This window comes from Aulonocara stuartgranti (assembly GCF_965226115.1).
Source record: "Aulonocara stuartgranti genome assembly, chromosome: 4".
NCBI classification, from domain to species: Eukaryota; Metazoa; Chordata; class Actinopteri; order Cichliformes; family Cichlidae; genus Aulonocara; species Aulonocara stuartgranti.
This window is the reverse complement of record NC_138942.1, coordinates 17,454,476-17,514,890: the sequence shown is the minus strand read 5'-3', so window position 1 is coordinate 17,514,890 and position 60,415 is coordinate 17,454,476. Positions and strand designations below refer to the sequence as shown.

Sequence of the window (60,415 nt, the reverse complement as noted above, 5' to 3'; positions counted from 1 at the left end):
TTTTATGTACAGCTTTAAAATCTCTTATTTGAAACTGTAGGGTATACAGTTAAGGCTTTCCTTTCCTTTCCTTGAATATTTTGTCGCTGATGATGAGATGAGAAGCTGTACTTCACCCGTAATAGCTACATGTCCGTCTCACCTGCCCCATACAGACGACACTGTATCCCAGACAATGTTATCCTCTGTTTAAAAACCAGCAGCCTGTGCTTCAGTTAAACTTGAACATCTATTTAAGGAAATCTTCTTTTATTTCACTACAGTATACATTTGCTTAATCTTGCACATTTGAGAAATGTAACTTAATGTTGAACTGTACTGATGTGTATATAAATGTTAATTTTTCTTTTTGTCTGTAAATGATGGGAAATTATGTAATTGAGTTCTAGGTATGAGGTTTCATTTTGTAACTTAAACTGAGTTGAATCAGAGGAACATATCACAGTCATCAGCTACAAGCAGTTAAATTAAGACAAACAAGCAGACGTGAAGTCATTCTGTCCTTTAAACTTGTAGAATTAAAAAAAAATATTTTTACTTCATATTGATCATGCTTAGTGTGATTAAAATGTTTATAATTACACTGTTTAATATGAAAATAAATGCAAATGACTTCTAATAAAGGTTTGTGGCTCGTTCTGTTTTCAGTTGATAATCATGCAGGAGATTAACACGTTTAATTGGACTGAACGCGAGTTGGTGTATGAGGCTCAGGGCAGGCTGCACGGGTAATCTTAAGGCCTCGAGTAGGTTAAGATGTCAAAATGCACAGTGCCACATTTGGCAAAAACTAAACGAAGCAAATCAGCAAAAATACCTCATCCCTGCTGTTGGTGTACAGGACCTGTCACCAACTCCACCATGAACTCCCCTGTATGCCAAAGTGCTCTAGAGACGAATGCAAGCAGTCTGTTGGCTAAAGCTCGGTCCATGTAACAGATCAATGATCTCAGGGGTGGCAGAATGACCTAGTCAGCTTTTCAACATGAGCAACGAATGATCGCAAACATCACTTAAACTGAAGCAACGCTGTAAAGAAGAGTGGGGTGAAAATTCCTCCACAGCAATGTGAGAGAGACTGATAGTCACTTATTGTTGCTAAAGCTGGTTCTAGAAGCTACTAAATCCTTCAGTGTACTTAAAGGTTTTTTTTTTTTACAGGACTGAATACAGAACTGTGAAACAAGTTTCAGGGAACTTAGAAATGTGTTGTGAGAGTGGCTGTGTAGTATAATATAATGTTAATGTTAATGTTCATTGTGTAAGCACAGGTGTAAACTGTAAAGCTGAAAATATCAACTATCCGATTGTAGTGGCGAATTTCTGTCCCAAGCTTCGAAAAAATAATTCTTCCACTTCTTAATGTGAGCTGTTCAGATTTATTTCTGACTCGTACATACAAACAAAAGATGTCACGGTCAAAAAACTATTTGCTGCTACAGCGCACACTTCCATTGCCGTCCTGGCTCAATCTAACCTGCTACAACACATGCGCTGTAATGTTTTCTTACCCGACACAAATTAAACACGCAGCATTTATTCTCTAACAACATATCATACAAAATTAAACATGTAACAATAACTGAAACAGTATCAAAAATATTTCTCTATAGATTGGCTCTAACATTTCCAGCCCCCTAATTGGAGGGCGTGAAGACTGACAATTAGCGAACACTTACAAAAGAGCCAAAAACATTAACACTTCCTGTATCACACATGGTCATTCAAATTATCTTTCACAAAACCTGTAACCGATCAGAACATATACTGTATTTTCTCATTCCAAGTTACATGACATTCTCACAGATCAAGCATAGCTTGTCAATGGGTCTTTCTAAGGTGTTAGTCTTTGTCTTGATGATCACACGCCGCACCAGACCCTTAGCATCTGGAATGACACGAAGAACTCTCCCCAACATCCACGAGCTTCTTGGCGCTGACTCGTCGACCACCATTACAATGTCCCCCACAGTTACATTTCTTCTGACCTGAGTCCACTTTTGACGCTCTTGAAGCATAGGCAAATACTCGCGCACCCACCTCTTCCAAAACAAGTCAGCAAGATATTGCACTTGCTTCCAACGGCGGCGGGAGTATGAGTCTTCCTTTCTGAAAAGTCCAGGAGGCAAACCCGGCTTTTTCTTCATCAGTAACAAGTGGTTAGGCGTCAGTGGTTCCAGGTCTGTTGGATCATCTGTTACTGTAGTCAGCGGTCTGTCATTTAGTACTGACTCCACTTCACACATTAGTGTCAGTAAACCTTCATCATTGACCAACTGTTCCTTCAGTATAGACCTCAGGACCTTCCTCACGGTTCTGATCTGCCTTTCCCATATCCCTCCAAAGTGAGAACCAGCGGGTGGGTTAAATACCCACTGGATTCCCTTTTGCATGAGACAATCTAGAATCTTTGACTGATTCCACTCTTGAATGGCTTCGCGTAACTCCCGTTCAGCAGCAACTAGGTTGGTGCCATTATCTGAACGCATGACAGATACCTGACCTCTTCTACACACAAAGCGTCTGATGGCGTTCAGACATGAATCAGTGTCCAAAGTGTGCGCGATTTCAATGTGCACTGCTCTTGTTGTAAGGCAGGTAAACACCACACCATACCTTTTTACTGTGCTGCGGCCATGCTTCACATTAAACGGTCCAAAGTAATCCACCCCAACATTAGAAAAGGGGGGTTCATCAGGTAGAAGCCTATCCTCTGGCAAATCTGCCATCTTCTGTTCCAGTGGTTTGCCTCTAGTTTTCCTGCAGATTACACACCTTGACAGAAACTTCCTCACTTCTGAGTTAGCGGATGGACTCCAATACTTCTGTCGCAGCCGTGAAAGCATATACAGTCTTCCACAGTGCCCAATCTTCTCATGTATATCCTGCAAGATCAGTGTGGTGATATGTGAGCCCTTTGGGATAATGACTGGGTGCTTCACATGTTCTGGCATCCCAGCAGCTGCGAGGCGACCACCAACTCTCAAAACTCCGTCCTGCATCACGGGATCAAGTTTCCTCAAGTGACTAGTCTTTGTCACACACTTGCCGTTCTTTAACATGGTGATCTCTTCTTGGAATTGTTGACTTTGACAGAACTTGATGATCTCTGTCTCAGCTTGCACCAGATCTTTCAGGGTAAGTGTTGTCTGCATTGATTCGTTGTCTTGTTCTTTCTGTCTCTCTCATGCTCAGGGATGAATGAGAGCAAGGCACGACTGTTGCTTGTCCATTTCGTTAGGTGAAATCCTCCACCAGAACACAATTCAGTGAGGTCTGTGTATAACTCCATACCTTGAGTTTCCGTGGCAACAGACTTCAAGCAGTCGTCAACATAAAAATTTTCCAGAACTGTGCTTACAGCTTCAGGTGATGATTTGCTGCGGTTCTCCTCTGCTGTTCTTTGCAGTGCATAGTTGGCACAACTGGGAGAAGAAGTCGCACCGAAGATATGCACCATCATCCTGTACTCAGCAATGTCTCGATTGAGGTCCCCTGCTGGCCACCACAGAAAGCGCTGCAGGTCAGCATCGTCATCCGGGACACACACCTGATGGTACATTGCTTCAATATCTGCTGTAAAGGCTATAGACTCTTGTCTGAACCGTGTCAGCACTCCGATCAATGAGTTTGTTAAATCTGGCCCTTGTAGAAGTTCACTATTCAGTGAAACTCCTTGGTAGCTGGCAGCGCAGTCAAAGACCACCCTCAGCTTCTTTTTTTGTGGATGGTATACCCCATGGTGGGGAATATACCACTGTTTTCCATCCTTGCGGTTTAACTGTGTTGTTGGAACCTCAACGGCATATCCCTTGCTCAACATGTCACTCATGAAGGCAGTGTATTCTTCATGGAGTGCAGGATTCCTCTTCAGCTTGCGCTGAAGGCTCAGTGCACGCTGTAACACTGCACTTCGATTGTTCGGCATCTGAACGCACGACTTCTTCGTAGGAAGACTTATGGAATAGTGTCCATCAGTGAGACGAGTAGAGCTTGACACAGACTCCATAAAGTGGTGGTCCTCTTGAGACATTCCTGCTTTATCATCACAGTGACGCTCTGGAAAGTCGTGGTTATACTGTCGTACAAGCAGTTGTTCCACGTTGTCGATGGCTATTCTGTTCACAATAGCACATGGTTGTACATCATTGGCTGCAGTATCCGTTTCTCTGAGTGGTCCATTCAGAATCCATCCAAGTGCTGTCTTTACGGCATATGGACCATTGTCCTCACTTGGGATCACCTTCCATGGCTCCAATATGGTGTATTCTTTAGTTCCAATGAGAAGCTCCACTTCAGCCTCAATATGAGGCAACCTCACTTCGCGTAGGTACGGCCACTTGTCAACCTCTTTCTGGAGTGGGATGTTCTCTCTGGAAACAGGAATACTTTTCTGTGTGAAGACCTTTGACAGTGCGATAAAGTTGTTGTCTGCCAGACTGCTGACTTCCAATTCTGTGAGCACATAACTCTCCTCTCGACTTTTGGAATTAATGGTCCTCAACGTTAGCTCGGTTCGGCTGCCTTGCACCTTCAGCTGCCTTGCCAAGGCTTTGGTGCAGAACGATGCAGAGCTACCTGGGTCAATGAAAGCGTAAACCTCCACAGCCTTGTCACTCTTGCAGGACTTCACCCTTACAGGTACAATGGCAAGCACGCAGCTGCCTCCAGCCCCAGTACAGGCACTTGTCTCCTTTTCTTCAGACAACCCTGCTGGGCCTTTATCAGTGCTACCCATATTGACCTCATCGGGAGGCTTCTCTTCCTCATAACTTGAGAAGTGCAACAAACTTGGATGCTTGAGTGAACAAACCTCGCACACCATCTTCTTTTTGCAATCTCTGCTCATGTGACCCTTTAGCAGGCATCCAAAGCAAAGTCCGTTTTTCTTCAAGTAGTCCACTCTATCCTTATGAGTCTCCTCTCTAATCTTGTAACACTCTTGCAGTGTATGAAGTTTCCCACAGAACATGCAAGGTCTTGTGAAGGCGCAGTTGAGTGAAAGGTCACTCTGGTTCTTACTCACTCTGCTTCTTTTGTCCATTTCTGAACCTTGGTTAACCTTGATAGCAAAGCTGCTCCCATGTCTAATGTCTTTCTTCAACTTATTTCCTTGCTGTGGCTTTTTTATAACCTTGTCTGACACTGCTGTTTCAAGATCGCCAAAGAGTGGGTCGGACATGATCTTTGCTTGGCGTTCAACGAAGGCCACCAGCTCTGTGAATCTTGCTCTGTTGCAGCGCCGCTCCTGGATATCATATGCATGGACTCTCCAGCGCTCTCTTATTTTAAATGGCAACTTGGAAATGATGACCCTCATAGTTGCAGGGTTGTCCATCTCTTCCATATAGTCCACATCCTCCATAGCATTACGACAGCTCACCAGGAATACAGAGAATGCGCTCAACGCCTTTCCATCTTCAGCCTTAATTTGTGGCCACTTCGATGCCTTCTCAATTAGCGTGCCAGCAATCTGTAACTCATTTCCATATTTATCTTGAAGCAGCTGCAAAGCCCTTTCATACCCCCGATGTTCAGGCATATGCTGACAACTCCTCACAAGATCACGAGGCTCGCCTCGAGTATACTGCTCCAGAAAATATAGCTTGTCTGAATTGCTATCAGCTCTGGTGTCAATAGCGTGCATGAATGCCCTCATAAACGACCTGTATTCCAAAGGATCTCCGTGGAACACTGGCACATCCCTTTGTGGTAACCGAGCCAGCTGTTGGTTCTTTACAAGCATCTCTGTAATATCTGCCTGTTTCTGCATAACTTGATAAAGCTCACTTGGTCTGGTCTCCTGAAGTGAGACACCATCTTGGCGTTGGCTCGGCCCCTGCAGTGGAGTTCTATGTGTCTTAGGCATGGCCCCTGCTGCAGTACTTGGATCACCAGGATTCCTCCAAGAGGCAGACCTCTCTATCTCTGTTGGCTTCCCTGGTGTGTGTTTTACGTTGCCATGACCATTTTCGTTATTCATCTTCAGGAGGTCACGACGTGGCATTACCGTAAGTCTGGTTTCACTCATTTGAGACTTAACCCCTTCACATTCCTCATACACTTTCACTTTGGCAGTAGACACTGCAATGGCTGTTTCAATTTCCAGTCTTTCCTTTGCAGCTTTAATTTCTGCTTCTTTTAACTCTAGAGCCTGTTTTTCTTTCAGAGACGCTGCTCGTGCCATCAGAGCTGCTCTGTTAGCTTCTTCCTTGACACGCTCTGACGATGCTGTCGACACCCTTGACGTGTTGGATACTTTAGACTTGTTTGACACTCTAGATGTTTTTGACACTCTGGATGCACTGTCCATGGGAGTTATCTCTTGATCACATGTTTGTATTTCAATCCATGTATTAACTCTATTAATGAACTGCAAACATCGTTCTGACATTGGCTGAAACCAAAGTTGTTGGTCAGCCTCCTTTTCCTCCTCATCTTTAATACACAGCAACACTGCATAATTGCATTCTTGAAACTCTTCATACAACTTCTTGTAAACTTTCAGTGCCTCTCTCACATCATTTACAGCCGGCAGAATTTCATGGCTCAAAAGTCGCTCAGTTTCATCTTCTTGTGCTGTCACTTGTCCTAATTTGCCTCTTCTCACCTTTGTGAGTTGATGCAGTTTGAACTCCAGACCTTTGTCTGTCATCGCCCTCTGGCTGCCATCACGCGTAACTACACCCACACTGTCATTAATGTCGTCCGCCATTGTAATCATATAACACCGCTAAGCCGTAATGATTTTCTTCGGCACAGCTGTCGGGTGGTGTACTGCACAAACTCCTTTATGCTACTTCCACAGGTAAGATGCATCTGACAAAACACCTTTTACTTAGCTGTTCGCCGTGTTGTTGTATGTAGGCGTCCTTATGCCGACGATCCGGTGACTTTTCTATGTCTCAGTCGGTGGCTCCACCGCGGAAAACATTCCTCCGTTACTCGCTAGTTTTTTGACTTTTATGTAGTGGCGAATTTCTGTCCCAAGCTTCGAAAAAATAATTCTTCCACTTCTTAATGTGAGCTGTTCAGATTTATTTCTGACTCGTACATACAAACAAAAGATGTCACGGTCAAAAAACTATTTGCTGCTACAGCGCACACTTCCATTGCCGTCCTGGCTCAATCTAACCTGCTACAACACATGCGCTGTAATGTTTTCTTACCCGACACAAATTAAACACGCAGCATTTATTCTCTAACAACATATCATACAAAATTAAACATGTAACAATAACTGAAACAGTATCAAAAATATTTCTCTATAGATTGGCTCTAACACCGATTATGACCTTCCGTGTTATTCAGTGCAGAAAAAAGCAGGATTTCCCACTGCAGCGAGTGCCACTCCCTTCAAGAACCAGAACAGTTCTGCTTTCCATGACCGTTTAATCAAGCTGTCAGTTGAGGATTTATTTTTCTCAAACTACAGACGGATCAGTGTTCTTGCTGCACAGGGTTTAGAGCCAGCCCCAGTTTAAGCTGGGGGATGAAGAAGTAATACACACTGCTGTATTACATTTTCAACATCCCACGTTGAGTAGCCTTTTGAAGTTTAGAGCAAAAATACTTTTGTGTGTGTGTGCGCATCTATTTTGGGATTATAGACTAAAAAATTCTTTCAAATATACTCAGTTCAGAGCAGATTAAAATGGCCTATATGTGACAAAGGTCTTTTTTTTAAAATGCAGGAACATCCTGTGATCAGTGCTGGAAGGTCAGGGATTTGTGCTGCTGCTGAAACATCCACCAATCAAAACTGCAGATTGTGTCTCGGATGTTTGAGATTCACTGCAGTGTGATACGTCTGCAGGACTTCACAGCAGACAGCTTTTGCCTTTAATCACTCATTTTAACATTTGTGATTGTCTAATGAAATTTTTTTTTTCACAGCTCGTTTCAGCACTTGTGTAACTTTACAAATATATGGCGGGTTAACCTATATGCACATACAGAGGGAGGAATTCAGGAAACATCCTGTGCACACCTCTGTAACAATATATGAAATTCTTTGGCGGATGAGAAACACTCAGTACATAAAAAAGAGAATAAAATAGCAAAGACGTGGAAAGGGTCAAACTTCCAAAGCCAGCTTCTGTGAAATTATGTCAAACCACAAAACGGTATTTCCAGACGTTTATTTCACATTTCAATGCCCCGGTAAGATCAATGCACAGCCGTGGTGACATTCAGACCTGCTGCAGTGTTACGGTCATAGCAGTTATCTAGATGTGTGTATATATCTATATCTATCTATAGAGATATAGATAGATATATATAGATCTCTATCAACAGGAAGAGCTTCTCATTTTATTGCAGAAGGATAGAAAGGTATTGCCTGGCTGTAAAAAGCAATATATTTTTCCCCACACAAAGTGAACGTATCAAATTTTTTTGCCAGTCATAAATACACTCCATTGCAAACATGTAATGGTCCAAAGTAAACGGAGAAACACAACTCAACAAACGCATCATAAATAAATGATAACACATTCAAATGTACATGACAGGCAACTCAAAACACAAAAACAAATAGAACAAGAGTCTACAAACCGATAACAGCTTAGGCTACTCTGGGATTGTTTGAAGTTCATTTGGTAACCAAGCCTTAGCCCTTCATCGTATCCCACCTTCTTAGGTTTTATCAGGCTGCTGTGGAGAAGAATTAAAAGCTATTGCTAGATCCTGTGACATCCAGTAGCCAAAGCTTAGTAAGAGCAACAACATGCGCTCACTTTTTTCTCTGTTTTGTCATCAGTGAATACTGACATGATTTCTGCCCGGGAAACAAGCCAGCGAGTAACATTCATCCATCGATCAAGTTTCAAATCCAGCCAGTCCAAACCCATGGGTGTGATTGTGCATGTCCCTTTACACGAAGGGATAGGAGTTCGTTGAAATGGTCTGAGGAGAGATGCTGTGTATAGATCCAGGCACAAACAGGGCTGAGGAAAAAGAACGAGAAGGAAACGGGAGACAGAGAGAGAGCTACACGCTTGTGGCGCTGCCGTTCGCTTGAGTCGGACGCTGCGGGTGGACCGGGCTGCGCGATGGGCCGGCGAGAGGAGGGTGAGGGCCTCGAGGAGCCTCTGCTGAGTTCCCCCTCACACTGATGTGCTCCCACCCTCCCTGGAAGTCAAACATACGCAAATGATAAGAAATACTAGAAAAAGCTTAAACAGCTTTAACTGTTTTTGAATACTTGCATGTGATTAGCAGCACCTGCCTGCTACTTCCGCACTTGATTCCTATAGAAGAGGTAAAGTTGGACTTTTCCAGAGTTCTTCTGCATTTTGGTTTAGATTTTGTTAAATAAATGAAAACACTGTAATTTGTTGTTGTATTTACCTTATTTTAAGACCTTGTATCTACCAGATAGATTTATTATATTGTGAATATGTACATCTTTAGAACTGAAAGCGGGTGTTACTTCATATTACGCTGACTGTATATATTTTGCTGGTTTTTAAAGTGCAGTTAATTTTAACCTAATTATTAGACAATTAAAAAATAGCTTTACTTCAAATCTTAATGCTAAGTTTGAAAGGTGCCTTTTGCCAATAGCCTGAATTCTTCAATTCAAGTAAGGAGAACATGATGGCCCTGCCTAAAGCTTCTGCTTATGTTGATTTAAGGCTTGATTCATAGTCCTGTGTTGGATCCCTGCAGAGCTTCTCTCTCGGTGTCACTGTTTGCATACAGAATATACTTCTCCATCAGTGCGTCTGCCAGCACGAGTGAACCTGAGCTGATCATCTTGCACTCTGCGCTAATAAATAGGGAATAAGATTTAGTTTACACTGGCAAAATACTGGCTGTTGCGCGAGCTCTGTTAAGCATTTGTTTGACAGAGCTATTACCCCTCTGCTAATCATTACACTGTGTTTACTCTGCATTTGATTTTTATTGGCAATCATACCTACAGCTTAGATTTATCACAGTACTATTAATCAAGCTTGAGTGGTTTATGCTCTCTTATGAGAGCCACTTTCCCTGTATGATTTCACAGAGCTACATTGAGGTTAAAAAATATGTGAAAGTCATCCTTTTGGTTGTTTCTTCACTACAGCACCGCATGAGTATCGATCTGCAGATGAAAATTGTTAAAAAATTCATTCTTCTACTGAGATCACTCCTGATCAGGCTTCAGTGAGCAGTAGACTAATCAGCTGAAGGGGCTGGATGCATCTCACATGTCCTGTGTCAGAGTTTTGCTGGATTTTTTTTTTTTTTTTTTACTGTTTCTTACCACAGGAGTCCCAGTTTCCTCAAAGTTTTTAGGGACACACTGCACACTATGCTGTGATAATAGCTTTTTGGGAATCGTTTTTTTGGTGCTGGGATACAATATAATAATATCTTTGGCATCTTTCAGTTTCAACTGAAGAAATGGGAACAGTTTTTGCAACAGGTATCAACTAGGAGCTCACCCCTATCCCATAGTCCCAGGACAGGCCCTTGGGCTGCATGGGTCCCACGCTCGTCCTGTGGCAGACGGCTCCGGGAGTCTCAGCAGGGAAACCTGGAACTCCGTCTGCTATGATCCACACCTGGAGAAAACAGCATCGCTGACACAAACTCCAGCCTTACAACATTCAAATGTAGTTATTGATGGATAGACTTCTTGTTTTAAGCCTTCGCTTGAGTTTATTTAGTGTTTATTACACTCAGCTAAGTCTCTGGGGTGACGGGGCTTTTCAGACTTTGGTAACTGAATGCTAAAAACATATCTGTTTAGATGGGCAACTGGGCGATATGAATGCAACAGGTCTGCTATTATGTAAAGTTAATTTGAATTCTCTTAATGCTTTGAACTCCAGTTTTACTATAAATGCAGTTTATTTTTTTATTCCTTTTAATGTCTTTTAGATTCTGTTTTACTTTTAATTCCATTACAGCTTGTTTGCTTCTGGAAACTGTGGTAACACTGACCTGGTCCAGCGGCCCCACAGAAACCTTGGAGGCATTGTTGGAGATGAGCTCCCAGGCGGAGCCCTGTGGGTAGCTGGGGGTGAGGCCCTGTCTGTACCACAGGTTACCTAAATGACATTGACAGAAGGTATTGCCATTTAACTCATGTTCTCGCATTTTAATAGACATTGGTCCAATAAAATATAATATTGCTCACTGTTTTCATCCACAGCAAAGACAGAGGTCCGCCCAACAGAAAGCTGTCTGAGGGTCTGTCTCAGGGGGGAGGGGATGTGGTACCAGCACTCTCCTGCAGAGAGACAAAAGCTCTTGAAAAATAGACAAAGTCTGGCTCTCTTTGGTTTCTCACTGTTATATTAGTCGATGCATGCACTCACATCATAAATCATTTAACTTTATTCTCTTTTCCTCCAGAACACATTACAACTTTATGACTTATGTATATGATTCATTATGAGATTTATAAATTTAACTGACCTGCAGGGTTTTGTGGGGATACTGATCCTCTGTAGAAGACAGCTCCATCCTTGGCAATGGCCCATACCTGATTGGCTCCACCGATAGAGATGGACTTAAAGGGCTGGTCAGTGCCCACGTGGAGCCACGAGCTGCCCTATGTGGTCAGACCCAGTGAGGTTAGAGATGGTTAGAAGTGTGAAGTAACTACCTATAAAACAGATCCTCAGCACGTTTCTCACCGCAGGGTTTTGGAGGCTGACTCCCAACCGACACAAGACATCTCCCTTGTCGCTGAGGGCCCAGACAGGGACCTGCTCCATTTTGCTCTGGGCCAGGCATGGCATCAGTGAGATGTCACTCAGGCGGATGGGTGGGACCTGATTCCATGGAGCTTGCAATGTGATCTTACACTTCCTGGGTGTGGATATGTTATTGTTAAGATGCTGCAAAAACTGAGCGCTACAAAATCCCAGCAATGCGAATTGTGCGCTCACCTAGTCCATCGTCTGCGTCTAACAAAGTCTTTCATGGTTTTGTGGCCATGAAATGTCCTGTAGAAAACAGATGAGTCAATAAAAGGGAAGGACTTCTTTCGAGACACCCTAATAAAAACAAATAAAAAAGCTTACGTACGTGGGAAAGTCTGCAGCATACTGCCAGCCTTCTTTGTCCGTTCCTCCGGGGACGCTGTAGTCCACGGCCCACTCTGACACCTGAAACAAATGTTCATGGCAGAGAATGCCAGTGAGTCAAAAAAAAAAAAAGAATATTTCGGAGGAACCAATCCCTCGGATTCTACCTACCCAGGACCACTGAGGGGAGGGCGGGTATGTGCTGCCTTTGATGCACTCCTTCAGGCCGCTTTCATCGCTCCACATAGGGCGGTCTGTAGGAAGCCCTCTGGAGGAGTAAATCACAAAGGAATGGTGTAAGGTGGCGAGAACAGCTGCAAAGCTTAAAATAAAGTGCAAAGACTTAAAAACTGTAAAAGATGGGGTGGGGTGTGTGCGGGGGGCAACCCTACTTGTCTGTATATCCAGTCATAGGGTTCCATCTTTGATTCTCATACACATGCACGCTCCTGACGTCGGTCTGCTGGTGCATCTGAACGGCACCTTCTGCAGAAACGAAGAAACATTAAACTTTCATGCAAACAAGGGAATGAATATTTATGCATGTGTATCTGTGTGTGCTTCTACAGTGGCAACAGATGGAAGAGACTTTAAACTATGCTCAAGCAGTTGCACATCGAACTAGAACATGCGAGCAAGAAAAGAGCAGACTGTTGTTTTTTTTTTAGATATTTACATGTTAGTATTTTATTTATTTGGTAACAATCAGTTAGCTGGAAAAAGTTTGGCTTTGCTAAATAAGAACATGTTTTTATTTTGAAGTACTCCTTGTATAGGTGTGGGGACATGGGTAATCGTCTACAGGACATGTTTACCCGGGTTGGGCTGTTGCTCACAGCGCCCACTGTAGACCCAGGCGGTGCCGTCCCACCCGATGCCCCACACCAGCCCCAGACTGTTAGACTCTACACAGCGCAGGTGGCCGTGGATCTGGCACCAAAACCTGTAGCACCATACAGCGGAAGCACCCAGCGTTAGCTCCAGTATAGTTAGCACAGACTGAAAGTGATTAGATGCTCAAATGCTACCCACTTTAACCAGACAGAGATGTATGTTAGCATGTTAGTGAGGCAGTGATTTAAAATAAAAACAGAGTAATGAGAAACCAGGTCAAGACAGTGAGAAAGACTGAAAAGACATGAAAAAGCAGACAGAATCCACTGCTCGGTATCATTCTCACATGAGGTCACAGGCCATGGCATGCGCAGGGGCCTCCAGCGAGAGGGACGGCTCGTGGACCATGATGTCTCCCTTTGATGTGGTGGACCACAGGGCCTGTTTGGACGGGAGACCTGTGATCCCTCGACACTCACAGCAACAGTCAGACAACAAGCACAACTGAAGACACAAAGCAGATCCAGAAACAATGGAGAATCTGATCAGCCTCACTGAAAAATAACAGATGGGAACAACTGTCAAACTGCTTAATGATGCATAAAGCTGTTACCCAATCACTCATATCCTTTTCGCTTTGTGCTGCCAGGACCAGAGGCCACCTCTGTTTGGTCCTTTCGGCAGTGTACACAGCAAAGGCATAGTGGCAGTCCCTGAGCACCGGAACCAGCGCCGTCACTTCATTTATAAACACATGAAGGTACTGAGACACAGAGAATGAACAGAGAGTGACCGAGAGACATCTATCTGTGCTTTCTGACACTTCTTATGAGACTTTAACCGGTCGCAGCTTAACACAACCGACCTTTTTCTCATCATACTGTGTGTAGTAAACAAAGAAAATGCTGTCCTTTTTGCCATCTGACTTGGTGGACTGCTCGAGAGCAACGCCCACATCGATCCAGCGCTGAGGTTTCCAGTCTCTCCACCAGCGCAGTGTGCCCTTACGCACCCACACCGACTGATGAGAGAAAAGGAGGCACAGATGTAGACACGGACACAGCCGAGGGTGTGCCATGAATATAATGAATCCAACACTTAGAGGAGCATGTTAAGAGACATGCCAAATATAAGCTGTCTTACGTTGCTTCTTTCCAGCGGTTTCTTGCTGATCTCCTCTCTGTGTTCCTGCTGCTGTGGCTGTTTGCTCCAGGCGGCTGACTGGACTGGAGTCAGTGACAGAGAGGTGGTGAGAGGACCTGATGGACAGAGATACAGCTCACACAATCATTCAGAGACATAAAATGGAGCAAAAACACAATATCACAATATAAGTATTGTGACTGGTTGTCCATATACCTGCAGGACTAAGCCAGCTAATCTGTGAACTCGCATCCATGTCGCAACCTCCACCGGAAATCCAAGCCCACACTGGTCCTTCCTCTTCCCCCACTCCCCGAGAGCTCTCCAGAGTCCCCAGGGCATAAGTGGCAGCCGCACTGCCATCGCCCGCTGAGGGCCCTGCCGTTTGTGCACCTCGAGCCGCCTCTGCCCCCTCCAGGTCCACGTTCATCCAGGGGACATCGTGCCCTCCGGCATCAGGGGTTTGGAGTACTGGGGCCGGAGGTGGCTCCTCACGCTCTTCCTGCGGCATCTCTGTGATGGACGGTTGCAGCGCGGAGGTTCTGTCACGATCGGACACCAGGCTGTTGATGAAGCTGTCACTGGCAGGAATAAAAGGCTTGGGGGCATTCGTTTGGGGGGCTAAAGGAGCATCTTCTTTTTCCTGTGGAGGCGTAGGTGAGTCAGAGCCCCCTAAGGGGACTACAGAGGGTGCTTCTGCTTCTAAGAGGGGGGTGTTAGAAGTGCTGTTTTGAGGGTCGGCAGGACCCAACTCTGAGTCTGAATCAGTGCAGCTCAGAACGGAGCCCTGTGATGCCTCAGTCAACTGCCCGTTGAACTCACAGTCATCCCTGTTAAACAACACACATGCAAACACACACGCAATACTAAGCTTGAATGTGCACTGTACTTGCCAATTAAAATATGCAGTTAATTTATTTATGCACACCTGGGCGGAATAACCTCTTTACTATTGCCCCATTGGGCAGAAACAGGGATCCAGCCATTTCCACTTGGCTCAGATGGGGTGACACCTATTCTAAAATACAGGCCGCGGTCCTCACCGACCGCCCACACCTAACAGGAGAACAGAGAAAAAAAGCAAAACAAATGCTGTAACATAAAAAATAAAAGACGGCCATTGATGTACATGCAATATTTACTTATTGAGTTATTAAATAGTTTTCACTCTCAGTAATCGCAGGAAAGTATTCACTCCTCAATAACACATCAGAAGCTCTAGCAGGACACAGGCAAGTACTACTTTATAAGGCCATATACTGTAACACTGGCTCCTGCCACCTCACACAAGCCATTCCCATAATTGCAACCCTGAAATATGAAATATGGGATACGATGACAATGGCTTGGCCAGCTTCTAATTAGGGAGTCTTCCCCTATGTGAGGCGAGTAGGAATATAGTCTGGGGATATATAAGGCTGGGCCTGCTGGGACATTGGCTGGAACGTCTGGCTGTGCTCTTGTTACAGGACTACAGGCAAGAGAAGGAGGGGGACATGGGTGAGACCGAAAGGGAGGAGGTGCGAGATATGGGTTTGCAGAGCTAGCGAAGTCTTCAGCAGTAAGGCACAGGATCGAAAGCTTTCTGCCTCACCCTAAGACCTGATCTGGTTTGTCCTGAAACCAGATCCAGAGTGACAGTAACGCGAAGCAGACAGAGGTGGTAGCAGTCAGAAGTACAGAAGCTGTGCAGAGCAGGCACCATCTGCAGTGGAGTTTAAAAGACCCAAGCAGCAAGAAAGATCGAAGAAAATCTTATCCTTAATAGTTAAATTTCACCCACAGGCCCACTTCAGTGGCAACAGCTAACCTATTAAATCCACATTCTAAGCATTTGAGGAATATCTTTTCATATAAGCAGTATTATATTATAAAGTCGACTCGTTCAGCTGTTTATTCAAACTGATGATCCGCTGATGAAATGTTTCAGCTCTAAGCTGTCCTAACCTGGTCATTCAGTCCTACGTCCACCATCATCATCTCCCCTCCGATGCTGATCCAGCCAGAGCCACAGGGGTTGTGGGAGTTCACGCCACGCCTGAACCACACCTGGATTCACGCACCGACGTTGGAGTCATTACTCAAAAATGTATTTTAGTGCAGTAGCAGTAATTCAGTAATACAGTTTACTTCTTTTTAAATCAAAGCATTTGTTTCATTTCAGTCTCAAGAAAATTGCAGTGACGCTGTCAGTGGGCTACAATGCCCTAACATAACTGCAACTGACTAATAACCCACCTTGTAGTCCTTAGTGACCACCCAGACCACACTGACTCCTACAGCCACGTGAAGCGCTTCAATTTCCTTTCCCGGTGATTCCACCTCGAGCCACGACGTGCCTGACAGAAGAAGAAGAAAATGCTTTACAAACGCAGCACAAAGGCAAGCCTTCCTCATAATGAGGACGCCGTCATTACTGAGAAGCTTCCTGTTGAGTTCTCAAATCATCTAAACATGAACAAACCAGATGTGATGTTGATTTTTATCTTTAAAAGGGAGTGAGTCTTCCTAATTCGATACACGCTCATATTTTTAAGTTTTTAAAAAAAAAAATGTTTACAATTTTTTTGCCACTTTCATGCCTTTAAACCTTTACTTTTGATACCGACCAGTACTACATGTTGTATGTTTACTAAGACTGACAGTTGGAAATGCAATGAATTTCACTTACTACTTTCTAGATATGTCATATATCAGTGAGACTGTGTTATAATACTTTTACAAAAATGATCATAGCATTTAAACTGCATTATTAATGACTTTCAGAGCAGCTACATAATGATTCCTAACTGAAAGAGTCCCAAAATCACTGAGTGATTCTGTATGAGAGATTGTTGAAGTAAAGAAAAGGGGACCAGAGTGAGACATAATGGAAAATTGTTGAGTAAATGTGAGCTACAATGACAGCTCACCAGTGGGACTGTCCAGGCTCAGGCCAATTCGCACCAGCAGGTTCCCATCCCAGAGCAAAGCCCACAGCAGGTCTCCAGGACCAGCTGATATCTGAGCCACCTCCTTGGGCACTTCAACTTCTTCCCAGCTGGTCCCTTCTGGCACACGAGGGTGGATACCCTCTCTGAACCACACCTGCAGGGTAAAGGTAACATCAGCAGATCATCATCTGACACACCCCTTCATTTAAAAAGACAGATCCATACCATGTTAGGTGGCTGAGCTCATTCTGGGATAGATAATAGAGCATCAATTTTAACTTGATTAATCATCAAGTTAGTCACGATTTAACTGGTTCATGAGAAGCCTCGTGGTCAAGGACCATATGAAACTATATGAAGTCATGCTGCCCTCTTGCGGCTAAACCTTAGAAGTGGCCTATGCTCAGCATGAGAGGATCCTGTTGCAACAGAATACATCATTAATCTTGAACTGTTTGATCTCATGAGATTTAAATGTGTTTGTGAATGTGCTTGATTAAAGCTTCCACAGCATTGTATTGAGGTTGTTGGTGGAGAAGCTTTACACTTCCCTGAACAACAGCAGAATGTTTTTAGAGCTCTTTAAACTTTTCAGGAATTTTCTGCACTGCCATAACCTCTTTTTTTAATCTTATGGTACGGTTATTCATTTTAATACACATTTATTATGATTACAGTAAATGGGTCCTACACACACATTGCTCACCTGTCCCTGTTGAGACACACTCCAGAGGTAGGGATACCTTCCGGACTGGTCGCTCATCTCCCAGCCACCACAGCTGATGTCACAGAGCGGCAGTGGAGGTTTCCTGGGATTGTCCAAGGGGATCTGCAGAGGAAGACAAGGCTACTGCGGTAATTCTTTTGCTTTGTCTCATAGTGAAAGTAACATGATCATATAGAAATACAGAATAAATGGAGACTTTTGAAACCTTTGCCCAAGTGCCCTGTGCTATGTATCTTCTGTAGCGGATCCACCGTCTACGACGGACACAAGAATTCCACTTTTTGTCAGGGGAGAAGTTGGCTGGGAAGTCAACAGCATACTCCCAGCCCTACAGAGTCCAAGGTAGTGAGCATGTGATTAAAACTGGAAGTATTTGTTTTAAATATGAATTAAATATTATGAGAAACAGAAGAACAGAGGAAAGACAGGAGGATGTAAACAATGGGTTTGTATGTGTTCACGAGGAGCTGAGTTATTTCTCACCCCAGTCTGGCTGGGTTCTCCTCCACAGGTGTGATCCACATACCAGTCTCCCTCCCACTCCCAGCTGCGGGAGGGCAGCTGGAAGCTGTGGAGTGGCTGGGGATTCATTCCGGTCACATCGCTCCATGGCCAACGGTCGGTGGGCAGCAGTGTGTCAGTAAAGCCATCCACTGGGTTCCACCTCTGAAAAAACAAACATTAAAAAAAACACAAATTTAGCATTAATCATAAACAGCATCTCCATTTACAGCGTTAAAATATACAACCTTGTCCCACCTGGTTTTCATAGGTCTCCTCCCGGTAGCGGATCGGGGTCTCACTGGGCATCATATTGAGGTAAACATGGTGGTCACAGCCGATGCCCCAGCAGCGCCCCTTCCCTGCAGAGACACGTTTGAGCTCTAGCAGCGAGTCATCAGCACGTTCCCAGCGCTGGCCGGCTGTAGAAAGGCTGTACACTCTGCCGTACACGTCCACAGCCCACAGAAGTGTTATTGGCATGATGGTTCCTGAACAGGAACAAGAGGACAACACTCATCATTCCAAGCTGTGCCTTATATATTGTAAAACTCTCTGCTCATAGCATCGAAAAGCATCCCTCACAAATCACAAATGACTGCATTATTAAAAGTGTTTTATTTAAAAAAAAAAATCATCAATAAATAAATAAGTGTCTAACATATTTTCAGGAGTTTTAGGTTTATATCTGTTACTCAAAAATAATAACATGCAGTTAGGTCTGTAAGTTTTTGGGCAATTACATATTTGTTGTAGTTTTGCCCCTGTATACCAACACTGTGGATTTAAATCAAGTAATCAAGATGTGATTGAAGTGCAGACTGTTTATTTGAATTCAAGGCATTTAACAAAATTAGGAATTAGAGTAATTTTTATAGATAGTCCCTCATTTTCAAGGGCTCAGTAGTAAGGAGACAATGCTCAATGCCAGATGAAAAACATGAGCAGATAAAAGATCTGGAGTTGATTTGAACCTGCTGTTTGAAATCTCAATATGAGGTCCAAAGAGATGCAAGTTTAGGCCATTGTTAGATTAAACAATGGATTAAAAGAAGAAAAAAGAAAAAAGATAAACCAATCAGAGTGATAGCAAACATTTTAGAATTGCCAAAATCAACAATCTGCTCCGTTCTTAAAAACTGGACAGTCCTGAAAGGCCACAGATGATGGATGAAGTGGATGATGACAGAATTATTTCCATGGTAAAGAAAAACGACTTCACAACATCTAACCAAGTCTAACCAGTTTAAAACAGGGTGCACAACACTGGTTCCACTCCTGAACAAGGAAGCCAGATTAGACTTTGCCAGAAAAGAGGGCAGTGCTTCAAAGTGCAAATTAATACTAGTGGAAAATAAATATATTTACTTATATTCTTAAATGGTCACTTGACCTCAACCCAACAGAGCAGCTTGTCGGTCACTGAAGACAAAACTAAATGCAGAAAGACAAACAAACCAGCAGCGACTGAAGGAATCTGCAGTAAAGGCCTGCCAGAGCATCTCACAGGAGGAAACAAGGTATTTGGAGGTCAAGCAGTCATTGGCTGTAAAGGTTTTTCACCCAAGTGTTAAAAAACAGTCCTTATTAGTTTGTCCAGTTACGTCTGAGCCTCTGAAAATTGTGTACTATGTAGGGTATAAAAAAGCTGTATGTCCTAAACAGTTAATGCATTAATTTTACAGTGTAGAGTTTCAGCTGATTTAAAGCTGCACAGTCGTAATTGCTAGAGTTACCTGATGGTAAACAAAAACGTAATGGAGCCAACTAAACAGACTCAACTTTATCTTCTGTAAAAACAAACAAACAAACAAAAACGAGGAAGTCGACTTTTATATTGAAAAGTTTGACCGGAAGTCTTCCTTTTATGTTGGCTGGCTGGCTTGACCCTTGTGTTATCAACTGATACTAATCCGCTACAGTATACTATGTCAAGGCTATCCATTGAGCCGGGCCCTTTTGTTTGCCTCTCGCATAAACAGAAGTAAACAGAAGGAGCTCATCACATCAGCGTTTTTATTAACCTGCAGTTGTCCAGGCTGAACTTGTTATAGATGACAGACAGCAGTAAAGCTTTACGCAATCACACACAGGAGCTCCAGTAAATCCAGGATCAGAAACACTGCACGGGCTACCGCAGCAGCCTACCTGAATATTGGTATCCGATCCGCGGTCGTCAAGGGAATATCCACAGGCGCGTCATGACATCAGGTGCAGCAGCCGATGCCTGTCATCTCTGAGGCCCATGCTGGGACACATTCAAACCCCCATGTTATTAACAACAGACGGGATGTAACGCCTGCTATGCAGCATGATAACACAGTTGATATCTACTAAGATGTGCCGCAAAGTCGGGTATAAGCTGTTTACATCCTCAGGGAACAGGCAGCAGTCAGCTGGCGTCCCCCCCACACAAAAAACCGTTCCAACTGTTACTTACGCATGAGGCTCCGTGACGCAGCAGCACCTCTGGGGAGAACAAATAAAGTCATCCATGCACACAGTAGTATTAAATTCACATTCTGGACCACAGGAATCCTCCGTGCAGCTTCCACTCCGCAACAGGAAATGGAGGAAGTGCTGCTATGATTGGTTGAAGCTCGGCAGGAGCGTGGGATCTCTTTCTCCCATTGGTCAAACACCAGAGCCCATGATATATTTTTTTCCGACCGCTGCAGCTGATCAGCAGGCATTTTTTAATAATTTATTCAGCGCCAGATGAATTATTGAAGCGCGAGCTTGATTACAGTTTGGAATATTTCGCCACAAACTCGAGTAACAAAAAATAACTTAACTTTTGAACCCGATGGGATATGTTAAAACCGGCTCAGCACCTTGGACAGGCGCACTTTGATCCACCTGATCTTCAGGAAACAGTAGAAGCTTTAGACAAAGTGGATGGCCAACCCTGGGACAGGCTCAACTCTGCACGATTTCAAAGACGTCCTCCTTTCTGGTTGTAAGAATGCTGAACAACACAGGGGCGTCTTTGGATGGAAAGGAAACCTGCAGAGCGTCAGTATTCCTGCCTGTGCCACCAACTTTGGACTGATCTACCGTCAGTGTTACAGACAGTCTTTACATCCGCCAACACCAGAGTAAAAATAGTCCCCTAAGTTCTACATTCAAAACATTACCGAATTGAGGTTGTAATATATCACAATTATCAAGCAACTGAAAAACTTTTTTCTTTCTTTGAATTACCTCAGTGGTTCCCAACCTGTGGATTGGGCCCACTGTGAGGAGACACAGGACAAAACTAAGGGATGTTAAGATGAGTAGGAAAAACTGAGAAAGAATATATTCATTTTGTGTGTGTGCATGTGTTGTTGTTGTTGTTGTTTATGTGAAAGTACTGATTTATTATTCAAACATACCTGAAAATAACTCATAGACTGAATCTGATAAATTAACAATTAATTAAAAGTAGCAACATTCTTTGCATGTACAGTTGTGGCCAAAAGTTTTGAGAATTACATAAATATTGGAAATTGGAAACGTTGCTGCTTAAGTTTTTATAATAGCAATTTACATATACTACAGAATGTTATGAAGAGTGATCAGATGAATTGCATACTCCTTCTTTGCCATGAAAATTAACTTAATCCCAATAAAACCTTTCCACTGCATTTCATTGCTGTCATCAAAGGACCCGCTGAGATCATTTCAGTAATCGTCTTGTTAACTCAGGTGAGAATGTTGACGAGCACAAGGAGGCTGGAGATCATTATGTCAGGCTGATTGGGTTAGAATGGCAGACCTGACATGTTAAAAGAAGGGTGATGCTTGAAATCATTGTTCTTCCATTGTTAACCATGGTGACCTGCAAAGAACCGCGTGCAGCCATCATTGCGTTGCATAAAAATGGCTTCACAGGCAAGGATATTGTGGCTACTAAGATTGCACCTAAATCAACAATTTATAGGATCATCAAGAACTTCAAGGAAAGAGGTTCAATTCTTGTTAAGAAGACTTCAGGGTGTCCAACAAAATCCAGCAAGCGCCAGGATCGTCTCCTACAGAGGATTCAGCTGCGGGATCGGAATGCCACCAGTGCAGAGCTTGCTCAGGAATGGCAGCAAGCAGGTGTGAGCGCACCTGCACGCACAGTGAGGCGAAGACTGTTGGAAGATGGCCTGGTGTCAAGAAGGGCAGCAAAGAAGCCACTTCTCTCCAAAAAAAAAAGGGACAGATTGATCTTCTGCAGAAAGTATGGTGAATAGACTGCTGAGGACTGGGGCAAAGTCATATTCTCCAATGAAGCCTCTTTCCGATTGTTTGGGGCATCTGGAAAAAGGCTTGTCCGGATAAGAAAAGATGAACACTACCATCAGTCCTGTGTCATGCCAAAAGTAAAGCATCCTGAGACCATTCATGTGTGGGGTTGCTTCTCATCCAAGGGAGTGGGCTCACTCACACTTTTGCCCCAAAACACAGCCATGAATAAAGAATGGTACCAAAACACCCTCCAACAGCAACTTCTTCCAACAATCCAACAACAGTTTGGTGAAGAACAATGCATTTACCAGCACGGTGGAGCACTGTGCCATAAGGCAAAAGTGATAACTACGTGGCTCGGGGAACAAAACGTTGAAATTTTGGGTCCATGGCCTGGAAACTCCCCAGATCTTAATCCCATTGAGAACTTGTGGTCAATCCTCAAGAGGTGGGTGGACAAACAAAAACCCACTAATTCTGACAAACTCCAGGAAGTGATCATGACAGAATGGGTTGCTATCAGTCAGGATTTGGCCCAGAAGTTGATTGAGAGCATGCCCAGTCGAATTGCAGAGGTCCCGAAAAAGAAGGGCCAACACTGCAAATACTGACTCTTTGCATAAATGTCATGTAATTGTCGATAAAAGCCTTTGAAATGTATGAAGTGCTTGTAATTATATTTCAGTACATCACAGAAACAACTGAAACAAAGATCTAAAAGCAGTTTAGCAGAAAACATTGTGAAAACTAATATTTGTGTCATTCTCAACTTTTGGCCGCGAATGTATTTTGGAACTAGTAAATGTGCCCATCTCTAAAGCACTTTGGGTATTTTGTTTTTAAAAATGTGCAACAAACTATAAATAAAATAGACATGACAGTGAACACAGAAAGGTTCAGACATTTTTCATAGTGCATGTTTGAGGTTTAGAGGATAGAAACAAGCATATCGATCCTATCGTGTTAGTATCAATCTGATACCAGTGCTGGTATTGGTATTAGTGATATTTAGGTTGATAGGCCCACCTTTAATTAGCCTGGTACAAACAACAGCAACACACAGACAAATCACAAACACTGTAAGATTAACTGTACTAACAGCTCTTCCAAGCAGTGTCTGCCAATTTTTGATGGACGATTAACCTTTTGTGGTGTTTGGGTCTGTTTGGCTTTGTCTCCTTAGTTTTTCCTCTTCCTGCATGCTGTTTCCTGCATGAGGTTCAAACACTGTTACATTATAAACACCAAAACATGTCTGTGTCCACATTCCAACACATTTTCTCTCTGTTTTTGGTGAAACACTATATTTCCTCACACTCTACTGCAGCTGAAAATCAGGGGTAGGGAACCACAAACAAATAGCTTGCTAGGGTGACTCCTTACTGATTAGTTAGCAAGTTAGCAAAGAGATCCTCTGCTCAGAGAACTGCAGTAATTTTTGAGGAGAGACAAGATTTGGAAGATGATGAAGAGTTTTCACAAGTCCTTTTGTCTTTTTTGGATAAGACAGTGCAGACAGATGTGTCTGGCCTACTCACAATGGCCTTAAAATATGAATGAAAAATGAAGTTTGAGTTTTGATAAATTAGCAGGTTAAATGTGTTACATTCAGATATATTCATAGATGCTAATCTGGAAGTGCTTCTAAGCCTTCATCTGGTCAACTTGACTGTTTTATTAGACCGGACATGGTCAGAGTTGCTTTCCCCTCACCATCATTGTCAACAGCTTTCTTTGCTAATTTGTTGCATGAGTTTATAACTGATAAATCACTGAAACTGGTTTACTTGCTAATGCTAGCTGTGTTTCCACACAGAGTGCAGATTCCAACTGATATTAGAGCACTGAAAGCAGAGCCATCGGCAGCTTGCCTTGAACATTGCTCTCCCACAGGTTTACCATGAAAGAACAGAGGTTTATCCAATGCGCATGCGGAAACCACCAGACAAAAGCTTCTGGCCTCTCAGCTTTCCCAGCTCCAGTCATTGTTACCAGAAGATGGACACCACTGAAAATCAGAGAGGGCTACAGTTCCCTATGAGTAGAAAACAAGCCAGATTTCAACGACAATGGCCACAAGATGGCAGTAGAGTATAGACATAAACAGGCAAAGAGCTTCATGGAGGTGAGGTGCTGAGGAGCTGAGATGAAAGGAGGGAGTTTGCTTTATTAATGCATTTCTTTTAAAGATTTGCCCTGACATAGAGGACTCAAGTGCAAGAAGTATACATGTAACACACACACACACACACACACACAACACACACACACACACACACACACACACACACACACACACACACACACACACACACACACACAGTTTAATGGGGTCAATTTCTAGTCAATTTCTAATTCACTTCAAAGAAGTAAAGGCCTGTAGTGACCCCACACCTGCTTAATTTATATTTGGTCCATCCATATCCTGATTATGATTGACTCTTCCTTTGTTTTTGCTTTTCTCCATACTTGGTCACAAAACACAAGTAGCCCTCTTGTTCATAAATGTACTCGGGCAGAGTTAAATTCCAAATTATAAACCAATTAAAAATAAACAGCTGTTATGTATCTTTACATAAATGTCAAGGATGTACTGTGCAGCAGGCAGAGGTAGGACCCAAACATAGGACTCAGAGACAAGGGAATTAACTTAAGAAGGCATTTGCTGTGACACTGAACTCTATAAGAGGTACAAAGAAACACTAAAAGAAACAAACAAAGGAGAACTTCCGCTGAGATGAGAGAAAAAACTAATGTTAAGACAAGACCGATTAACCACAAGAGGAGACTAGACACTGATGGAGAGAAACTCAGAAATCACAAAGAGCTGAAGACTAACTAAAACATACTTAATACAAGGCGTAAAAATAACCATGAATATGAGAAGCACTGAAAATTCAAAAATAAACAGCATTCTGCCCACAAACTAGAAAACACTGGGTCATAGACCCCGTACCATAACAATAAATTATTATATGTGTGCTGATTCAGTAACACAGGAATGTGCACCATGGGCAACATAACAAAAGTATAAATACCACCCAAGAGTTGATGTTCCCATATAATATATTGATGCCCTTTGCTTACCAGGCATATGGTCACATGTGGCACCCACAATGCTAAACTTCAGGCTTCGAAACCCATTCTCAAAACTATCCTTTGCTACTTCCATATTGAATTTTCTTGCAATAACATTTTAGCACATACATTTTTTTTAATAATCTGCTGATTATGACTGATTGCCATTGCCAGGAATTTGCTAGATCGTTTAGATTTCTTCAGCACTCCTGTCCTCTGATTAAAGATGTGAACTCAATATTATGCAACGCTAGGTACTAATAAGGGCAGCAGTTATGTAAGTCACGGAGTAAACAGGTCTGGCTCAGACTCTGAGGCATGGAAACAACAGCCAATATGATGCAAACCATCCCTGAATTATGAGCAGAATATCACCAAATATCAACTGGTACCAGCAGATAATCGCTCTCTTTCTGTCAGTAAACTGCAGGCACTGCAGTGAGCTGCATGCAGCAACACACACACGGCCTTTTATTTTTTTATGCGCTGTCGCTTTAAGAAGCCTTTCACTGCGCAGAGGCGCTACAGCAGCTCATCACATGATTCTTCTCTTGTGACAATCCGAACAGAAAGGAAAAGCCTTTCCGACTTCCCGCTGAGTTTTGCTGAGCTGCGATGACAGATGACTGTTGTTTTGGTATCAGAGGACCAACTTTAAGGAGGGAAATGGAGTTGAGTTAACCATTACCAGTCACACTCAGATCATTCCCGTCTCTGAACTGGACGTTTGGGGTTGTTGCGCCGCCCGGGGGACAAAGTTGGCGCATGGAGAGGGACGAAGTTTCATTTTTGCGCAGCGTATTTTCTTTTATTTTGTCGCCACTGAGTGCTAGCGAACCTCCCGTAGCAACGAACGCCAAGTAGTTCGGTTTCGACCCCCTTTGTGTGCATGTTTGTGTGGCTGATTTGAGGTCAGACAACGAGACAAGTTGAGGACACGTTACGTCGGGCGAGATGGTGGACAACAAACCTCTTCTCCAGGACAGACCGCCCGCCTACAACGCCGTCCCGGGTGCTTACGACTACGGCCCGCAGCAGCAGCAGCACAACTATGGGGCCATCGCCGCTGCGGCCCCGCCGCCCTACGCGTACCCCGCTGGTCAAGGCAAGTAGTCCCAAGTATTTCCGTCGTTTCCACGGTTAAAGCGCACACCGGAAAGTAAAGTAACTAACAAAATGTTAACCCACTTCCTTTTATGGTTAAATGAAGTCTATTGTGGGCCTTTATATTCTATAAGTCTTTGTGCGCCACAGAGGTTTTTGGCTATAAAGGGAACTTTTCGTGAAACGTGAGAGACTTCGAGTTTCGTCAAAGACTAACCAGTTTCCTTCACAAGGCGCTCCAATGTTGCGCATGCGCTCTATGCGAAAAGATCTGGGTTAACCTGACTTTTTTCTCTCTTGTTTAAATTAGACAATATCCAGATTTAAAGGAGTAATAATAAACAAATGCTGAGCTGCACAACTAGTCAGCAAATCACCTTCGATTGATCATTTTTTTTCTTAATTTATTTGGAATCAAAATCATCTAAAGATGTGAAAGTTTTGACATCCAGAAATAATTCTTCTAGAGCGGAGGAGCTATGCTGTTGTATGTCTTTGTACTGCGTGACTGCTGTACATGAAGTACAGGCACTCTTCACCTGACTGTGATTGTATAAGGGCGGCATTCGAGGAAGCAATCCTGTGCTTAAATCAAGTTCTTGTAATTGCACGAAGCTTCCTGTTTACTGAACCACATGTGTTTGGTCTTCTCAACAGAGAAACTAGTCTGTCTTTTAAGCTTTATGGCACAGTTATCATAAATCAGCGATGTGTGTGTGTCTGTGTTTAGTTAAGCTTCAGTTTTCTCTGAATGGCAAACACTTCTGAGAATTCTGGGTATTGTGTCAAAGGTCATTGTCTCACTTTGTGGTCTGCAAAGTAAACATGGCTGAAGAGCGAAATCAGCAGCCCTCCAGTTAACACTCCTGTTGGTGCTCAGGGCAGTTTTATTGCAGTCTACGTCAGTAATATCTGATTGTGTTGTTCGTGGTAATAAACACGGCCTTTGACCTGCATGTGACTTGTCTCACCTGCTTCTTTTAATCTGCAGGTTACCCAGCAGCCCAGATGCCCCCTGCTGTATCCCAGCAGCCTTACCCTGGGACTTACGCCATCATCCAACCCTCTGTAGTGGTGGTGGGAGGCTGCCCTGCTTGCAGGTGAGGACACGGACGTGTTAGAGCGTGGATAAGGGAGATCTGATAAAAGCTGCTGTGTTGCTGGGTGAGATTCCTAGTTGTACACTGAGGAAGAAGACAGTAAAAAAAACCAGCTGGTCCACTGATTATTCCCCAGATTAGCATGTGGAGTGTCATGTGCTCACCGTGGTTAACCTGGTTTCTGAGAACGGTTCTTTTTGAGGCTCAGTTATGGTCTGAATGCGCACGTCTTAAAACGTGTTTATCCCGGCATGCGGTTATTTTGCATTTCTATTTTCACTGGTCTGACACATCTCCCACCAGGCCTGAAGTCTTATCTAACTTTAAGAAGATATGACTTTCAGTTACGGCTGACGGTTTTATGTTGTTTTCACTGTGACTGAGAGTCAAGTGACTTCAGCCTCAGACATGTGATGGAGGCAAAGGTGACTGAAGCGCACAGTTCACATGAATATCAAATGGAAATGAGATGGACTCTGAATTTGAATAATAAAATGTACTGTATTTCATTTCTAGGGACTTAATTGTATAGTTTTAAATTTCTCAAGTTCAACAGGATTATTTATAAATTATTACTAAAATGAGAACGCAGAGGTTTCTGAAAGCTGTTGTTACCAGTCTGTTACGGGAAGTGAGATCCACACATTTATTAAACATAATCTAGAAAAAGGAGAACAAAATAAAATTGGGTACTAACCTAAAACCAGCATGTGACTGAAATTAGAAATGACTGCAGCACAACCAAAAGAGGCGGCTATCTTGAAGGGAAAGCAGCTCATATAAGCTCCAAAAACAGGCAAAGTCATTTTCTTTTAATAGATAAATTCTTAAGTTTCTGACTCATTTGAATGATTAGCAAATCAAATTCAAATCAGAATATTGCAAATAATAATAAAAAAGCAGTTCTGATGTGTTTTTTCTCAGCTTTCTCAGCTCTGCAACTTAGTGGAAGATGAAGTAATGTATTCATATTTCAAGGAGATTGTGGTGTTGATTGACTTAAGTAGCTAAAAATGCCATAAATACTTAACAATAACTAATTTTCTTCTTCACTTTTTTTTTTTCTATTGAAAGTTTCTCCACTTCCTAAAATCAGAATGACGCACAGCTGTGCGGCACTTTATCATTTAAAAGTCGACATACAACCAAACGTATTTAGTCTGCCAGCAGTATGTCGGACATTCGGAAGACTTTGAAAAACACTGGCGCAGTTTTAGTCAGCATTTGTGGCCATGTTGCTGGGGTCAGCGACGGCCCGTTTCCTGGTAGCAGTGTCCAAATAAGTTGTGCAAACACCCATGACATGGCACATCGCGCGAGAGGTCAAACGGAAATGCAAGTTACTTTATTTTAGGAGCAATATAAAGGTTAAACACAGTTCACTGTCGCAGCAGGATCCAGAATTAAGAGGGAGAGAAAGGTCTGTTTTTATTTAACTGAATCTGAGACTCTGAGAAGCTACTTCGGAAAGCACCTGCTTTCATTTCTTCAGAGACTAGCTGAACGCGCTGCAGGGCCTCCAGCTGATTTACTGACCCCACTGGTCGGTGCAGTGCAGTCACGGGACCAGCTCGGTGTTTACTGTCACTCTGCATAAAAGCTCTTCTGCTTTCCCGTTTCTTCTATTTTTATAGATTGTCAATCTTTGTTTCTTCTTTTTTTCTTGTTATAAATCAAAGAGTCTAATAAGGGACGGCAATCTGACACTTTCTGTCTGATTGTTTGTTTCTAAGATTTTCCTTTGAGTTTATTAGTTATAATATTGAACCAGATGAGTAAAGAGCTTCTGTTTCAAGAATGAGGTCAGACGCCAACTGAACAGTTTCCTCTTGATGACCGTTTAGCCCAAAACATCAGGCGTTGCTCGTACGAGAGGTAATTGGAGAGAGACGAGAGTTCTGAAAAATGTTGTTTGACGCATGTGATGAAGGTCAGAACTCATCAGAAAATCCTCACAGAGGATAAAAAAATCCGATCGAGGCGTAGGTGTAGACTTGGCTGATGAGATAAATAAAATATTTTAAAGGCTGGAATCACTGCTTTGGCTCTTAATGTATGTTGTAGATAAATAAACAGAGGTCCCATCCAAACAGTCCTCACTAATGCTTTCTGGTGTGTGTGTGTGTCTGTGTTACAGAGTTGGTGTCCTCGAGGATGACTTCACTTGCCTGGGGATCCTGTGTGCCATCTTCTTCTTCCCCTTGGGTATCCTCTTCTGCTTTGCACTGCGTCAGAGAAGGTGTCCCAATTGTGGCGCCACCTTTGGCTAGGGGGACCAAACTACAGCTCTCACACGCTTCCCATGCATATACATACACAGAGATAATCTGGGATTTTCATTTTGTTTTCTTATCCTTTGTTAATATTGCACATTGCTGTTATGCCATTATGTTATATAAATATATGTATACGACAAATGACGTAGATATTACCATGATTTTCTATTAGAGGCATGTGTAGAAATGTGTTTTCATCCGCGAGCTGAGGATCTACTCTGACATGTGTCCAGCTGTTGTCAGTGCCTTCACTACATGCTGAGTGATCATTCGATTCCATCAGTCATGATTTCTTTCGATGATTTCGCTCTTTATCTGAGGATCTGAGCAGATTCCTTTGTTTTGCCAAGTCACATTTAATCAAGGCATATGTAGTTTTTGTTTTTGCCTGGCCCTTTTTTTGTGGGTTAACCTTGTGCTTAGTTCACATTGCACTCGAGATCTTTGATGAATTAGCTTTTTGTTTTTCTAGGAAGTTCTTTTGTTCCTTATTTGTATCACGTGGAATGACACAGAACATGTTAGAGATGAATATAAATCCCTGGATATAAAGTGTTCCAGCTGAAACCCGAATCAGTGGACTTGAATTAGTTTTGTCTGTTTCTGTTTGTTGATATCATTTCTTGGGGCCATATTTGCACTGAACGTTTGTTTTCTTTTTTTTTTTTCCTTTTCTGCTGAGTTGCGCTCTCCAGGGCCAATGCAGACCTCAGGTAGATATAATCTGAAATGCCCATGACTTTACAACCTCAATTGCGCAAGACTTCTTACTTTAAGAGGACACTCAAAGACAAAGTGAAGACTACTCCTTTAAGAGTTACTTCAAGGAAGCATGCTGAATTTAAAAAACCGAAGCAATCTATCAATGTGTATAATATCTGGATTTTCCCTCCGCGACAAGTCAACGTGCACCATTCCTCCCAGCCAGACAATCAAGAATGTTCACGTCTCTGTATCTGCAGTATCACCCTGTCTACGTCTTCCATCGCAGCAAGATGTTATAAAACTGTCCCCCGACAGAAGAAAAGGATCTATAACTGGATGGGAGGGATTTAAACAAATATATCTTGCTTTAGAAAACACACTACGCACGCTGTAATGATTGAGGTTCTTACTTTTTATATGTTATTGTAATTAAAAATGAATACTATCTATATTTTGGACTTCTTGCCTTCTTTTCCCCTCCCAGATAAATGAATGCAGATGAAAAAGCATTTAAAGTCACTTTTTTTCAGATCAACAAACAACAAACTGAAGAAATAGATCTTTATTTCCATACAGCAATTTCTGTTAAAGGGTGTAAATGGGTCAGGGGGAAAAGTGCACACACTGATGGTTTTATGTGTAGTCAATGAAGCACTGACATCACAGATAATGTACGATGAGGTGATTGTAACATCTTGTATGGACGGTTTGAAGAATGCAACATTTCGCAGTAAGTATGAATGTGTTGTTAAGGCAGAAGTGCGGTCTCCACGCTCCCGTAGTTAAGCTAGATGGCTAAGGACAAAGCATCTTTTGTGCAAATGTATATACACAAGAGTAGTCACTGTACCACATCGTATCAATATTAAGCATAAACAATCATCTGGACCCGAGGTTGAAATGCAGAGGTCCTGTACAGTACTTTCTTCCACCGTCCTATGGCAACAAATGATCTCTTAACAGTCATTTCTGTCAATGAACAAGCAACAACATAATTCCACTACTCTCTTTGACCGTTTTTATTCATTCATATCTTATGTGCAGGTCAGAATGTGGCAAGTATTTAACACCACAGAAGGGCAAAAATAGACATAGAAAATATATATGTTTCATAAATATATGTGGATCTGTTCAGTAAACAAAATGGTCCCAAAGTACTTCCATATCAGAGTTTATTTTCATCCAGATCAGAAGCTGCTGGACAGTAAGATGACACAGGAAGTTTGACAAGGGTTTGTGGGAGTTGAGTGTGGGTGGAAATGTGGACAGATCAGATGACTGGCGCGGAGCGGTCGTTGGTGACAGTTGGACGGAGCCTGACTGTGGCGAAAGGGTTCCCGCCCCTGTGAAAAATGCAGCAGATGATGATGAGTTTACGTCCGAGTGACAGAAAAGCTAATCATCTCGCTCATGTTCTTATGCGACTTACGCGAGGAAAGCTGGCGGGGGTCTTGCGGTGCCATTAGGCTGACTCGCCTGTGGAGGAGAAACAGACATGTATACTGTCACATGCGAATCACGAGCCCAACCAAACACAAAACCGTGACACATTTGCACTTTTAATGCCTCGGCGATTTATCGCCACGTTTGTATTTACACTCGTTTGATTTCTAGGGGAATTTAACACATTTTCCACAGCTGAAGGATTGAGCACACTGTACTGAAAACAATTTAATGCCTCATGTCATAAGACTGTGTATGGAACCTGGATCTGCTGGAAATTCAAGTCTGTAGCACAATGAACCGTGCTAAGTTTTCTTATGACAAGCCATGGTGAATGCAAGTGTCTTAACAGGTGCTCTGTGCCTGGAAGGGTTCACCCATAAACTCCTTTAACAGATTTATAGCTGAATCATTACTCGGATCTAATAAAAATTTGGATCCTTATTAGATACTAACATTTTTCGTAACATCACAAAACTCTTGGTTGCACATTTGTGACTTTGCATGAAAACAAACAACAAAAAAGTCATGATGATCACATTGGCAGTATAGAGAAAATGTACCTGAACCCCAGCTGCACAAATATTGTAAACACAAATGTTTATATGTTTTTAATAAGTTAAATGTGGTGACACATTTACTTACACTGCAGTTTGGAAAAAACAAAACGAAACCAAAACCTTTAAACAAAACTCCATGTTGGGTGAACAATTATGGGAATAACTACCTATTTTGTTGGCCCTGGAAGTGCCCTCTAAAATATACACAACAAAAATAATATATTTTCCATAGCCCCGAAAAGTGATAGGTTGTTTTAATAAATAAGATCATGTTACACTACACAATTTACTGCTCACTATAAAGTAAAGGTAGCAGTAGTAATTGAGTTATTGTTTTACACAATAGTGGTTTTATAAACTGTAGCTTGCTTTTGTTAGTCTTCCTGGTAACATCCACTGTCCCGGATTTAACGTGCCTTCAATCTGCAGTACTCAACAGACTCCGCAAGAGGTCAGTAGTGGACCGATTGAGCGACATTGCTGACCAGGGCGCTTCAGTCTTGACACTACCCATCTCATTTCCACAGAGGCCCAGCAGTTTCATAACTTGGTTACCTGGACTTCAAAAAGCCTTTATTTAAAAGAAAAGTAATAATTTATCCTCTAAATAAGATTCTGTGGAACTTCCCTTAAACCAGGTCCTGGATTAAGGTTTAATATATCCAGCACTAACACAGAGTCACAATATGCTAGCAGACAACACAGAGTTCAGTCAGCTATGAGTATCGACTTCCCTGATACTCTTACAGTTCAACTTTCTCTGTAGATCTCAATCTTTCAGATCATATTCTCGCTTTTTCTGCATCTACACTCTATTCATTACTATTAGTTGTCATCTTATCTCTCCCACACCCAAACAAACCAGTGAGGGTGCTTTTTTTAAACTGATAATGACAGAACATTCCAGAAATCCCACCTCCCCCTACATCTCTTGTCTTTTTCTCTCACCTTTCCTTGTCTAGACCAACCAACATCATTTAAAAACAGGTTTTGCTGATACAGACTCCAACCAGTTTGTTGACATCAAGCAAAAGAAAGAATGTGGAAATACAATCAGGCTTTAAGCCATGGTGCTATGTAAAAAAAAAAAAAAAAAAAAAAAAGAATTATGAACTAGCAAAGAGAAAAAAAAATAACCCAAGAAAAACATCTAGTTTATACCAACAGTGCCAAGAAATTTATTCAGAGGTAATTACCTGAGATAACCACACAGACTGATGCAGTATGCATCATTATGGCAATAATATTCATGAATGTTCCAGCCCCAAGTTGCTAACTAACTTTACACGCATGCATAAACATGTGCGCACACCAACACACAACCTCAGCCGCCCACTTTTTCGCCGAGTATTATAATCTGCTGTAGCTGTAGAGAACTTTTTCCCATACGCGTGTCTATTCTGGGATCCTGCATATGTCTGTGTTTTAAAAAGTTATGGCAAGGGTTCGTGAGTCACTAGGAAGGAATAAACTTCCCTGGAAGTGAACCCTGTTTATCCTGGAACTGGTGGGAGACATGTAAAGCAGGAAGGAAAGGCACGAGGATGAAAAGATAAAGAGACAGATATGTGAGTGAAAGAATGAAGGAATTGACAATGAGGGATAGTGGATATCAGGTTCACCCAGAGTGGAATTCCACCATAATGCAGAGCCAGGATGTAGACTGATACAACTGACAATGGACACACACTAACATTTGGTCCCACTAGTGTAAGTCAGCCTGAGGCCCTGACCAAAGTGACTGGTTAATAATAAATGCAGGCAAGGAGGAGAAGAGTATCTCCATTTGCCACCTGACCTTTAAGTGGGTCAAACATCAACCTAACAGAATAGCCACGGCGACTGTGTTTATTTTGTTTGTGTTTTGTTTGCTTGCCTCATCTTCCATGTCCAGTTGTGGTCAGAAGTTACACACTCATCATGCGCATTAATGTCATGAACATTTTAGGCTTTTAATGATTTCTTTCAGCTGCTGGAACTGGTGGAATAGTTGTACAACATATTTGACAACTTTAAAAACAAGAGTTGGGTGAAAAAAAGCTGGGGTTTATTTTGGATCATCTCTAATCAACAGGCTCAAATCTATACATACACCCACTTCATCTTTTAATAAGTGATGGTGAAAGTTCTATGATAACTTGACATGGTTAAGGCGTATTAAGTTAGGGATTATGATTGACTACAACTGTTGTGTCTTTGGAGCATTACAAGAATTTGTTTGACAGCACTCATTAGATTGACCAATACTTGGAACAATGGGAAAAGCTAAGGACATCAAAACTGACTGAGAGGGTGCCGACCACGAAAGAAGCCTCTGCTCCAAAATCAAAAGCTTCAGGCTTGACTACCCACATGGACAAGCCAAATACTTCTGCAAAATGTTTTTATGATCAAAATTGAGCTATGTGGCCACAATAACAAATCTAAGATATCTGCACTTTGTGCTTCCAGAAAGACCTTCCCAATGGTTAAGGTCAGATAACTTATGGATGATGCATAAATGATGGGTCTTTGCCAGGAAATCAGTCTAAATAAATGCTACAAAGAAGAGTGGAAAAATATCTAATATCAGAATTATACAACCAAACACTTTTGATGGTCATTTTTAGAAAATCAAAAACACAAAACAAAGAAACCCAAGAAATGTGTTCACAGGTTTGAACTTAAGTCACTGCAGTTCTATTCTGAAGGGACGACGCAATAAGAAATCTTGTGAAATTGGTCACACAAGTAAAGTCAAGACGTTTAGGACCTTTGAAAACAAGCTACAGTTAAGGTTAAAGTAAACATGACTGTGTGTGAATATTCAATACATGTTGAGCAGATATTTTTCTGTGTATGTGCAGGTTTGAGTTCTATGTTTTGCATTGTAAACAAACGTGAATGTGCAGGAAAAGAAATATGTGCAAAGTCCATATCCAACTGTGGCTGACCAATATGAAAGGTTAAGTGCACAATTTATCTTGACAAGCAATGTCAGAGAGGTGTAGTAAAGATGGTTGTAGAGCATATACAGAGCTTGTGTAAGTCATTGTGCAGACGGGTCATGCGCATTTAACCCGTACATACCACAATGCATTTACATCCAACCAGCAGACGGGAACAAAAAGGCCTTCCTAGAACCAAACCACAATTTGCCTGCCATTTTGCATGGCATGCAAATGTAAGAACATTGGCAAGGTAAGAAATAAAAAACTCTCAGAGATGGATGAAATAATATTAATATTTTAAAAAACATTGTCTGCATACAAAAGCTTCTGGCAAAGAATGGCATGTGTGCACCATCACCCTAGATGATAAAACCTAATTTTCAATTCAATGTGAATGCCTCTTACTAGAGCAGCCTCACCCAGAGACCCATCATCACCACCCTGGAGATTATCCTAACAATAACAATCATTACAGCTGTGTTCTGCTCACCCACAAAAAACAGTGAAGGTGAGTCGTGGGACTAAAACTTTGGACACAAAGTCAGTTTTTAGACTCAGTATTTACTTTATTTTCTCAGAACACCAAGGTGCATATTCAAAATGCATTTCAGGTTGTGGATATTTTTAGCATCTATTACTACTTATCCTGTTTAGACTTATGCTGTGAGAGGATGTGCATCAGAACCTACATTTGCAGTAACTAAATAAACTTTATACATGTGTCTCTCAACCCGGAAATAGGAAAGTCTAATTTTTTTAATTTTATTTTGCTGGCACACATACGTTGTCTTAAAAATAAGACTAAATATTACGAAAATAATCCCATACTTGACACTTTTTGAAAAGCTCAAAAGTGTAAAACTGTCCTCGAGTCCTAACAATTACATTTTTTTTCCCTTCATTGTCTACATCAGTCGACACTCGCACTATATTAAAGTGTGGTCAGGTTTCCAGGACACACATGAAAAGCTCATCTGACACCACCTACATACACACGCACTGTCACTGGCAGTAAAAACAGTTGAGGGTACAGCAGCCTTTATGCAGCAGGTATAAGGTGAGATGTAGCCTCATAGTGCCAGTCATATCACAACATGATGACAGTATGCTGGCAGAAAAAAGCTGGTCAAACTCTTCGCAGACCTGATCTAAGATCAAATCAGTTGCTTTTTTAAGTCACGCCTTAAGTCTACCAGACTCTGTGTTTCTCTTTTTAAAACACCAACATGTCAGACAAAGAAGAGCGCACAAACCAAATCGCCAACTGACCGTGCTGTGATCAGACGAGGAGGCTACAGAGGGCGTGGGGGAGTGATGGTGATTGCTATTTGTGGTGATGGTGCCGGCAGACGAGGTGTTGTGGTTTGTGCTGCGTTGCGGAATGTTGCTGTAATCTGCTGGGGGGAGAACCATGGTTGCCTCGTCTGTTTCTGTGTCCTGGTGGTGGAGGTTAACCACACTTCTGCTGCGGTACGGGGCGGCGGGCTCACTGGAGAGGAAGAGGAGGGCAGTATAAGAGATGGTAAAAGAAAGATGGTCAAAGAAATGAAGTAGCTACATAATAAAACTCATCACAAGTGAGTCTCCAGGCATATGTGAGTATTGCATTTTAATTTTTAGTGGCTGCATCATGGGTTAGGGTTACCAGCTTAAATGTTGACGTTAAGCGATACAGATTGAATGTGGCTAATTGAAATTCCTAATATGGACAAAAGAAGAGGGATGCAGATGTCTGTGTGTTCTGTCCCCAGGTTCTGGTTATAGTTTAAATTTTCACTTTCCGGGAGTGGTGGTAGTAGTTGGCTGGCAGCCTCTCTGTGGGAGGTGCCGCACATTAAGATCTAATAAATTAATCCAACAGGGATTAGTCTCTTTGAAGAAAAAGCCTGGAGTCGACTCTGAACCTTTTCTCTCTCTCTTTCATCAGCAGCAAAATCTATTCATCAGCAAACAGCATCCTGTTTCCTGATATTTTGCTGGGCTCGCGTGAAAAGTATCATTTTTGATTCATTAAATAAAAGAAAGGAAAGAAAAAGGGCTCCACATGAATCATTTGATCACAAATTACTTAAATTTTATCAGAGGCTTTGAAACATTTATTATGTCAGGAACAACACAAGCGTCATTTAAATAAATAAATGAATAAATAACAGAAATAAAAATGAAGACAGAATGCTTAACAGCAGGACTCAAAGGTTAAGGAATGGGAAAATCCTCACAGAACTGTAAAGATTATCATGTCAAGAGGGCCAACTAGAGGAAATACTTCCAACAATAGAGCTGGCTGCAATATGACACCTGCAGGTCTGTGTGTGTTAGCTGGAATGTGGCTTCTCCTTACCTGTTGTTATTCACGAGTGTCTCAGTGAGAGCACGGCAGTAAGATGAAGGGAACCAGCCCCTCCTAAAAGAAAGAAACACAGCAGGCAACTTAGAGAGGATTGCATCAGCGGTCGTTATCAGCTCAATTGAAGGACTCTCCAAGTGATCGGTGAAGAGCCTGCATGCACTGCCCTCTCCTGAGCGGCTCTCTCCATCTCTTATCGAGAAGATACAGAAACCAGATAAAGGAGCAGGATCCGTTGCAGTTGCCTTTACTGTTGTATACACAGTCTGAATGTATGCCTAAGGCGACTATGCCAGCAAACAGGTTGAATCTGTCACTTGTTATTTGCAAAGAGGGAGAGCATTAAAGGTTGCAACTTCAATCACAGTTTTGGTTTATTTTGAAGGAGTTCATCTTTGACAATAAAGATTTCAGGCTGGAACAGGTTATTTTCCATCAAAGGAAACCGATGACGCAAATGAAGAAAAGATCTTGTGGACAAAGTCTTCTATTGAACCCGTCGAGGTGGAACATAGAGTTTGTGCGGAAAGAATTTGATTTTCACTGATTTAATAAAATGAGTCACGACTGAGCCAGAATTTCAGAGACCTGTGAGGTTTCAGTGGCAACAGTTCGAGCCCCCTCACACACACACACAGATGTCTAAATGAAACCTGACTCCAAAGAATATAATGAAAGACTAAAAAATGTATTATTGCAAAATTAATTTCTAGACGCTATGCTAAAAATTTCTTACCTTAATAATAAAAAATTGATTACTTTAGTTCTGAAACACATTTGAAAAAAAAAGCTTGTCCCTATCCCAAGTTCAGACCAAGGACTCCTCGTCATTGTACTATTATGCAGAAAGATTGCTCCTAATCAGTATTTGATCAATCTGCCCCTCCCTCTGTGTGGATGGATGTTAATATTTGCACTAACTTGAAGAATAGGTATTTCCTCAGTGTACTTGCAATAGGAAAAAAAAAAAGTAAAGAGTCAGGACCTAGTGGAAAATGAATTTCACCCAGTCACACTGAATAACTGCTTTTGTTTATTTAAGGAAAAGTTTCCACAGAGAACCCGTGCTTGTTTCAACCATAACTGTTAACGCTAGCAACTGAGACTACTTGATTTCAGTCAAGGACAGTTTACAAGTACCGATTGTCAAGAGTGTACACTACTAGCTGTTCCTGGAAAAGAAAGCTCAACTCTAATGATTGTGACTGGATAATTTATTTAGGAATCATGCCAATAAAATGCACACACAGAAGTCAAATGTCATTATTTGACAAATGTTGCTCTATTATCCGTAGATTTTTCACTCCCTGGAATTAAATTTCTCAGTCCTGCTGGAATTCAATCTCTCAGTCCATCAATAGAGTCCATATCTGAAACAGTCCTGGTGAGTTGCTGGGATACAGTATCAAAGCAGATATGAGACAAAGGCAGAAGCCCAGCGAGAGAACCAAAAGAATCAAAGCCGAACCTCCTGTGGAACATGAAGCCCATCTTGTCTGACGCTGTGCTCTGATAAACATGACGATATACACTTTTTAAGCCTTTAGGCGCTTCAGCTTGCCCCACCTGCAGCAGCGAGGCATCAAGACCAAAGTTTTACTTTGTGTTAGCCTCATTTTTGAAAGCTACTCAGAAATGATTCTTTTATGCCCTTGATCAATCTTTCTGGGTATATTTGTAATGTAATTTCCCTTGAAAGCAATAAAGATCAAACCGGATGAATGATTAAAATTCAAAAACACATTTTCAAGGGCTTCAGATCAAATACTTGTCTAAAAAGTCACGAACGAGAGATCTGGGGAGAGTGGACTTGGTTGGTGCCTATCTGTGTGGGGGAGCAGGTGGCACTCTGAACTTCTCCCTCCACCTCACTCCAGTCTGCTATCGTACATCCCACCCTCAGGCCAGATTTTACTTTGATTTCCTTATCAGTGACTTCTCCAGCACAGGCATCACTTGACAAGCCTGGAGCTGTGTGTGCTCATACATGGTCAGCCTAGCAATCAGGCGAGGGACCATCTGGCCAGTTAAGACAGAATTCCACCTCCTATTAATCACCTGATTCATGGGAATATGGCATGAATTTTTGACAGAGGCAGTAGGAAGAAGGTGATGATGATACAGAGTTCTTGTTATGATTTAAAGACATTTAAAGCCAGCTGAATTACATCTCAATAATGACTGCATGTGTCACAGATCTAATCGGGCCCCTATGTACAGCACAGTGTGTGCACAAGCCTTCCCCCATTTCTGTGATTATAATTTTTCATATCACATATCTGGTCTGTATAAATTCATCACACGTAGTTAGACTCACTTTCCATTCTTCTCCATTTCACCATACATCCATCCGTCTCTCTCATCAGGGATGAGCAGGACAATGACGTCTCCCTCATCAAAGCTCAGCAGTGTGCTATTGTTGCCCGCAGTATGGGGAAAGATGGTGCGCACACGTGGTCTCTTCACCATATTGTTGAGCCCTGTGGCGACAGATACAGACCTGGCGAGATTGCTGTCCTCGCCGTTCCCGTGGTCTGGGAGAGAGGAAGGAAGTTTAAAAAAAAAAAAAAAAAAAAAAAGCAGAAAGCAGTGTTAACACAAGGCACGATTAAGAATATAAAGCCTTGCTAACGTGGTCACAGTAGCTGCTATGGTTACTGACCTTGCCTAATAGTACTCAACAAAAAGTGCAACTGAAACTAAAGAAACTAAAATTACAGCTGCTGGATTTAGACATAATCTAATGTACAAGATAAACTTAAAGCATGACCTGATAGATAAAAAAGTAACTGTGACAGAAAATGTCTCTAGCAGATTAGCTGTTGACATATTTTACTCTGAACAACAAATGTCAACCTCATGGTCATAATTCAGGAGAAGTAAGAGGGCTGGCAAAGTCAGTAGGATTGATTCTCTGGGAACCCGGCACATAAAGTCGTGATAAATTATCCATTGGCTGTTGAGGTATTTCAGTGTAGGGGCAACTGACCGAAACATCAATTCAATTCAATTTATATAGCGCCAAATCACAACAGCAGTCGCCTCAAGGCGCTTAATATTGTACAGTAGATCGTACAATAAATACAGAGAAAAACCCAACAATCATATGACCCCCTATGAGCAAGCACTTTGGCGACAGTGGGAAGGAAAAACTCCCTTTTAACAGGAAGAAACCTCCAGCAGAACCAGGCTCAGGGAGGGGCGGCCATCTGTTGCGACCGGTTGGGGTGAGAGAAGGAAGACAGGATAAAAGACATGCTGTGGAAGAGAGACAGATTAATAACAGATGATTCAATGCAGAGAGGTCTATTAACACATTTATTTCATGCAGCTCATCATGGAATAACATTTTCTAGCGCAGAGAAGCAAATATCATCATTCCATGCAGCATAAAGGAGACACACATTTTAGGAACAAACAGATGGTTCTTGCATTACACCTGCAAAAACCATCTGTTTGAAAAGCACAAACGTGAGGACACAAAAGCACAGAGCAAAGTGCTAAATGAAAACAACTGTCAAAATACCTGCCGCAATACCTGTGCTGTTGCTTGAAGGAGGGGTTACAGCGGTGGGGTTGTTGTCCTGGTTGAACATATTAACCAAACGGCTGGGCTCAGCTTTCTTAGGTGGTGCCGGGGGAGTAGATATGTTCTGCCACAGTGCAATGAATGAAAACATTAGCGATATGGTGGCTGTATTTGTGAAACCAGTATGTTACTTATTTCCTTTAAAAAAAATAAATTAAATAAAAGATAAAAAAAAATAAAAAATGATTTTTTTGTCAAAACATGCAGGTAGTAGCAGCCTCAGTAACAGCTAAACAAATGACCAAGAATTACTACCCTAAGCAGTTAAAAATGTCGGGTCTAACAGACAAATGTTTATCATCCAACAACTCCGCCAAGGCAAAAGTCGAGGTCTGCGATCACTGCCATTATCATTATTATATGTTTTTTTAAGCAAGATTACATAAGTTGCCAAGGTGGAAAGGTGAAGTGTAGGCAGATGAAGAACCCATTAAACTCTGCGGCTGATCTGGATAATATTTTTTAAAATTGCAAAAACTGTCCTTGGAAGATACTCTGAGTATCCTTATGATTTAGTCTGAACATAGAAAGATAAATATGATTAAATATTCAGTGTCAGCACGGTAGCCTCAGTATATAAGGTACTTCTATAACCTTGACATCAAAACATCCTACACCCTGGGAGCCCCATCACCAAGCATGGCATATTCATTGCAGAGGCTACCTGCATATATGAGTTATCAATTTTTTGATGTTTGTTTTTTTTCCCTGTTACTTTTCCACATTTGACAGCAATGCTTTAAAAAAACAAAACAAAAAAACCCCCAACCTTGTACATAACAGGTTAAATCTTGTCAAGATTGGTAAGCAGACCTACAGAGAGACACTCGGAAATCGTCTCTCTGAGGTAAGTTTCCATTACGTAGTAATGATATTTTATCTAAACAGTACTAAAAAAAACAAACAAACAAAAAAAAAAAAAAAAAAAAACATAGTACAGTATGAAAGACAGCAACACATGTAGCACAAGAACAAGTCTTAGGATTGTCACTTTGATCATACCACACTGTGTCGTGACGGGGACGGGGAGGGCAGTGGTGTGATGGGAACTGGCTTACGCAGCCCTTCAATCATTGACAAAACACTCTCGGGCATATTGGTGGCATCTTTGCACTGGTCCTGCCAGGTGCTCAGCTTTTCCGACAGTATGTCTCTGGCCTATCCAGCAGTCGTGGAAATAAGAAAAGATATTAAAAGAAAACATGAGTAATCAGTAGAAGGAGTGCAACATTTCTATCACTATGGCAACGTGATACATTGAGACTCTAGAGATTGTGGGTTTCGGAATAAATTCTTCTGGCTGAACCAGCAATATAATATGACTAGAGTTTGATTGCTTCCAACATAATAAGAGCAGGACTTTGTCTACCTTGTCATGGAAGGAAGCGAACTGATAGGATAATATGCAGTGTTTGTCCACAAGGAAGCAGAAGCGCCTCTTCTCCTCCAGCAGAGCCTCCTTACAGCCATCGGCGACGAACAACTGCATGTCCATCTGTCGGCTTGCCAACGTTTCTAGACACTGCAAACATGCATGCAAGTGGACATTAAAAACCATAGACAACATTCAAATTGTTTTGTGTACAAATGCACATCTAGGCAAACATAACTGAAAAGATGATAAGCTTTGAACAGATCAGATTCAGCAGGTCTGAACTGTGTTGTGCCTTCCAAACAACCACCTTGAATAAATCAAGGTCTTATCTCGCTATGCACATGGTTTACAGCCATTTAGACACAGTCATTGTTGAGACACAAAGAAAAAACCCAACAAGGGCAAAATGTATAAAAAGACCAGGGTTCCTTTGCCATTATTCTAATCTGTGTTGTGCAGAGGACAAGTATTATTAGTTTAGATCTTATTTTATTGACAGCCTGTGCTGTATTTGATGTTTAGTGAAAGGGCAGAACAGTAGGGAGGGCTGCATTATCTACACTGACAGTCTGGGATCATAAAAAGGTCAGAAAGCTACTGAAAGGATTTGATGTGTCCACGTATGTGGGATCCATGCAAATGAACCAGATATTCAGATATAAATATTCAGTTTCACTTTCACTACTCTAGTAAATGCTGATATCACTGAAATGTAATGAAGTGAACGGTGTTAGAACAACAATCTGAATGAAACAGCTTCTTTTAATATTGCCTTCATTTCCTGACTTCTTCATGCGCCTTAATTTATCTCTTTTTTTTGGGGGGGGGGGGGTGTCAAAATTTGTGGGAGCCATTTCTCATCCAACTGACTGGAAGTGTCACACCTCTAACGGCTGTTAATGCATTGCACACACCCTCTCTATTCAGCTCTTACAGCTCTGTCCTTGGTTGATAAATCCTCAAATGGCCGAAGGCTTTATTTACCACAAACCTGTGCCGGGTACAGTGCATTTGTAATCCATGTTATTCCCAAAAATATTCTGCACGTAGAAAAGTGGTCACTATTTGGTAACACTGTACCAGTAAGTTAAAATGCACAATAACATGACCTCATAATTAAAAACAACAATACTGCCTATTTAAAAAAAACAAAAAACAAAAAAATCCACACAAAAAGGCAAATGAATACAATTTCTTCTGGTTATCTAGACCATGAACGAATAGGGGGCAATACCGTTTTGCCCTTTCTAAACAGAGTCGCCGGTCTTCCTGACCAAATGAAAATCTTCCTGTTTGTTTATGCTTTCGTGACAGGCACAAACGCATCTATTTAGATCTGTTAATTTCCTCCATCGATACCAGAAATCCTGATAACAGGCTTACCTTTGTGTCTGTATTTCAACAAACAATCATATGCAAATTTCAGAAGCAAATACTCACACCTACACAAATAAGTGCAGAAATAAAACTCTTACTAAAACTGTTCTTGTTACTGACCAGTTGTTCACTTATCATTTCTCTGTGCCTCCGTTTTGTTTCAATCAAACCCTGTGAGGGCACATTTTAATGCAGCCGCGTAAGTTTTTAATCTTTTAGTATCATAATGAAGGATATAATAAAACATAATGAAGCACAGCTAGAAAACTGTAATGGAGACCACACAAACACAAATGCATTAACTGACTTCTTTAGTACATTTTGGGGATTTCTGAAAAGCACCTGCATACAGTACAGACAGATTATTATACAAATCGGCAGTATTTTGTGAGCGCCATTTTCTGTTGCTTCTACATTGTGGTTTTTCTGACACGTGTTACCTGTGCATGTCAGAAAAACTGCAATGCACAGTCTTTTCTAGGTGAGAAAAATAGAGTGAGCAGTACAACCCACATGATCCACAACACTGTTTTCAACAAACTGATTAACACTGCAAAAAAAAAAAAAAAAAAAAAGCAGAAACACTAAATTCAGTGGGATGAATTGAAGTATTAATAACTCCACTACAGCCCGTTTGCTAAATTGCTGTTTAAAAATACAAAAGGACTTAAGGGCAGCACAGAGAAGGAGAAAAACATAGAGTGAATATAGGGAAAAAGTAAAAGGGGAGTGTAAAATGCAGTTTCGACACACACACCCTGTTAATCACTTTACATCTGTCAACACCATAGTCACCCTGTTGCTATGGACAAGCTATGTTTATCCGGAGAACTACAAGGTGAGGGAGGTGAGAGTATCGCAGAGGATCGCAACAGAGATAACCAAACAAAAAAAAGAAAAAAAAAAAAATTACACACCTCCCCAACAGATGATTCTGACTTTCTGCTCTTTGAGGTTTAAGAGGCTTTGATACAAATCCCAATCTTTGCTATCCTTGTGTACAGAAAGTAAAATGTGCAGCAACTTTTTTTTGGGAGAGCCTTTTAATTAGGTGTCTGACAGCTGTGACAGCACTCCCAGTTCATTTATTTATTCATTTTTAATTTTATCTTCTCCGTCTTCTGTCAGATCCTTCACTGCCTTTGAAGAATCTTTGGTGTCTGGTGAATCATCTGCTTCTGTAAGCTCCTGTCTGCATGCCAGCCCAACTTGGTGTCTGTTGGATCTCTAAATCGCATACCTGGCTTTAAATCAGATAAGTAGGCACAAGACTTGCGACTTGATGGGAAGGTGAGAGAGCAGTAAGGTGAAAAGGAAAGAGGAAATGGAGCACGGTAAAGTGAGAGACAAAGGAATGAGAAAACAAAAGAATGAATGAGGTGACAGAAGAATTTATAATAAGGGAGAAGAGGAAGCAAGCCTGAAATTTCTATAAAGCCACAGGGCACGTGGAGTTCATCATCAACCGTGTTCACACAGAAGCTTGGCTCTAAAACTAAAGCTGTAATTTCTTAGATAATTTAACTTGCTCTGACATTTCACGGTGAAAGCAAAAATCCAGGGCTGTAACTAACTTGTTTAAAATGTAATACAAATGTGAATCAATGTCCTTGGCAACTTCACTGAGCTTCGTGACTCTATCGAATGTGTTTTGACTAAAAGTCCGTAACCTAACCCCAAGGACATTTGGCTTACTATGATTTTTGACAGAAAAACATCAAATACAGTTCCTAAAAGAGACTACAGTACGATTCAAGCTCATATATCTTGTAAAAATAAATAAATAAAATGCACAACTTCTTGTGCTTCTCTCTCTCTCTCCTTTATAATAAAGAAAATAATTCTGGGCAATGACAAGTCAAGTGTAGGCAGAGGTAGAAGCTAAAGCCGAAAATAAAATCAAGTATTTATGTTAGTGCACTCCTCTAAAGTGTGAAACTCCTTTTAAGGTCTCTTTCTCTTTCTTCCTTTAACTATGCAGTTTATCAGCCTTCAGTAAAGTAGACCTTGTTGACAAAACACACAAATCTTTAAATATGCAAAAGACACACACACACACACACACACACACACACACACACACACGCACGCTCAGGCGAATAAGCTGCCTGGCAGGATCAGTGGTAGGCAGGTTATGCAAGACTTTAAGTTGGTATGCTCATAGGCCGAGGGAACTCTGAGGTTTAACTCATTTGCACTTTCCACTTAGCAGCGTCACTGCCAGGGTGTGGTTGCACCATGTAATAACAGAGTTAACCTGTTATAATGACTTCATATTCCACAGTGATTAATCGAGATCAATGACGTAAAGCACCTGAGGTAACTGTGACACACAGATCACGGATAAGTACCAACAGATAAATAGTCATAATTTAAAAAGACAATAAAAGCACACTTTTAAACATTTTGGCCCTTGTAAAACATTAAATACATAACAAGACAAAAAAGTGCAATAAAGTCTCCACTTCTCAAAGAGTGGCCTGGTTAACTTTAGCGTTTCCTAATCAAATGTCACTTCTGTTATGTTTTGTTTTACTTCATATGTTTATATGTTTCATATGTTGTTTGTTTAATTTAAGACAAAAAAAAATTAAATGAGTGAGAGGTAAAACTTGAGGGGGTAGGGACAAATAAGTAAATACTTCAGCCTACTCCTTTTCAAACAAATAATGGAATGATATTTTGTAATGATTGTGAAGGCACATGTTTGAAATGTTTGAAATAAAAATGAACTGAACTGAACTGAACTTCTATAGCCTGAAGAGTTAGTGCTTGCTTGCCTTCTTGTTTGTGCACGTGTTTGGCAACTTTTATAATTTGACATGCGGGTAGAACAAGATGGTGTAAGGGGACCTTGTGCGGGTGTATTCTTGAAGAAAATAAAAGAAGCCAAAAACCCCAAACAAACAAGGAGCTTCTGCACAACTGCACAGACCAGATGCTTCACATATTGCCAGTAACTTTTGCTACTCTGGCTGCAAGTTTCAGGTGTCAAGGTTTGTGAATGAGGCTCGTTATATGAACACGCCCACGTGTGTCAAAGAAAGCGCATGTGTGTACGATGTGTCATGTGTCTGTAGGAGTTGTTGGTTTTTTTTGTTTTTTTAAGTTCGTCTCACCTCGCTTTCCTTGTTCTCGTACTTGTTCGCATTCTTGCCTTGGCTCTTTCTCCTCAGCTTCTTCAGGTCTGCCTGGGACTTCTCCAGAGAATCTTGCTTCATCTTGTGCTCCATCTGGTATCTTTTAAATGTGGCCTAGATCAGAAGAATGATTCATGTAAATGCTGCAACACCAACCTGATGCGATTTGTCAGAACCATCTTGGGTAGCAGAAATAAGGAGAAACTGTGAACTTTAAGAATAACTGGATGAATCATTTGAAATTTAAAAATGGTGGTGAAAACTGCCAAAATATATCCACAGTCCAGTTTTCAGTATATGCTGGATATATTAAAAAAAAAAAAATCTTCCAGTACAAAGTCATGTTTCACACTATGCAGTAAACTACGCAAGCTGATTTGCAATGTAAACCGTTTCCTAAAACGTCTGTGATGATGTGTTAGGCTGGATCCATCTACTATATGGCACTAGTGCAAAGTGAACATCAGAGAGGAATAACTTTGTTTTATTATAAATAAAATGTAAAGTGTGCATACAGCTACCTCTGCACAGTCATGTAGATCCATTTACAGACTCAGAGTACCAAACATCACTCTGAAAGGGCACAGACTTGCTGTACTGCAGAAAATAGGCCCTTCTTTGTCCTGTGTTGTGCTGATAATAACCCTTTCAGTAGGACATATGCCCAATTCAAAGAGTCACAAAAAAATTCCTGCATTATTGCACAGAACGAGATTATAGTTCATCAAGTGCATAAAAAGGATTGCTTTTCATATTTTTCAACTCAACATGGTTTAAAAACCATCATCTACATCCTCCTTACCTGCTGATCCTGTATTAAAAACCAATTCAAAGGCTTTTATTTTTGAGTCTCCCTCACTTCATGTAGTTGCTGAATAAAAATGTAAAATGTAGCACAAAAGCCAGTGATAACAAAAACAAACCCAAACTTAGTTGTGCGCGCACACAGAAAAAACTACTCACTGTCATGTATTTGACATCCATGTCAGTCTTTCTCTCCAGCTCAGCTATTATGTCTCTGTGGAACCTCTTAAACTTCAGGTGAAGAGTAGGAGGAAGGACAAGAGAGAAGAGAGGATAGGAAGACACACTGGTTATTATAAACTTGATGGGTGGATGGAGGGCTACAGTTTGTCAAGCTTTGCTGTCAGCAGAAAACAAGGAAAAATGCTGCAAGTCTCATGGAGAAAAATGGAGAATGATCATTTAAAGTGTATCGGTGTGGGGGCGAGAACCAAGTCCAAGGTTGCGGTTATGAATGAGTCAGATACAAAGCGTGGGAATGCCCACAGTCTTCTCTCAGATGCTCTCCAGCTCTCTCCCTCTCATTAGTGTGAGGGAGTCAAAGCGCTCCCCTTGTTGTGATGCAGTGTCTGCACCCACACGCAGCAGATCAATGATGTGGAAGACCCCATCACTGAAAACATAGATGACCACAGGGACTGTAGTATACATAACACAGTCAGACTGACTCTCTGACCTGAATTAATGCTGTGAGTCATAAACTCGCGTCCATTAACAACTGAGCCCACCCACTGATGCCGTTTGCAACAATGTCTCAGAAGAGTGCCTCCCAACTTTTCTGCGTCATGTTCATGTTTTCTGGTTTACTTTCAGGCACTAGCATCATTTATTTGCACAAAACTTGTGCAACATTCAATAAAAATAATGCGCCCAACATGTTGTGATCTTTTTAAAAGGTCTTAAACATCTAAATTTTAAGAATGCTTGTGTTGTAGTGAAATATGATACATAAAATTCTGCTAATTATTTTCACTTAAAATATCTGATATTTGCAAGTTCCAACAAAGCGATGGCGTCTTTTTCCATGCTACCTAAACACAAAGTGAACTGAAATTTTGCAACATTTACATAATAAACATTTACAACATGTTCTTCAAAACTGAACAAAAGATTAATAAAGTAGTCCGTGCAACCGTTTTGTGGTGTTAGTGTGCTAAGAGCGTACACAATGCTCATACTTAATTAATCAAACTGTAACTGCCCCAGCTGGTACAGGACAGGACATGTTAGGACCTGCTTGTTCTCAGCAACGAGATAAAGCCCCAGCTGCTCCTACAACCCAAAGCCATTTGTTTTCCTTCTGTATCTAATGTTTCATGTTTTTCTTGCTCATGATGCTACTTCAGTTGTTGTAGGTGGGTAGGAAGATAAGGTGGTGTCTATCAACAGCAGCAGAAGGATGAAAAGAACCGTTTGCTGACAGCACACCACTAAATGCCGGTTAGTGAATTCCACCTCAGTCTGAGAAACAGGTTCAGAGAGTGAGACAAGCATGCGTTTGGGAGAGGCAATACAATTAAAAATCAATTCGATAACGTAAAACAAAACATGTATACATTTGCAAAAACATATTCAAGACTCACGTTTTCCTCCAGCTCAAGATGAACGTTCCTGTGGACCTCTGAGATTTCTGTCAGTACTACACCTGCCAGGTGCAAAAAAAGGAGGGGGAAAGATGTCACACAGGTTAATGTTATAAGATGGAAAGTTTTGTCTCGACTGTACAGAAAATCATTATCTAAAGATATTCCACTAAAGTGTAAAATGATAGCCATAATGCACAGCACAGACTATAGCCTATAAGCCTGACAGTATCTGCAATATTTCTTTAACCAAAAAAGTAACCAGCTACAGATGTGATGTAGGATTTCCTTCACTGGTATGAAAGCAAACTATATGGAGCCTGGACCAAACGGGACCACTTGCTGCTCAGGAAATCAAAAAGAACTCAGATGGCAGGCTGCCACAAATCATAACCTGATTTTCCTAAAAACAATCAAATTAGGATTACAGAGCACAATGCAGAGCATAATAACTACATGCTTGTAGCGCCAAGCCAAAGTACAGCAGTTTCATTTTAAGTCCCCACATCCCAGAGATAAAAATTGTACTACCTCTTCTTCTATTAGACAAGTTTGAAATTTTTAGGTGTTATTCCTTACTTTTTTAAATTACTTTTAAAAGTAAATTGGTGGTTTCAAGTAACAAATAAGCAAAGTATTGGCAGCTCCACTGAAGACTGATTTCCCTTCAACTTCTTTGCATTCAAATAGTACTGCTTAGTACCCAAAGCCAAGCATTATGCAAAACTAATAGCAGTAACTCTACTAACAAGAAAGGCTACAAACGGTCTTGAGTCTGGTTTGCCGTTTACACACAAGCACTGAGGTGTGACTTTTCTAGATATTATTGATTGTAGGTGCACGTGGTCTTTAACCTGCCAGCTCACTGAAACCGAGTCTGTGCCTATTTTGTGCCCACGAGACTGGTCTACCCAGGCAGGTCCCAGCTCGTCTAACTCAAATGGAGTATCTCACGCAGGCTTTTTTTCTGCTGTGCAAGATGTGAGAAAAAAGGACAACTGAAGATAATTTCTGCACTTCATTCTTATGACACTGTCAAGAGTTCACATGCAAAAGAAGGCTTTTGTAACATACTGCCTTCTGGATAATACTGCTCACAGACTGAAATCTGCATGGGTGTGTGTGTTTGGCTGGTGCAGTCCTTTGATAATCACCATTTTCAACACCTCTTAGATGATGGGTAGACACAGAATAACAATGTGTGTGTATAAATTTGTCTTGGGCCAATTAATAACTTGTGTTTACACAGATGGTCACTCTGGTTGTTTAGCCAGCATTCTTTGTCATCTTCTTTCTGCAATAACGTCAAAACAGATAAACTAATTTGTTTAGAAAATGAATCATCTGTGTGCAGTCTCATGAACACAACTTATTCGTAAGACATCCTTAGTTTACATCCAACAGCAATTTAAATTCAAGATAATGCTCAGCATATGTCGGGTATATTTTCTGCTTGTAGCATAGATGTGGGATACATCAGTGGATTTGCCAACACAAGATTACAAGACGTTCAACAAATGCACGCTGCATCTTCTCCCACACTGAGCATTTTCCCATGGGTGCTGATTCCCATGCAGCTGCAGCCAACAAATACAGCTGTACCGCACATATAAGTATTGATAATGATGTAACCAGCCATCAGTGGCTTCTGCTTCAGGATACAAACACCTCCAGTTTGTGTGTTACAAACAGACAAGCCAAATCATCATAGAATAAATACTTTACTCATCAAGTCCTCATCTAGATTTGTTATTTGTTTGGTTTACAGAGCAGTAGACCCATACTGAAGCACATGGATAAATAGGAAAAACAGCCTGCACACCAAGGTTTGAAAAATAAAAAATTGCTGTCGTCTTTCAACTGTGTTCTGATGTGCACAAATGCACTGCGCAAATCCTTGACAGCCTTTCAATATGCCTGCAGACACTCTGACCTGTACATTCATCAGTATGTAAACACTGCCCTTCCCTGCTCCATCTTTCCACACCTTGCCTGCTCCACCTTGCCTCACAGTGAGACTGGCTGCTGCATTTCAAACAGCTCGGCAGATAAAGACTCCGCTCATCCCAGTAAATCTGCCCTTTGACAGAGCAGAATAAAAGAGGCTGAGGGGTAGTGCAGGCAGGGTAAGGGTGGGAGAAAAATATGGTAAGGAGATAAATAGTGAGGCAGAAAAAAGGTACTACAATAAGTATAAGAGAAGAAATGACAATGTAGTAGTGCTGGATATGGCAATACACAGTAAAAGAAAGAAAAAGAGTTTAGAAAGGCTATGCTAGATTTAAAATAAAACAGGGCCCAAGACTGGCCCAACCTTAAATTCCCCTCATTTTACAGTAAGAATAATCTTAAAAATGTCAACAGGTGTGGTATTGAGTCAAACACCAGACAGACTGGTTTATATGTAAGGCGTATAAGTCGAGTCATAAACATACCTCAAAAACAAAATTCAGAAAATGATGTCACGTAAATGTTTCATATTAATAACTGCATAAAGATTGCATCAGTTTCTTTCCAGCAGTTCTCACTCATTTGTTTATTGTTGCACAGACCACACAAAACGTTGCTCGGCAACAGGTGCACTCTTTTGAGCAAGGTGTGAGGGCAATAGTGTATCATTATGAGGATAACTCTAAAAGCAATGTGCCATTATTACCCAACCAGAACCACAGAGATAAACCCAGCCAACTCAACCACCATCGATTTAAATAAATCCCCTTTCGTCTCTGATGAGATACAATTGTTTTATGTCCCACATGACAGTGAACAGTGTCTTTCGTAATTGCATATGTTGAGACAGATAGGCGTTGTCTGTGTTTGTAGAAAGGCTCTGAAGACGGAGCACTTTATTGCATTTTCCCAGAAGCCTGCAAAAAAAAAAAAAAAAAAAAAAAAAAAAAAAAAAAAAGAAGACCCACAGTTCTTCCACCGTTTTTGACTGTGGACAAAATAATCCTGGCATCTATGAGAGCCACCTGACAGCATGCAAACATGCTTGGATTATGTAAAGTGGGCCTGGTGCCATTTGAACACTAGTCACTGTGTGTCTGTGTCCACGAAACATCTATAAATACCCTTTTTGCTGCAAAAGGACAAGATAGGATGAGATTAAATTCTTTGGGGACAATGAAATGCAGCACAGTCAAGATATCTTACAGGCTGTTTGCTGTTCCAATTTTTAGGCAGCAGTTTTGTGGTTCTTTTCACTGTTCCCTGTGCATTTCTGTTTCTAGCATCAAGACTAGAAGTACAACGAGAAGATGTAAAGAGCAAATTCTAAGCACGTTCTAATCCTATTGCATCCAAACAACCTGGTCTGTACATGTTAATTCCTGCTCTTTGTTTGACCAAACGTCAGAAACCTGAGCGTTCGAATGAGAAAAAAGAAAAAAAAGAGGTTGACATTTGAACTCTGGCAGAAGTGGAGGGAGAGATAAAGGAAAGGGGCGAGAGAACGAGGTGCACCGGTGCTCTAATGCCTCGCGAGAGTATCTGGTTTCTGGTTATCTGTCACTGGAGCTCATGTTTCTTACAGAGCAGCTTCACTACAAGCATGAGCATCCTCGTGATGAAGATGTGTAGACTTTAACGCCACATTTCTTGTAGAAGATGTCTCCACAATTATTACAACTTAAAACAATGTCTTAGGAACCTGACAGCAACTCACGACACAAATTGAAGATCCTGACTATTTATAGAGGTGTGCAGCACAGACTCCAAGTACAATGCATTTGGGTCTTCAAGCCTGGTTCATTAAACTAGATGAACACCCACCGCTCTACATAATCCAGCATAATGACTCAGAATAAACTGATCCGTCGTGAGATCACACAATGCCACACAGGAGGAAATTAGTGGGTATGTTACTTTGAATTAAAGGGAGGATTGTTTTTTTTTTTAATGAATCGTTTAATCACCCGTCTATAGGCCCGAAACATCAAAATCAGAAATAAAATGTGTAATTTGAGAACATTAAAACTATTGATTTGAGTATTTAATCTTGAAAACTGAGTTTATTACAACAGTTTTTGACTGATTAATTGGCCAATCATAGCTGGGATCCTACCAACTGATTATGGTTTCAAGAAAATGCATGTGTACAATGTGGCGAGATCACAGATGGTCTTAAATTGCAGTATACACATGCTCAGTCTGTACACAGTATAATCTATCGTATGTTGACAGGCTCATCGTTATAGATGAACCAACCAAAATGTTTTATATCAATATTGTATTTTTGCAATTCTAAACCAGCCTTAAGGATGCAAACTTCAGAAGGACCTGTTGTCACAATATTTTATGGTAAAAATGTGCCACTGTGAATTCAAGGAGGCTATTGAGGATTCAAAGGCTTACTTTTCTAGCCACTTGCCAAGTGTGCACAGGGTGTTTCTTTTTTTGGGTGGAGTATCACTTTAACTGTGCCAGGAAACTGACACCAGGTGTGCTGCTAAATTTAATTAGCAGTTTTGCTACTAATCAGCAGGGGAGATGAGAGGCGTACAGTGGTTAAATCAAAGTGTGACACTAGTGACAATGACTTAGGATGCCAGACTTCTTTGGACTACAAATTAGCTCAGGGGAACTGAAGCCTGGGGAGTTAGAGAAGAACGAACATAGGACGATGAACAAACAGTGTATTCCCAAGTCTATCACACTCAAATACATAAAAATCACAAGAACGGTGCTGGAATTAATCAGTGGGTAACTTCTGATGTGTTCGAGCTAGAGCACTGTCTGGGTTTAGTTTTTTAGTGATAAAGAGAGGTTCAAACATTACCCTGCTCTCTTTCATCATGAAACAAACCAGGGAATAGCTGTTGTTCTGTTCATTTATTTTTTTCTAAATTAATTTTAGTTATATTGCACAAAGTGTCTTGTGGATATCTTTTGCAAACCTCTGATTTCTTATGAGGCTTTGCAGGTGTAGAGTCAAGGCTGTGCTTCATCGTCTTATGAGATGGGGCTGAGAAGGATTTAGACCAGCGACTGAGGGGCATACATATTAACTTCCTTTAGCTTGCGATTACTGGGTCATCTCATTGACTTGTGAATAAATTAATGATCCATTTCTCACACTGATGTCAGATGCACTTTAGAACTGGCAAATCCTGCTAAATTGAAAATATGCTCCCGATCAGCAAGGTCAGGAAAATTTAATTTAAGACTTAAATTCACTTTGTTAAAACTTCAAACCTAATATTTCTAAAATGGCAACTGCCACTGAATGAATTCAGCTCCTGTGTTCCTCACAATTATCCCATGTTTACACACATATTTAGAATGAAGCCGGTGATAAACATCTGATCATTTCGTGAATAAATCTACAGACATAACAAATGCAATGGAGTGAAGCTTGTGAGCTACTTTAGGAAGTCAACTCGAGATGCACTGCATTATTCACGTGTAACATGCCTCACTCTCCTCCCGTCATATACCCAACACACCCTCTCAATTCAGCTTTGTCTTGTTAAGCTGAAGAATTTCCCATCTTTTCCCCAGACCTACAACACTTCCTGCTCTTTCACCCAAACCTGCATCTACCCTGTATACTCAGAGAGGCCACTTTCCTATTGCTCCCACAAATCTGTGTGCAACACATACCAAATGACATTGACTGTTGCAGAAAAAAAAAATCATTCAACTGAGGTTTTCCATCAACTTTAATTAAACAACAATCTGCTCTGGCTGAGGATCAGTAAATCATCCTTAAACTATTATTAGAAATGAAAAGACTGCCTTGGGAATAAAATACAACTGAATAAATTAGAAAGAAGAAAGTTTTTTGAGAAAAAGGGAGCTGCCTCCACAGTCTGCAGATTTCCCCCAGTTTATCCCAGTGGAGAATCACAGGACAGATCAACTTGGAAACTTACCTAATTCTCTGGAGACAGGAGAAACTGCAGCATTCTCCCCAATCTTAGTCAGTGCATCAAAATACAACTTTCCTGCCAGGGTCATTGCTGGGAAAATGATAAAATTGTCATTAATTTTTGTCACAGTAGCCCCTAATACCCTCTGAACACCACAGAGTAACAAATAGCCACATTATTATCCAACCTGTCCGATCCTTCCTCCAAAATGGCTAACTTGTCCTTCCAGTTAGCCATTTTTCATTTCTTAGCCAACTCTAACTTAATATATAAACTCTGAATCTTTTTTTAATGTAATAGCAAAAACAAAGGGGGAAAAAAAAAAGCTCACCTGCTACGGATTTCTCATAGTTCTTGCCCAGGTTGACCAGGTTCCTCAGTCCTGGGTTGAACTGTTCCATTACGGTCTAAAGGGGTTGAGAGAGAAAAAGGATTCAATGTGACTGTCAAACTGACAGAGTGACATTAGACGTAAATAACGAGGCAAAGAATGAATGAATGCAGTCACACTAGAGCCTGACGACAGTTTAAAGGAATCTATAACCATGTCCTTCAGGCACACATTCGCATGCATACAGATAATGTCTACAAATTATGTCACAGAGGCCAAAAATTGCTTCTGTGGAAACTTAAGACAGGAAGCACAAAAACAACAAAGAAATAATAAATACGAATAAGAATGCACAATCGATTAAACAACGTGGGCATGAAAAGACACAGGCTAATCTGATATAAGTGGGGTCTCTAGTGATCGCCATCCTTTAATCAACATCGTGGAGTGGAACTAATTATGTCTTGGAAAAAGATTTACTAATTTTCTGAGCTCCATTTTACAGATGTCAAGTCCAACCCTCTGATTAGTACAGAATAGGACAGGTCTTGGCTAACATGCACACACACGCAAAACCTCCTTAGGACACCCATGCCAAACAATGTTTCATGAGTCTTGCATTGTTCAGCCACTTGTACGTCAGACATTTGTCAGCAGCATACTGACATAATGTGTAAGTAACAGCTCCCTGCTGATACAGGCATTCATAAGAAATGACTCAGTAACCTTTCCTTTAATTTTCAGCATCTAATAATGCTGTAAGAGAAGAACTTGTTCTTCCATTGCTGAAAATCACACTGCATTTTAAAAGTCCATGAAACATGTAAACAGCCAAATCGTGTTCATTTTCAACAAAAAACAAACACAACTTGCCACTAAGTATTTAAACAGACTATTTTGGGAGCCTGTCTTGCTTATTATCAATGAGCCTGAGGTGATGGCTGCCAAGGAGCTTGCTGTATAATCTTACCACACAAAACACACAGCCAGTTAAATTATTAAACCTGGAGTCTTTTTCCTGCATTTCACCACGCCAATGAGCTGTGGGGGTAGACCCTGGAGGAGGCCGGTGGATAAGAACTGTTTAAAAAGGATAAATGCGTGAGAGAAAGCTTCTTGCCTTCTTTTCCTCCTCCTGCTTTGAACACAGTCACCTTTACTCTGCCACCTGTGGCGTGCACACTGCAGAGGACCATTAAGTCAGAAAGCCTGGTGGGATTTGGTGAGTCCCACTCACGTTCAGTTAAACGTTTCATTTTCATTGGTTAGGCTTCTCTTTGAAACCCAATTAAATCATAGACTCAACAAAAAAAACAAACCCCAGCTGATTACTTATTAAAATTGCTTTAAAGGGAGCAGTTTCCCCACAATCCAAGATAAGGAGGAGTGGTAAATACCAATTCACTTGAAAAGCTCCCGCTTCAGTAAATAAATTAAAGTTAATTAGGCTACTGGTTGGCACGGAACTACAGAACAGCCCAAATGATGCTGATCAACCACGGCAGCAATTTAATGGGAAAAGAGGGAAAAGGAAATGCCACTCCCAGGGTGGGGCTATTCTCTCAAAACCAGTGATTCAACTCACTAATAGGCAGTTACAAGCTCTCGGGAAGCTTCTAAACTAAAATAAAAAGTGCTGACAAAAATGCAGTGAACTCATTAACAGTGCAGGCTGAGATGCTGAGTAAACCAAGAACACACTTAAAGCTCAGGGATCCTGAAAGAGCAAGACCCCAGGGTAGGATAATCAAGTGTGATAATAGTCTTTTTTCTGCTGTAACACTGTCACTTACTTGTGATAGTGCCCATAAGCTAAACATATATCACCCTATATATTCTGCTGTGTTTTCAAAAAGAAGGTAAACTACTTAAAGGCGAATGTCCACACGACAAGTAAACTTTACTGCTAAAAAAAAAAAAAAAAAAACCTCACGAGGACCATGAATAACACCTGTTAGACAACAGGTTGGTAAAAGTCAACCTGTAAACTTGAACCCGAGTTTAAGGAGGCACTTCTTCCCTCTCGCACCTGTTGGGTTTCCCACCTTCATAGGAAAGCAGCGCTTACCTTGTATGTACTTTCAGCGAGCTTGTTCACCTCCTCCGCGTTCCTCGACATGTTTAATGTAGTTCCCTCGCGACGGCCGACAAAGAAAATATTATATTTTTAATTATGAATTGACTTATTTGTACACCGATGCCAAACACCCCCTGCCCAAAAAACAGGTCCAAGTGGGAGCGGTGACCAAACCTACGCAGACATAAAATTCCTCATAGCCAGCAGGAGACGTAGGGACGCACGCACAGCAACAAAAAAGGGAAAAGTAACTCCTGTGGTGGAGACTCGAGCTATCTGTTGCTGCTGCCACTCTTCGTGTGAGCACACACTCAGGGGGTGAAAATAAGCTGAGCTGTCAAACTTATTGTAGGTGGTTAGTTCAAAAAAGGGGAGGGGAACCTGTGGAGGTAGATGGGAGTTAAGCAAACGAGAATACAACTTCCGCTTTGACTTGATTTCAAAATAAAAGCGGCTGGGTGAAATGTCCACTGCAGGATTGTTCAGACTAGCGTGAAAACAGGTGCTCTAGATGTGAAAAGTTCGATTTAATTGAAAGCCACACAGTGGCATTGATGTTTTTAGCTGTCTGGGGGTCTTATCGATTCATTTCCGCTTCAATATTAACCCTCTAATAAGGCTTTTATCTTTTAAGGATTTCTTCCATAATTGATCTGTATATGTTTAACTTGACACTTAGTGTAGAAGAAAGGTGGACAATAGAATAAATACCTGAAGACGGGCGCTCCCTGGAGGCAACTGTTCCATAATGCGGAACATAGCATACACCCCCCCCCCCCCCCCTTTTTTTTTTTTTAAGAACATGAAGAGTCCAAAAACAAAACAGAACAAGGAAATTAGATGTTTGGGTTTGGGATTAGTGAAACTAGTGAAACCGAATGGAGCGCTAATGTAAGTGGAAACCAAATTCATCAGCTCATAGTAGTTGGATTCAAAATTACACCTGCTTCAACGTGAATCTATTGCGTGGAGATTTGCTCGTTTGCAAGTTTGCTTTTAGTGTTACAGTTTATAATAGGCATAAGCGATGTGATAACCTGAAAACGAACAAAACAAAGAACAATCTCTGACACTTTGACATTCATGTTGCAGAAGCAGCTCTAGTGACACTTGATGCCTTAAGCAAGTAACAGCCAGCTGCATTTTTTATTTTTTTGCTCCGCTCTACATTTATATTCCCCCAAAGTACCAAGGAAAACAGCTCTTGTAACTCTAACACTAGAAGGTAACTCAAAAAAAAAAAAACCCAAAAGAAATAATGCATCAATGCGGAAGTTCCCTAATTTACCACTAGATGTCTCTCACTGTCAGCTGATTTTCTCTCAGTCTGAGAGAAGTTTCATAACCTTGGAGACATTAAATCAACACGCGTCAACACGACGTGCATGTATTTATAGATTCCTGCGATTTCTTGCTATTTTGATTTTATTCCCTTATAGCCTACTGTTTTTTTTACCTCCTTTTTTCTGTTTTATGGTGACAGCTGAGGTTCTTTTACATTCCGTGATAGCTGAACTTCCAACAAATCAAACAGAGCAACGACAAATATCATGTGTCAGCGGTGGAAGAAAATATGCAAAGACACTTTTATTTTATTTTATTTTATTTTATTTTTGTGCATGTCATTTGATTTCAAAACTTTGGAAAGCTCCATGAAATCATGGGGAGCTACAAAAAGAGCTGAATGTAAAATGAGATTGTACCCTCAGGCTCCAAACACATACCACTGCTCTCAGCCCTCAAAACACTCTTAAGTGACACATACAACATAATTGGTCTCTGAAGCCACCATGTGAGTGCCTCTCTCTCTCTCTCTCTCGCTCTCTCGCTGCTATCTACTGCATTGTGGCGATTCTGACAACCTCCCACTGAGTTATGTTCCTGTAGGCAGCAATCAATATGTAATGCTAAATAAAGGAATATGGGGGTCAATTATAACCAGTCACTCACATTTCACAAGGTGATGCAAGTTCACGATGTAGTGTTTTTTAAGCACACACATAATTCAGAATATTAAGAATACTAGAGTTAGAATAAGGGCGAAGATAAACTAGATAATCCAGTGTGATCACGGGGGGGAAAAAAATCAGGATTTTGCACACTGTTTTCTCAGAAGTATTCCTGTTTCTGCAAGGTCTAATTAATACCCCGCTCACCTGTCTTTTCCTTTTTCCATGAGTGATTGCTCAGATGACTAAATCAATCACAGAGCAAACTGTCAACCAATATAAAGAAATTAACGGGGAGACAAAAGAGAACGGGAAAGTTAAATCGAGACAAGATGAAGCATAAGATAAGCACGATGCATTAATATCTTAATCGGTCTCGCTTTACAATGCAT

At 41.3% G+C, this 60,415-nt stretch overlaps 3 protein-coding genes across 4 annotated transcripts; 1 reads left to right on the top strand and 2 right to left on the bottom strand.

Moving 5' to 3' along the window:
• Positions 1-8,126: 8,126 nt before the first annotated feature.
• Positions 8,127-21,468, bottom strand: tecpr1b (tectonin beta-propeller repeat containing 1b). Its single transcript, XM_082529110.1, has 26 exons — positions 20,605-21,468; positions 20,313-20,412; positions 18,423-18,655; positions 18,147-18,329; positions 17,869-17,991; positions 17,643-17,765; positions 16,916-17,090; positions 16,242-16,342; positions 15,951-16,052; positions 14,932-15,059; positions 14,220-14,833; positions 14,004-14,119; positions 13,726-13,881; positions 13,474-13,623; positions 13,207-13,364; positions 12,842-12,969; positions 12,419-12,512; positions 12,198-12,294; positions 12,028-12,107; positions 11,889-11,945; positions 11,634-11,808; positions 11,413-11,548; positions 11,132-11,224; positions 10,936-11,042; positions 10,434-10,553; positions 8,127-9,132 (listed from the first exon to the last, which is right to left on the bottom strand). Exons 3-26 carry the CDS (start codon positions 18,645-18,647, stop codon positions 8,992-8,994), a joined length of 3,582 nt encoding a protein of 1,193 aa, XP_082385236.1. The 5' UTR covers positions 18,648-18,655; positions 20,313-20,412; positions 20,605-21,468; the 3' UTR covers positions 8,127-8,991.
• Positions 21,469-25,958: 4,490 nt separating this feature from the next.
• bri3 (brain protein I3) lies at positions 25,959-31,094 on the top strand. The gene is made up of 3 exons (XM_082529613.1): positions 25,959-26,565; positions 27,556-27,664; positions 29,802-31,094. The coding sequence occupies exons 1-3, from the start codon at positions 26,415-26,417 to the stop codon at positions 29,932-29,934; spliced, it is 393 nt and encodes a 130-aa protein (XP_082385739.1). The 5' UTR covers positions 25,959-26,414; the 3' UTR covers positions 29,935-31,094.
• Positions 31,095-31,192: 98 nt separating this feature from the next.
• baiap2l1b (BAR/IMD domain containing adaptor protein 2 like 1b) lies at positions 31,193-58,472 on the bottom strand. 2 transcript variants are annotated; one of them, XM_082531455.1, is made up of 14 exons: positions 58,066-58,472; positions 55,998-56,073; positions 55,670-55,756; positions 49,794-49,855; positions 48,370-48,441; positions 47,386-47,520; positions 42,884-43,036; positions 42,517-42,672; positions 41,452-41,578; positions 40,243-40,459; positions 37,920-37,982; positions 36,848-37,067; positions 32,075-32,121; positions 31,193-31,988 (listed from the first exon to the last, which is right to left on the bottom strand). In XM_082531455.1, exons 1-14 carry the CDS (start codon positions 58,114-58,116, stop codon positions 31,916-31,918), a joined length of 1,539 nt encoding a protein of 512 aa, XP_082387581.1. In that variant the 5' UTR covers positions 58,117-58,472; the 3' UTR covers positions 31,193-31,915. The 2 variants fall into 2 exon arrangements, with proteins under 2 accessions (XP_082387581.1, XP_082387582.1); XM_082531456.1 differs by having other exon boundaries at positions 41,464-41,578.
• Positions 58,473-60,415: the final 1,943 nt, after the last annotated feature.

Excerpts from the sequence above, each read along its gene's own strand:
- tecpr1b (XM_082529110.1), bottom strand. The coding sequence starts at position 18,647 with ATGCCAATAACACTTCTGTGGGCTGTGGACGTGTACGGCAGAGTGTAC. Across the intron at positions 18,330-18,422 it reads AGGAGACCTATGAAAACCAG|AGGTGGAACCCAGTGGATGG; the intron begins GTGGGACAAGGT and ends TTGTTTTTTCAG. Across the intron at positions 17,091-17,642 it reads GTGTGTCTCAACAGGGACAG|GTGTGGTTCAGAGAGGGTAT; the intron begins GTGAGCAATGTG and ends TTTACCCTGCAG.
- bri3 (XM_082529613.1), top strand. The coding sequence starts at position 26,415 with ATGGTGGACAACAAACCTCTTCTCCAGGACAGACCGCCCGCCTACAAC. Across the intron at positions 26,566-27,555 it reads CGCGTACCCCGCTGGTCAAG|GTTACCCAGCAGCCCAGATG; the intron begins GCAAGTAGTCCC and ends TTTAATCTGCAG. Across the intron at positions 27,665-29,801 it reads GGAGGCTGCCCTGCTTGCAG|AGTTGGTGTCCTCGAGGATG; the intron begins GTGAGGACACGG and ends TCTGTGTTACAG.
- baiap2l1b (XM_082531455.1), bottom strand. The coding sequence starts at position 58,116 with ATGTCGAGGAACGCGGAGGAGGTGAACAAGCTCGCTGAAAGTACATAC. Across the intron at positions 49,856-55,669 it reads TCCTGTCTCCAGAGAATTAG|GTGTAGTACTGACAGAAATC; the intron begins GTAAGTTTCCAA and ends TGCACCTGGCAG. Across the intron at positions 32,122-36,847 it reads CCTCGTCTGATCACAGCACG|GCGAGTCAGCCTAATGGCAC; the intron begins GTCAGTTGGCGA and ends TCTCCTCCACAG.